The sequence below is a fragment of the Dryobates pubescens genome, chromosome Z (assembly GCF_014839835.1).
Source record: "Dryobates pubescens isolate bDryPub1 chromosome Z, bDryPub1.pri, whole genome shotgun sequence".
Classification (NCBI taxonomy): domain Eukaryota; kingdom Metazoa; phylum Chordata; class Aves; order Piciformes; family Picidae; genus Dryobates; species Dryobates pubescens.
Genome location: NC_071657.1, coordinates 8,227,693 through 8,291,824, shown reverse-complemented (window position 1 = coordinate 8,291,824; position 64,132 = coordinate 8,227,693). Strand labels below are relative to the sequence as shown.

Genomic DNA, 64,132 nt, shown 5'->3' with positions numbered 1-64,132 from the left:
AAGCAGGATGAAATTAGAGCCTGTCTCATCCATTTTCTTTTCTAGTGACCAGCTTATGGTTTTGATTTGAGACTACAAGAAATCACCGTGGCTTTGTTAAGCCAGGTTTAAACTTGGGAGATAATTTTTACTCCATTCTGCACTGAACTTTCTGATTTAGTTTATCATCAATGCCAAAGGAGGCTGTTGCTATACACAAGCTGGCAGAATCACCTGGGGCTTTTAAGAAGTTATTTGCCACAGCAGATTATTGCCTCCCATTTGGTGATGACTAACACCTCCAAAAGTGAATGTACTTTAATGAAAAAGAAAGTATCTTCCTTCAGCCACTGTCAATGGCAGCTCAGACCAGCTGATCTTGCACTGAAGTAGGCTCTCATCTCAGGGGCTTTGAAAGAGTGTCATTAAAAACAGCTTGAAAAAGTAACTTAACCTGGTTTTGCAGTAAGTACACCTTGGTGTTTATCAGCAGCAAATTCTGTGTGTATTAGGACTGATCTTTCTACTGACTGTAAGTTACAGAGCTTTAATGAAACCACAGGACTATGCCATGCTACACCCTCTGAGCCAGTGTCATATAACTAAGCTGCTATCAGATTCATTGTGCTTGAAAGTTGTCTTACAAGTTAAAAACACTTTCTTTTTTTCCAAAGTATTTTTTCCCCAGCTATTAAAATTAATACCCAGTGTACAGGGGGTGCCTTGTGATGTGACGGAGTAAGGAGGGAAAAATACAGCAAAGTTATCTTAATAGAACATGCCTACCTTTTTATCATTTTTGTCTCACTGATTTGAATACATTTATGCAGCAGAATATTGTGAGAGAAGGGAGAGAACACTATGTACCCTTCCTGTTTGTAGAGGACATCATCTTCTGTGGTCACCTTTAAAAGAATTTTCCTCTGTTTTTAATCACCAGCATGACGTGGCTCCCTTGTACCATCTATAGAAAAATGACACAGCAAAAAAAGATTGAAAGCAGACAAGCAAAAAGATCAACACATACAGAGAATCTATCCATTAAATCCTAAATAGATTGAGGCCACAACATATGCAAAATTAAACATACTTTCCTAAAGCATTATATCTCCCTAAACTCATTTGGTAGTCTGTAGGGTACTGTAGGTACCCTACTACTGTAGGTAGCATCCATTATGACTGGCTTCTGATTTAAATAGCTCATCATACACTGCATAACTGCTCTGCACGGAGCCAAGCATTAAGTTCTGGCTTAATCCTCAGTTACTGCACAGTAAAGGCCTGCTGCCATAAACACAAATTCAACACCATAATTATCTTTCTTACCATGCTATCCCTTTGATACTCCTATGTATGGCACAGGTAGATGATTCTCAAACAGTTTTTGGCAACATAAAGAGCACTCACCAACCTAGGCAAGGCCATAACAGGCAGTAGGTTGACCTGAGGTGGCTTGAACTGCAAACAGCTATGGCTGCAGTGATGAAATACCTGTGCCTGTGTTGAAGGTGAGCTGATGCTGGTGTTCACAGATTCATAGAATGGTTTCTGATAGAGAGTCTGAAGTGCAGTGAGCAGGCAGGAACTAGTCTCCTAGCAGTGGCTGCTACCTCTACATGGCTTGCATCTGCTGCTGCAAATAAATGTGTTTACTCCACACATGCATTCCTACCTTTGTTTTTACTCCCTAGCCACCTGCTTTACACAGCCAGAACAACTCAGACCCAAAAGTATGGTCTTCACCCTCCTCTCATGTGGGACAGATAAACAATTTAGCCTCCCCACCATAGACATATGTACTTGTGATTACAAACAGAAAGACACTGTTTCTTTCTGATAAAAACAACATCTAGAAACTATATATTTATTTATAATCCATCAGTACATCAAATATGCTTCCAGGTGCCATAAACATTCTTAATAGAAAATCTAAGTACCTACTCTGAAGTCCCAAGACTCACATCTTACTGCGTTGTGTTTTTTTCACTGAGGCTGTTTGCGTTAAGCACAAATATTACAGCAGTAAATCTTCTCTCTGTTATATTTAGGAACTGTGCCACCATGCCTGGTGTTTCATTTATTCCAAAGCATCACACTCTGGAAGTCTCCCACTGATATACCTGGTGAAAGAACTTGGTTTGGCAGAGGGGATTTCAGCCGGTGTCCTTGTTATAACCGGTGGACACAGATTATTACATAATGATGTATTTTTGTATATTGACTTACAGAACCATAAAATTGTTTGAGTTGAGAAAGACCTCTAAGATAATTAAGTCCAACTGTCAACTCAAGCCCACTGTGTCTTGAAGTGCCATGTCCACATGGTTTTTGAACATCCCTCAGGGGTGCTGACTCCACCACCAAACTGGGCAGCTTGTCGCAATGCCTGATCACTCTTTCAGTAAAGAAAATTTTCCTAATATCCAATCTAAACCTCCTCTGTTGTGAGTCCATTTCCTCTTGTTCTATCACTTGATAGAACTTATTTTTAATTTTTTTCCCCATATACTCTTCTTTTTTCCTCTTAATATGGATTTCTGCAATCTGTAGATGTTCCAGCCTGTGCAGTATGGTGACAAGCAGCAGCAGTGAATATAGTGATGTGAGAAGCACTGTAAGTCTGGCTTTGCCATTTCTACAGGTCACTCACAGAGCATCCACAGCCATCTCCTGTGTAAAGACTGCTACTTGTAACCAGAGCTCACTGTTCCCAGACCTGCTGAGAGGCAGAACACAAGAAAGGAAGGTACAAGATCTCTGAATTAAGCCATCTGATGGCCCGACACAGTATCATTAGAGCTACAATCCCTTTTTTGTTGATGTTGGCCAGAGATTATGATGAGCCTGTCAAAAGACTATTTTCTGGTTCAATGATTCAGAAAGACAGCTATTCCCTCTGCTGATTGTCCTGATAATTATAGTTGTCGATAGAACAGTTCATTTCCAGCAGCTGAATGGTATCAGAAAGAACATTTGGTGGCCTCATTGTGGTGCCAGAGGCCTGAGCATATTTTGGTGCATATGTACCATTGGTTGCCTGCTCCATGCTCTTTACTCAAGCTGAACATTTGTTTATAAACAAAAAGAAAATAATTCATATTTAACTGAAGTCTAATATCAGTGATAACCTGTGAGCAGGGTACACTGATAGAGTTATTTTTGTCAAAATCCCCAACACTTTCTTGCAGAAGGAATCCTGGTTTTGATAGTTGTTTCAGGAGTGAAAGAGAAACATTGTTGAGGTCAAGAGACCTGCATGAATCATCTTGTATACTTCTGCTGCCTGCCTGCTTCTGCATACCTGTAGGATATCTCACGGGTTTCTGTGTCTGACAGCAGATGGGGAGAGGCAGAGAAACGTGTAGTGCAATGTCTTTGGTGTTGGCTAAGCAGTGTATGATGCTGTAAAACTAAGGAAGAAAGACAGTACCTACAGGGAAAAGGCAGCATGTAACCAAATCATTAGCCTTGCTTTTGCACTGAGAAAACTTTTCTAGGACTCTCCAATTCAAAATATAACCCCTCTGGTGGCATTAGGTAATGCCTTCCAGATTTTATCTTGATGCAAGTTTGGCCTAATCTCAGCAGCATAAACAGAGCAAATCTTCCACTCCTAGCAATGAAGAGATTAGACATTTATATGAAGGTGACCAAGTGTGGAACTCAGTGCCCTTTGTCCCTTCAAGGTTAGAGTATTGTTTGCCACTCCTGCCCAGCAAAAAAGTAAACAGCAAAATCCAATTACTGTTTCCTTTAACTCAAACACTGCTCAAGGCTTCTCTCAGGACAATAGCTGTGTTCAAACTGCTCTCTGTACTTAATTCTGCTCTTGTAATTGTGGCATCTCTTTGGGATTTATTTGACAAAAATGAGTGGATCAAAAAGTTCTATAATCTCACTATGATTTGACAAAACAGAACAGTTTTTAATCTTTGCTTCCTCTTCCCTATAAACAGCAGAAAGAACACTTTGCTGGAACTAGTGGCAAGATTGTGTTTCTTCACGGGGTTGCTGTAATATTAATGTAGCATGAAGGCACTCTGTCACAGCCACAAAGCACACAGTGCTTCACTTTCTGGTTCCATTAAGAGCTATTTAACTGGGGATTTTTTTCCCAGTCACTCAAGTCACATTATAGAAAAAGCATAGCTAAACCCAGGTTTCCCCAGTGGTCCAATGTAGCTGAAGGATAGAACTGTGATCTCTCCATCAGGTGAAGACCATTACAGCCTTTTAGAGCACCAGGCAGGATTGGCTGGATGCTGGTTAATCTGGGGACATCAGCTGAATTAATGACCCAAGCCCTGGGAAGTGGAACCCTCTTTTTCAGCCCTTGCTGGCAGTATTTTGTGAGAGAATGCAGTGCACAGCAAGATTTTCATGAGTGGAAGCAAGGCATTCTCCAGGTAACATCAACTCTCAAACAAGCTCGTATTTGTATTTATGCCCAAACTTCCACCAGCATTTGCTACATAAGGAAATGAGAAAGAGGAAAGTTCTGTTTGCCACAGAACACACACAGATGTAAGATCTAGCTATGACATCTACAATATGCAAGAGAACCACTCATGCTCAGAATCCAGTCTGACTCCTTCCTGGTGTATAGAGCTACTTAAATACTCCCCCAAGCATGGCTGCTACTCGATTTGTCTCCAAGTCTTCTCATGATCTATTCCCTCTACTCTTAGGTGTTCCTCAATCTCGGTTCATGCTTAAATATATCACGATTCCTCCTCCAGCTGTGCTGAGAGCAGATCATCAAAGAACCATATACAAAGTCCTGCAGACTGCTTTCTGCCAGTGATCCCAGTATTTAACAGAGAAGTTATTTTTTAATAGACTGTGAATTGTTTCACGCAAACCCCAGTGAGTCCATGCTGTATTAACTTGGCCTACCATTATGGAGCAAATACTATAGGAAAAGGGTGTGTGGGGGTGTGGAATGTGCAGAATTTTATTGCTCTGTATATTTCAACCACATTTTGAAGGAGAACCACCATGAATCCAAGTCTGACATGGTTTGTCACTAAATATTTGACAACATATATGTGGTACATAAAAGTTTGTGCTGTTTCGTGGGTACTATATATTATTAATGACACAACAGAACAGTTTGAATGTGAACATACACTTAAAAGTCCCTCGTATGCATTGTGATAAGTATTTTTTCTTAGCATTCAATCTTACCTGTTGAGTGTTGGCACAGCGCTTCAGCACTTTTCAGAAAGATGTACATGCAACTGAAAAAAGCTGTGGATTAATGTTAATTCAGATTCAGGCTGTCCCTAATCTCTCCTTCTATTTAATGACACCATTCAGATGCCAGAGCTAATTTGGAACCTGGCAGCCCACTTATTAAGTGGGACTTTACAACAGGAGAGCATTACGCTGCTGCCCACACAGCTGCACTGGCTGCCTGCAAGTCTCCAGGGGAAATTTAAAGCTTTCAGGGCCCTAATTGTTTTGGCTCTGGGTTATTTAATCAGCAGAAGAGGCACTCAACTTTGAGAAGCCTTGATATAAAAGAGAAGTTGGTGGCAAGGACATTTGGGTATTCAGGTCTGTTTCTCCCCAGATTGAGCTCCCAAATGTATTATTAAAGCCTATTTTCCAGTCTGATAACTGGGAGAGGGAAGGTTGGAGAAGCTCTTTGCAGCATATAATTAGTTTAGGTGCAGTAGCATCAGTAGTTGAGTGCAGTAGCATCAGCTGGTAGAATATCTAGATGATGAAATTCTGTTATTTTGAACATCATTAGAAATGAGGAGGACTGTTCAATACTTTCTGATGTTCATGCCTTGTAAAAACTACCTATATAAAATACACTCATGGAATTGTATCTCTGAGGACTCAACCTATCCTAAACAGCACTAAATAGCTTGGATTCAGACCATTATGACAAAAAAGACTACAGAACACATTGTCAGTGTTTCCTTAAAAAAAAACAAACACAAAAATACACCACCAAAACCCTAAACAAACAGCTAGTATATCATTAATTCCCTCTTGTATCAAGATGACAGCACTATCTTCTGCACAAGGAAGATGGCCTTGCAGGCCCAAACATGGACTAAGTGCTGTTTCAGTTAAAAAGATGCACTTGCTTGAACAGCAGGCACTTGTTCAGAGTGATCCATATATAGTGTATGGGAGCAGAAAGTACTGAAGTTCATTCTTTACCCCTCACCCCTCACCTGGTTCTCTCTTTCAGTCTGAGGAGGTGTGCTGGCCAAGCTTACATGTCCTGGCTAGCAGGGCAGAGTTCTTTTCTGTCTGTGCTCTGTGCTCTGTCTGTTTCACTGAGTGAATCTGCAAGAAACAACCAGAGGAACACAATCACTCGCCATTGCACATACAGCAGTATCACCTGGGTCCTACTCATTTTGCAGTTATTCCTGCTGCAGCAGCTGAAGGAAAGGCAAGAGCCCAATACTGCCTTCAAAAGTACACAATCAGATAGATGTAGCTCCAAAACACAGTTAAGTCACAAGACTTGCATTTTAGAATCTGACTATCTCCTTCAAACAACATCAAGGACTCACTTGACAATAAAGACAGTATTCATAGCCTAAACCCTCATCTTAAACCACATGACTTCCTCTTCTTAATTAAGTTACTGGTTTTATTAATAGTCCCATCTCTCAGAGCAACAATTTTATGACTATATGTGAAATATGATGTACTTATTCATTAAAGAACAGGCAGCAGCACACCTCTTCACCTCACTGAGATGTGGAAATGTGAAAAGGAGGAAATGTGAAGGGAGAGGGGAATGCATTTCAAAATACAGAGCTAGCCTAGACATCCCTATGGTATATCTTCAGGGATACAATTTGCCTAGGAAATAGAATTCTCTAAGGAAATGCAGAGAGCTTTGAATAAATGAAAGAAAACGTGAATAAGTGGACCCTGCCTGAATGCAGAAATTTTCTTGGTGTAACTCCAGTGGGATTCTACAGATCTGAGCATGAACCCTGTACATACACTTTAATTTGATTTCAGGGTGAATAAATTACCAATGTTTATGTAAATGTATTCCCAGGCTACATAAACCAATCACTGGTTATCCATATCCAGATGGCCAAACAACCTTTGTACATCAGACTAATGGCAAGGACTTCAAATCACTCTGAGCATAAAAGGAAAGTAAAAACCAAACCTCATGTTGCAGTTCCCAGTGCCTTTTTGCACCTTCACTGAGAAAGCTCCATGCATGCTACCCTGTCCTTGCTGACTGTGCAGGACATGCACAGTAAGGTAGAGAATGTAGCAATGCTTTCATTCCTTCCATCCATAACACATGATACTAAAAATATATGGTCCTTTTGGTACTGGAAAGCCCCAGTGGCCTCTGAGTCAGAGATTTTATGCTCTATGAAAAAAAAAAAGTTTGAAACTTGAAAGAGAAAGACTTAGGTGTCAGCCCCAAAGTGTTCTTATATGTAAATCCTGTGGTGCAAGATGTTCCTGTCATCATCAATTGCAAAATCTCACAGTTTTTAGGAAGTCAGCATGGGAACCCTAGTTTTGCTCACCAAGTTCCATCATGATTTTCTTTTTCATGCAGGTCTCCTGAGCAGCCCTGGATCTGCTGGGTCCAAAGAAATGTGTGTTTTAAATTAAATCAATCAAACCAAACCATGAACTCAGTGAGGTTGTCATTGTCTAAGGAAGATCATCAGGTGAGCCAGCTCGTGACAAAACAGTATTTACAGGTGCCTCCAAAGTAAAGAAAGAGAAGACATATCTGAAACACCTTGGAAATGACTTTCACTCACAAACCATGATCCACACTGTGAAATCCCAACTCCATCTCTTTCAGAGAGGAAGGAACCAATGGAAAAGCTGAATCCTAGTTTGAAAATATTGGAATTTACCCTTGTATTACGTAAAGGTTTCTGAGTACATTTTTTTCCAGGTGCCTGTCATTCTGGGGTGTTCCTTACTATATTCACTAAATAGCTTTCATGGATTAGTTGAAGTGGGACATGATTCCAACAGGACCACTCCAGCCCAACTTGTTCTGTGATTGCTGTATCTGAGTGGGGTCCAGGGATATAGTAAACTGCATGCAGAATCATGAAAGAGGTCAAAATACCTGAGAATAAAGAACAGAGACATTTTAGTTCTTCAGTTTGGCTCTTCAGCAAGTGAGACTGCTGCTCCTGCAGGTCATGACATTCCTTGTAAAACCCAAATAATGTGGAGTGTCAAAAATGTCCTCAAAAGCTTTGAAATGAAAGAGCAATAAGCTTAAGAGAAGTTACTTCTATTAAGGAAGTTGCCCACTAAGGGCAAAGAGGCTGGTGAGAGGCCTCGAGCGCAAGCCCTATGAGGAGAAACTGAGGGAGCTGGGATAGTTTAGCCTGGAGAAGAGGAGGCTCAGGGGTGACCTTTTTGCTGTCTACAACTATCTGAAGGGTGGTAGGAAGGAGTTGATCTCTTCTCTCAAGCAACCAGCACCAGAACAAGAGGACACAGTCTCAAGCTGTACCAGGGGAAGTTTAGGCTTGAGGTGAGGAGAAAGTTAGAATAGAATAGAATAGAATAGAATAGAATAGAATAGAATAGAATAGAATAGAATAGACCAGCAGTGTGGCCAGCAGTGTGGCCAGCAGGAGCAGGGAGGTCATTGTGCCCCTGTACTCTGCATTGGTTTGGCCACACCTTGAGTACTGTGTCCAGTTCTGGGCTCCTCAGTTTAGGAAGGACATCGAGACACTTGAACGTGTCCAGAGAAGGGCAACAAGGCTGGTGAGAGGCCTTGAGCACAAGCCCTATGAGGAGAGGCTGAGGGAGCTGGGATTGTTTAGCCTGGAGAAGAGAAGGATCAGAGGTGACCTTATTGCCCTCTACAACTGCCTGAAAGGTGGTTGTAGACAGAAGGGGGTTGGTCTCTTCTCCCAGGCAACCAGCACCAGAACAAGGGGACACAGTCTCAAGCTGTGTCAGGGGAGGTTTAGACTCGAGGTGAGGAAAAAGTTCTTCACTGAGCGAGTCATTCGTCATTGGAATGGGCTGCCCGGGGAGGTGGTGGAGTCACCGTCCCTGGAGGTGTTCAAGGGGAGATTGGACGTGGAACTTGGTGCCATGGTCTAGTTGTGAGGTCTGTTGGAACAGGTTGGACTTGATGATCCTTGGGGTCTCTTCCAACCTTAGTTACTGTGATACTGTGATACTGTGATACTGTGACCAGGTTGGAAGAGACCTTCAAGATCATCGCGTCCAACCCATCAACCAATCCAACCCACCTAAACAACTAAACCGTGGCACCAAGCACCCCATCAAGTCTTCTCCTGAACACCTCCAATGATGGTGACTCCACCACCCATTGGGGCAGCCCATTCCAATGGGCAATCACTGTCTGTACAGAACTTCTTCCTAACATCCAGCCTAAACCTCCCCTGGCGCAGCCTGAGACTGTGTCTTTACTGAGGGAGTCGTTCGCCATTGGAATGTGCTGCCCAGGGAGGTGGTGGAGTCACCGTCCCTGGAGGTGTTCAAGAGGGGATTGGACGTGGCACTTGGTGCCATGGTCTAATCATGTGGTCTGTGGAGACAGGTTGGACTCGATGATCTTTGAGGTCTCTTCCAACCTTGGTGATTCTGTGATTCTGTGGTACAATTTTCACAGTTCAGCATTTGCTGTAGAGACAATGAAGGGCAAACAAAGTAATCTCAACTGAAACAGCTTTCTCAAACTATTGTTTTTCTGGTTTTGTTTAATCAAAAATCACATGGAAGCAATAGAATCACTCAAAAAAAAATCACAATCCTGTTGTATTTGTCTTTTTTATTGTTTTTGTTTGTTTCTGTGGTTGTTTTTGCTTTTGTTTTTTGTTATGTTCACATGCTGTTTGGTTTTGTTGTTGTTGTTGTGGGTTTGGGGTTTTTTTGCTAGTAATTGTTTCAGAAGAACTGTTACAATGATTTGCAGTTCTCGTCTCACTAAGTGTCTTAATGAAAACCAGTTATATGGCAGGTTTCCAGGAAGGTAATTAGTAAGAGCCTTGTTTACTTTCTCCTTTACTTTCAGCTTCCACTTCTGCTTCTGTTTCCCCTTCTTCTCCTCCTGAAAAAACACTATGGCCAGAAGAGTGAGCAGAGGAGCTGGACATCACAAATAACACATCACTACACATCAGAATGATTCAAGAGTTACTGTGTAAGCACTTTTACTGTGCATCATCCAGCAAGGTTCTGTGTTTACTATATGGGCTTAACTGTGAGGGAGGACAGGGTAGGACTTAGGGTGCTCTTTTTTTTCCCCCACTAACTGAAAAAAAGACCAAAATTACAGAAACACCATATTGTGTGTGCTGGTTTTGGGTGTCCAGATGAGCAATCCTGTCATTAGCTGCTTGTTAATGACATCTTTGCATCATCAAGGCTATGGAATACTGTGCCTCCTAGAGCAAAGTCTAGCTTTCTTACTGACAAACCGTGACTTGGCTCAGACTCACTGGGGCATGTCTGCACTTGGGACAAAAAGAAAAAAAAACAAAACAAAACCTCTTTTGTTACTAAAATTTTCTTATTTTAAGACCTTTTTCTGCCCCCCTTTAACTCAGAGCACTACCAGGAGCACTTATCATACACTCCCAAGAAAACCTAACAGCAGATGGAACATCTCCTTCTGAGAAATCACTCTTTAAAACAAACCAGTATTAAAACATAGCATACCTCAAATAATTCCTGTTCTGGAACATCTTTAGCTTGCTTCAAGTGGCTCACCACAATCACTTAACACTGATTAATGAGGCATAAACCTCATCACCTTTTAACTTTACAGCCTGTAATTTGTACTCATCAAAGCAATCTCTAAACAAGACAAGTAGGGCTAACAACCCAGAGCATCAAACAGTTGTCTATAACCCACACTATTCAGATGACTGCACAGTTGCCAGAGCTATTTTTTCACACCTGGTCATCACACCAAGCTGAAAGAAGCCCTGAGATGCTCCCATAATGTAAACAACCTCCTTGTAGCTTGTATATTTTAATTCTCTCCTGCCTAAGGAATCATGGAAACATGTAGATTTTGCCCTTGGTTTTCTTTCTTTCCCTCACCCATAGTCTTCTCCCTGCCTTAAGCCAAGCAGATTTCAAACAAGAAACACTAAAAATATCCTGGTTCTGAAGTCTGTCCTTAAGTCAGCAGTTTGCACTGCTTAACCTTATAGACACAGTCTCAAGCAGTGTAAGAACCAGATGAGTCTTGCCTCTGTTGGAAAAACAATAACAATGCTGTTTTTAATAGTGGCTTTATTTTTCTCCAGCCATTGGCAGGATTTGGCATGCAGAATAGTCAGCATTCCACAATTTCTGCCCACAAGCGAGTGTGAGATGGCTCCAAGATGCCTTGCTTCTCTGTACTGCAGGAGTTTACTAATGAGAAGCCAAACTTCTGAAAACTGGGGATGCTGCAGCACAAAAAGCCCTTTGAGAAGAACCCTCTAAAACCAAGTTGAAGTGGAATTAAATCAGGCTGTATTGGAAACTCAAGAACCTACAGCAATGAACGTAGCAATCAGTTTATTTCTGAAGACTGTTTCAAACGAACTGTGAAAATCTTAAACACACCAAGTTTTTCCATGCCCTCATCCCATGCCTTACATCAATAGATGCCTCTCAGTCCACTTCAATAGCCTCTGATCAAGCCATATGTCTTTACAAGCATTTAGATACACTACAGTATTTTAATTCTCATAATAAAGTACTTAGAGAAATATTTGCTGAGGCATGTTTCTGACTGCCTTTTATTTATTTTTTCCCCATGAGGCATGAATTTTCTGCTAGAAATAAAAGTCGTGCTTCATTCAAAGACCAACTGGGATGCAGGAGAACGGAGGGAGGATTTGTATAAATGCATTTCAACAATCTTCTTCCACTTAGGAAGGAAAGCATAGTAATCCAAACCAGACCAGATTGGGGGGGGAGGGGGGGGCGCAGGAGAGGAAACAAACCCAAAACTGGAGGCACATAAAAACTGCCATTCTAATATTTATTTGGTTTCCACCATTGAGATTTTTTTTTTTAATGCTGAAAATGCAAATGTGATAAAATCAGAGGAGTTTTATAACCAGAGGCACAGATCACAAAGCAGATTAATTTCTGCTCCATGCCATGCTACCTCTGAACATAAAGGCCTGTTGATATTTCTGTCCTGGATAAATAACCCTTTCCTTTATCCTTTTTATTTTCCCATTTTCTTCTTTCTGTTATCCTTTCTTCTTTTTAGTTTCATTTGCAGATTTGTGCCCATTACTTATGGTCAGCTGCCTGGTCAGAGGGAACATCTGCAGCAGTGTTTCAGTTCACATCAGGAATGCTCTCTTAACGTCATTCACCTGATCATCCATCTTTGGCTCACCTGAAGGACTGATTGCATCACAGAAAAATGAGTGGGAAATGGCACTCCAGCTGCTAGTGAGCAGTCAAGGTATGAGGTGGAACTGAAGCTTGTCTGAAGTGAAGCTGCTGAAACACTACAATGTGGACTTCAGCTTCTCAGCCCCAGTTATTTCGCGCTATGAAACTGCTCCCACAGCTTTTCACCAAGTGCTAACCTGATGTAACAGAACAGCAGGCACATGTTTGAGTCACCACATGTCCACTCAGGCTGTTTGGTGTCCAATGAATGCATCTGCTGCTTCTCATCTTTCCTAGCCTCCTTTTGCACTTCTGAACCAGTGGTCTCTCCCAGCACACCACTGATGCTCTCTTACTGCTCTGCTCTCCCCAGCATCCTTTCATTCTTCACCCTCCCCACCCAAGAAGGCTTTGGATTAGTTTCCCTAATGTCCATGGACATTTTGTTGGTTTTGTTGGGTTTTTTTGTCTTTTTTTTACCTTCCCACTTGGGAAGAATTTCATGCCTAACTACTCCAAGTCCTCCTCCTTCCACCCAAATCCTTTGTTTGCACTGGGAGTAAATGCTGCCCTTTCATCACAGTCAGAACCACGCAGTTTGCTTTTGCTGTGTCATTGTGCTGTTCTTCCCAGCTTCTTCCTCAAAATATTCTGTGAATTCTCTTTGCAAACAGAGAGCATTTCAGATCCCACTGGCTGCTCCTGCAATGGTTCAGTTACAGGCTCCATGGACAGCAGCAAAGCTTTTTCCAGCAGCTGCCTGCAGATAGACAGGAGGTCTCTGTGCACTATGCAGGGCAGAGGATGGTGTTGTGACCTCTGGCACCCAAGTTATCTAAATGGCTCCTTTTCACAGCCTGAAGAATTGATCTTTCACTACACTGCAGAATAACACTGGCTTATGTATCAGGAAAGAAGTAGCCCTGTTTGGGTTTAAAAGCAAAACCATTTTGAGTCTTTGCACAGTCAGGCTTTTTGGAGTACAAATTAATGGCCTCAAAGGAAAATACTTAATTCTTCCCCATTTAAATGGTTGCAAGGCCATGGGGATATTTTCCCTTCATTCTGAAAACTTCTCTGTCCCTCACTGAGCTAACAGATCCAAAAGGCTGAATTCAAATAGCAAAGGCTGGTTAGAGGTGTCCTGTTTTCCCATTCTGTTCCTCTTCCTTGGGAAAGCCACAACTGGGCTGGGGATCAGAGCACCAAACTATTGCCTGTTGCATTCTTCTTCAGTCTCCTGCAAAATAGCTTAATCTCTCACCCTCTGTGCCTTTCACAGTCTTGCCTGGAACCAAAAGTAAGTATGGTAAGCTCAGAAAACATCTGAGACCACATGGAGCACCTGCCTTCTCATACAGAAGGGGTCTGGCCAGTGGCTTTCAAAGACAGAGCTGACGCTCTGGTTCAGAACTCTTCGTTGTGAGGTTTCTCTCTGATTGCAGCCTGTGGCTTCAGCATCACTGCCCAAGGCTTGCATCAAAATTGCTGCAACTTCCAAATATTACCCTTTGTAGAAGGCTCATGCCTAGTCCAACACAGATACCTTGTGGCATCTATCCCAATGCATAATTTGCAACATGTGTCACTACTAAGCATCAGAAGTTAATAAAACCAAGGGGACTGAGCAATGGAAGTTTTTAGCAAAACAAAAGGCACCTCTGGGATGCAGTTTGTGAATTTGCAACCAGCAAAGAAAGCATAACAAAGCCACATAAAATGCTGGAGCATTTAACACAACCTCCACCAACACAACCATCCACTCCAGCTCTGCACTTTTTTTTTGTTTAATGTGTGCACAGTCTTGCTTAACAAAACTCCATAATTAACGAAACCTAAATATACACTGACACCAGTGTGTAGAGCTAATCCTGTAGATCTGGTTGCTTTTATTATGTGCTGCAATAAGCATATTTACAAGATGTGACTTCTCTGGAACTGATTAAAGACATCATGTTGTCACCCCATCCCTAAGAGCAATCAAACAAACAAGCATTTCTTTTTGTATGTGCCAGAGTGGAAGGTTTGTTCACAAGCAGACAAATAAATCTGTTGAAATACGTGTGGATGGGAGTGAAAACTGGGCAATTAGTTTGAAAAGAGGTATTCTAAAAGTTAATGGAGTCAGTTAGCTAAGAATTATTTTATATGTTATTTTTTATTCTTAAACACATGATCAGAAAAGTGACTGGAATGCTTCATTATATTTTTGTCACACCTTCACAATTTATATTGTTCTCATATATGTTTTATATTTGAGTACTGTGCTAAGTTTTGGGCCCCTCACTACAAGAAGGATATTGATTTGGTGGAGTAGGTGCAGAGAAAGGCAGTGAAGCTGGTGAGGGGTCTGGAGAACAAGTATTACAAGGACCAGCTGAGAGAATTGGGATTGTTTAGTTTGGAGAAGAGGAGGCTAGGGGAAGAATTTATTGCTACTTGAAAGGAGGGTGGAGTGAGGTGGGTGTTGGTTTCTTCTTCCAGGTAACAACAGAATGGAATGGAATGGAATGGAATGGAATGGAATGGAATGGAATGGAATAGAATAGAATAGAATAGAATAGAATAGAATAGAATAGAATAGAATAGAATAGAATAGAATAGAATAGAATAGAATAGAATAAACCAGGTTGGAAGAGACCTTCAAGATCATCGTGTCCAACCTGTCATCCAACACCACCTAATCAACTAAACCATGGCACCAAGCACCCTATCAAGTCTCCTCCTGAACACCTCCAGATGAGAGGAAACAGCCTCAAATTGAACCAGCAGAGGTTTAGGTTGGTGGTAAGGAAAAGTTTCTTCACTGAAGCAGTGGTTAAGCATTGAAACAAGGAAGTAGTGTGTTCATGTCTTCATGTCCCCAGAAGTGTTGAAAGATTGTGTAGAAATGGCACTTAGGGCCATGACTTAGTGGTGAACTTGGCAGTGTTAGATTAATGGTTGGACTCAATGATCTTGGAGGTCTTTTCTATGAAATCAAACACTCATGAGTGCACTGTATTTAAGACTAGCATGGTGGGTCTCCAAGCCATAAACACAAGCTTGGTTTTGAGGTTTGGTGTGACTACCCCACTCTCCTGTTCCAAATAAAGAGCCTTGTCAGTGCCTCTTCATTTCCCCATCCTGGAGAACCTGCACTGGGAGCTGCCTCATGGCTTCATTCATTTAGCTTGCTGTGCATTCCAGAGCTCACAACTGCCTTGGCCTTGGCATACTGGAAGTCCAGTGGGGCAAATGGCCCCACAGCAGCAGAGGTCCTGAGTGGAACCTGCAACTGCACACAGCAGAAGTGTGAAAACCAAGTTGCTCTGCTGCCCTGGTATGTAAATAGTTGGTGTGTATAGTAAGAATGTGCTTGTGCTTGATAGGAGCCAAGCAGAAAAATCAAGGCTAAAGTAATTATGTCTAGGAACTGACAAGTCCAATCAGGCTGAAGTGGACCACAACAGAGGAACTTTGGAATCCTAAGATGCTCACACTGAGCTTTACTGTTGTTAAAGCCACACATGCCCATTATTGCCCAAATTTGAGTGCAGATATAGCAAATCTAGGACCAATGGGGAAAAGCAGTCAGGTGTGGGGTGCTGAGTGGAGCTTAGTGAGTAGAAGGAAGATGCAAAGTTGGCAAAAAAGTCAGCCTAAAATCATCAAAACCAGGAAGTCGTGAATCTCTCTGGAGATATTCAAAACCCACTAGATTGTGTTGCTGTGTGGTCTGCTCTAGGTGATCCTGCCCTGGATGGTCTTTTGAGGTCCCTTCCAATCCCTAACATTCTGTGATTCTGTGATACCTCCAGCAGCAGGAGCACAAATGCATGCAGATGGCAGTGACACTGGCCTGAGTGCCTGTGGTGGTTTGGCCCTGGCCTGGAGGCCAGATACCCACCAAGCCGCTCTATCACTCCCCCTCTTAAGTGAAGAGGGGAAGAAGGGAAAGAAAATATAACAGAAGCTGGAGATAAGACAGGAGCAATTTAATAACACTAATAAGCAAACAGCAATAGACCACATGGAAGCAAAGAAAGCAGGGAGAGAGATGTTAGCCTCGACTTCCCATCAGCAGGACGGTGGTCGGTCTCGGGAAGCAGGGCTCTCTAAGCTTGGTGGACAAATCCCCCCACTTCCTTCTTTCACTTTCTGCTTATACCTGAGCTGACATCATATGGTATGGAATACCTCTTTGGCCAGTCTGAGTCAGCTGGCTCAGCTGTGTCCTTTCCCAAGATTTTGCCCACCCCTCAATGTACTCCTGGGGCAGGGAAATATTGAAAGGACACAGCTTGAACACTGGATTTAGCTGTAGCCAAAACACTGCTGTGTTATCAACTACTGCTGCAAAAAAACCAAAACACAGCACTAGAACAATACTGTGAGGAGAATTAACTCCAGCTCAGTTCAACCCAATACAATCTCCACCCCTTATTCCATACCATTTACATCATGCTCAGGTTCTACACATTTCAATGCATTTAACCATCTCATTTGATTCTTACACCAAAACAACAAAAGGAAAAACTTCTTGCTTACATTCACAACCCGATCTACATACTTAAACTATCTCAATACTCCAACATATAAAGACTTATATCAATGTCTCAGTCCTTCAGATGTCACTTGGGATTATTCAAGACAGGAGATGCAGGATATTCTGTTCTTGGACACCAACTCCAGCTGGTCTCAACCACTGTGTCACTCTTGATCCTTGCAAACCTTCATCAGTCTGGGCTCTTCTTACTTCATTACTTTCTGCAACATGCAACTCACATTATTCACATTCCAAATTACCTTTCCCCCAGCGTTAGATCCCTTTGAGGCACACACTGAGTCTCCCCATTTCTTTTCATTACCCACCAAGTACATCCAGGCCCCTGAGCAAAGACAATCCCATGCATGGGTTTGCCTTTCCCCATGGGAGCAGCAACCCACACTCCCTTTCCTAGCCACTTTCCCATGTGTACGACAGGGACTTTATCTCCCCCCACAGTATGCAAGGGTTCTGTTTGGGCAGGACCCGGACGGTTAGCAGATCCTCGAGAATTAACCAGCCAAGTAGCTTCTGCTAAATTTACATCCTAGTGCTTCTGTGCTCCATTAGATTTTGACACTGGCCATACGGGGCTGTTAAAAGGTGAGTGGGTTTTGCTGATCACTCCCTGGATCTCCAGCTGGTGAATCAGTTCATGAATGGGACCCAGGGAGTCTCGGTTTGTACGATACTGCTGTCAGTGCACTGTTCTAGTAGCAATTGGCACCTGTTGTTCTTCAATCTGCAGCAATCCCACAACGAAGGGACTTTCTGAAAGGCCAGGCAGGGTAGACAGCTGTCTGATCTTCTCTGTATTCACCGTGGCCACACCAAAACCCATCTATAACCCTTTGAATCCTTGAAGTACCCTCTCTTGAGGTAATCAATACCAAGAATGCAAGGGGCCTCTGGGCCAGTCACAATGGGATGTCTTTCCCACTTGTCCCCTGTTAGGCTCACGTCGGCTTCTAACACAGACAGCTCCTGGCAGCCTCCTGTTACTCCAGAAATCCAAAGAGATTCAGCACCTCTGTGTCTTGATGGCATCAAAGTACACTGTGCCCCTGTGTCTACCAGTGCCTTGTATTTCTGTGGCTTTGATGTGCCAGGCCATCAAATCCACACAGTCCAGTACACTCTGTCGTCCCTCTCCTCCTCCTGGCCGAAGGCAGGGACCCTCTACTCCTGGTCATCATCAGAGCATTCACTGTCTGATCTGGGTATTACCTGGCCAGAGGTCCCCTCATCAGGATCAAGGGGTGTAACCTCTGTTCTTTTTCTCCTGAGAGATCGTTGATTACTTTCTTGGCTTTTAACAGCAGATACCTTTGCTGTTTTCTTAAATGATCCTTTTTTAGTTGTTGCCTTCCCCTTCAGTTCACGGACACGACCTTCCAATTTATAAGTGGGTTCAGCATCCCACTTCCTCATGTCCTCCCCCTGGTCATGAAGGAAAAACCAGAGTACTCCTCGTGGTGTGTATCTGGGGCTCCCTTTCCCTCCGACTGAGGCAGGAGGTGACAGATTTCTTGGAGCACACCTGGTTGATGAGGCATTGGCATGTGGAAATGAGTTAGTACAGAGGTTATCTTCAAAATTCTGGAGCCAGGCTGACACAATCTCCACAGACCGTGCATCCTCATCCAAATAGTACATCATTGCTAGGCTGTTAGAATACGATGCTGGAGCACCTTGGATCACTTTCCTCCACATGGCCCATGTGCATGGGACATCTTCTGGATCTGTGGAGACACTTTGATCATCTAAATCACCATAGATAACTTCCAACACCGCTAATTCTCTTAAGTATTGGATTCCTTCATCTGCAGTATTCCACTTCCCTGGGGAACTCATAAGGTCCTCCTTGCATGGGTACCTGGCCCTCACACTTAGCAGGAGTTGTCTCCAGAGGCTGCCTATGCCTGTCTCCTTTGCAATGCCTTTCTCAATACCTCTGTTTCTAGCAATGGGTCCAAGTTGTTGGACCTCTTTCCCTTCCAGCAGTTGGCTGTCAGCCCCATTATCCCAGCACCGGAGCAGCCAAGCAGCAATTCGCTCTCCTGGCTGGCGACTATAATCCTTGCGTATGTCCCTCAGTTCTGCTGAGGTTAAGGACTGGGTAGTCTCTGCTTCTTGTTTAATCTCACTCACTTCCTCTGATTTCCCACTTGATGGACCAGCCTCTTGATCATAATCTTCCTCATCCCTTACCAATCGATGAGAGGGACCTGTTGACCTCCTTGTCCACTGCTTCTTTTTTACGACTGAAGCAATCTCCCTGATTGCTGTTTGGGTCCCCATCTCCACCATGGTAACCTCAGGTAGTGTTTGGGTGCCTGCCTCAGCCATAGTCCTCATAGAGTATTGAACTGTGGCTCGGTAAGCGCAGGCCAGGCCCCAGTAGAGTGCAAGAAGTTGTTCTCATTGGGATAAGTGAGGCACCCTTCTATCAGATGGCGAGTGAGTTTAGTGGGATCGCTCGCCTCTTCTGGGGTAAAGTCCCAGGCTATGGGAGGTGATAACCGTCCTAGGAACCTGCCCAAGTCCTTCCACACACCCTGCCACCCAGGGACTGACCGCTTCAGGGCACACTTCAATATATCCCCACCCAAAGACTGTCTCTTTTCATACCATGATGGCATCAAACTCCACAAAACCCGCAGCATGCCAGTGATGTTGATTAGCAATACTAGGGAGCTCACGTAAGGATGGATTAAAATCTCGGGGGCCTGCATAATAAAATTCTCTACATTCATTTCGGGTGGGGAGACAGAGATGATGACCTCTCTAGCATAGCTCCCACAAAGCAGCAGCCCTACAATCAGGAGAAAGAAACACATAGCCGTTATCTGCTTCGGCATGTTCCTAAACAAATGAAGCATTTCCAAAACAAAGCAGAAGTTACCAGCAAGCCACGTGACCAGCACAGGAGCCTGTAGCATAAGCAAGCTTATAGAAAAAAAACTGCAGAAACTACAGCTAGTTTGGTTATATTTTCGTTTCCAGGCCAACGCACCAAAAAGGACTGTGGTGGTTTGGCCCTGGCCTGGAGGCCAGATACCCACCAAGCCGCTCTATCACTCCCCCTCTTAAGTGAAGAGGGGAAGAAGGGAAAGAAAATATAACAGAAGCCGGGGATAAAATAGAAGCAATTTAATAACACTAATGAGCAAACAGCAATAGGCCGTGCGGAAGCAAAGAAAGCAGAGAGAGAGATGTTAGTCTCTACTGCCCATCAGCAGGACGGTGGTCGGTCTCGGGAGGCAGGGCTCTCTAAGCTTGGTGGTTCCTCGGGGGGATAAACGCCATAGACGAATCCCCACACTTCCTTCTTTCACTTTCTGCTTATACCTGAGCTGACATCATATGGTATGGAATACCTCTTTGGCCAGACTGAGTCAGCTGGCTCAGCTGTGTCGCCTCCCAAGATTTTGCCCACCCCTCAATGTAACCCTGGGGCAGGGAAACGTTGAAAGGACACAGCCTGGATACTGGATTTAGGTGTGGCCAAAACACTGCTGTGTTATCAACTACTGCTGCAAAAAAACCCCAAAACACAGCACTAGAACAATACTGTGAGGAGAATTAACTCCAGTTCAGTTCAACCCAATACAGTGCCCCAGCACCCTGAGGGGTGCTGAAGGGACCCTCCTTAGACAGCCACCATCAAGCCTGTGTCCATCATATTTGATACGGGAGGAAACTGATGTGTAGCTCCATGCTAACAGAATTGTAATTTGGTTGTGATTCCGTGGTAATGTGTTTCACTGGACTGCAGGGCTGTAAGTAACAGTTTCATCATCAAGCCTAATACTCTGCATTGTTATTTAATTACAGGCTGGTACATCTAACTGCCTAGATCACTGACAATTTTGCTGTCCTACCCATTTCATTCTGCTGTGACCATGAATTACAACAAACATGTGAATCAGTTTGAATCAGCTACTTCCTGAGTCTCTTACGTGACAGGGAAGTGCCAGCCCTTGACAATAACAATGCTAAAAGTAGACAAAATAGTCCTCACCTTGCCAGTGCCCAATTCTCTGCCAAAAAACTGGTATTGCAGTCAGTTATTCCTTACTATTGCCCACATCCTTTGTACACTGTGTGCTTTGTCTGTGCAGCTGCCCTTGGCTATTAAAACCCCAAAATGCCAGACGGTCCCCCCTTCAGATTCTAGGTTATCAGAAATTACTTCCAGATCCTGCTGTGACACAGATAGGGCAGGGAACGCTAGCAGGAGGCAAAGAGATGCAGCATTAACCTCTTGGTGAAGAGGCAGCCTGAAACAGACAGAAATCTCACCAAGGGCACACTGCTTTGCATGCCTGTGGCTGACTGCAGAGGGCTGAAATTGCAGTTTCATCAGCTGCACTGCTGCGCATTTTGGCAGAAATAGTGAATGGCAGAACTAGATTTCAGCATTCCCTGACCTGTAATTTCTTATCTTGCTGCTTCTACTGAAAGCAAAAATGTAACTGAAGCATGGGAAAAGCACTTTGTGAGACAATTCTCTAAGTGGAAGAGAAGCAGGCATTGACTTTAGTGTTTCACAAGTTAGCTTTAGGTTGTTGTATATTTTTAAGCTATTTGTTAGGTACAGGTTAGGGACAAAGCTTCAGACGTTTGCCCTTGATGTATCACTGCCTCACAACCTCAGAGTTTTACTTTGACACTCAGTCAAAAATACCTTAAGTGATTTTACTTAATTGCCCTTGCTTGTTTATCTACATTTCTCTCTCTTAAAAGTCTTTGTTTCCTTGCTGCAGATAGGTATTTCTTCACAGTGCTATCTAGTTTGATTAGTTTCAGGTGAAGGATATACTACCATTAATATTAAGGTATGTGCTAGACCCTGTAGATATCACAACCCTGATACCTATACTTTTCTCTGTGGGACTCCAAGTTTCACTGGTGAAAAAGGGCACACCTGCATTCTTATAGTGGAGTTTATTCAGCCACTGCTTTTGTCTGAGGCATTGGAGATACTCCGGACTGATCAGACAATATCATGAGCAACACTGATGGAAGTTGTCCTGGTGAGCAGGGGCTTGGACCTACTATCCTCCAGAAATCACTGCCTACCTCAGCACTCCTCTGTCTCTAAGCAGCAGTGACTGCTTCCTGCCTGCCAGATTGTAGCACCCACAGGACAGTTTGGGTCATCAGGAACCTTGGTAGGTCTCCAGCCTGACTCCTGTCCAAAGCAAACTTGGACACTGAGTTAGATCAGGACCTGGGGCTTTATCTTGTGTGGGCTGGAAACCCTCCAAGGAGGGAGATGGCACCACCATCTGTCCTCATGAGGGAAAAAACTTGCCCTTATTTCCAGCTTCTCTAGCCCTGCCAGCTTCCTGTCTACCAGGGCTTTCTCCCCAGAGCTGCCATTAGTCTCACTGGCATAGCTGCCAGGACTCTACCAGTGAGGGCAGGGTTGCCCTTTGCTCCTGCCCCACGTGCATGGTGTCCCTGTCCTTCCCTCCCATGGGTCCGGATGCTCTGTCCTTGTGCGTATTGACTGCTCCTCACTGGATTTGGCATCACCTGCAAACCTGACAGTGCAGTTGGCCACCTTCCCAGGTCATGGATAGAGATGTTAAAGACTATTACCAAGGCAAACCTTGTGGGTTCCCACAGGGGACCAGCCTTCAGGCAGATACAACCCAGTTGACCACCACCTCTGAGCCCAGATGCCTGACCAAGTATTTACCCACCTTGGTGGGACACTCACACAGACTCTAACATGTAGTTTGGCTACAAGGATGTTGTAGTAGAGTGCTGGAAGCCTTACTAAAGTCAACTTAAATGATACTGCCTGCTCTCTACATGTCCATAAATCACAGAAAGCAGTGAGGTGAGTTGAAGCATTATTCAGTTGTGGTCAGAAGGCCACCAAGATGATCAGAGGGCTGGAGCACCTCTCCTATGAAGACAGGATGACAGAATTGGCACTGTTTGTCCTGGAGAAGAAAAGGCTCCAGGGTGACCTTATAGCTACAATTCAGTATCTGAAGGGAATCTACAAGAAGGCTGGGAAAGCACTCTTTAGAAGGGCTTGCAGTGATAGGACACAGGGCAATGGTTTTAAAGTGGAGCAAGGTAGATTTAGGCTGGACGTAATGAGAAAGTTCTTTACAAGAAGACAATACTAGAATACTAGAGCATGTTGCCCAGGGATGTGCTTGAGGCTCCATGCCTGGAGACATTCCAGATCAGACTTGATATGGCCCTGGGCAGCCTGATCTAGTTGGAGATGTCCCTGCTGATTGCAGGAGGTTGAACAAGAGGACCTCTGAGAGTCCCTTCCAACCTAATGCAATCTGTGAACCTGTGCTGACAGCTCCCCATCACTTTCTTCTCCCTTGCCTGGCAAGATGTTCTCGCAAATGCCAAACACGATGATTTTCCTGAATACCTGAGTGAAACTGGTCAGCCTGCAGGTCCTCAGATATCTTTTGGCCTTTTTCCCGTTGCCAATCCAAGCCATTGAAGTAGACATTTAAATTTCCACCAATCTTTTGCTTTGGAAAGTTACCCTATGCTAATCAAAGGCTAATGTTCTTGCAGGGTAACTCTATGATTTTAGTTAGAATCAAAGTCAGACTTAACTCCATGGCCATTATCAGGATTGTGTCCTTTTTTTCATATTTCTGAACTTTAATGGTAGTATCCTGTGTTTGAAACTTCTGCTCCTGTGTATGGACAGCATGGCTTTGAGAAGCAAGGTAATTACTTCCCTTAACTGAGGCATCACATGAACAACCTTGTAGATAAGCACATGGAGTTTCCTTGTCCGAAGCAGAAGGTATAATAAGTAAACATCACAACCATGTTCTATGCACGTGCAAAAAATTACTCTGCATACTAATGCACATGGCAGAGAGGACATAGTGCATTCTTTGTAGGCTCTGATTAGGCAATAGAGGTCAGCAACTTTCCTGTCTCAGATAGCCTTCATGTTTTGGACCACTTCCCTTTGTCTTCCCACATCTAGCAACAGTAAACCAAATCATTCTTTTCCCAGTAGGGAATGGAATAGGAAAGGAAATCTTTCTACTGTCTTTTCCCAGCAGAGAATGGAGTGCAGAAGTCCTGCCACTCTGTATTGGTTGCCATACTGGTGGCTCAGGGTTAGCAAAATACCTGTTCTGCTCTGTAACAGAGCTGACATAAGGACACAGTAGTGTCTCTGGGATAGCAAGAGCCTCTGCAGTCCTAAAGCAGAAGACATTCCAGTTGCTCCTTTCTGTGCTTGCTTATAAAGCTACATGCAAAGCCCAGTGCTTGAGACTGGGGAGAACTTCCTACTTTTAAAATGCTGTAAAACACAAATGTCCTTTCCAAGCCAACTGGAAGACATCAACTTGCCCTTTTCTTTTACTTGTAAGGAACTAAAATCCTGGAGAAAGGTATTCACTGATCTTAAAACTCCTTAATGTGAATTCCTAAGTTTTCACATATGGGAGCAAAACTTTGTAAAGGTAGAGCTAGCTAAGTTTTCCTTTGAGCACACTGTGCAAGTTGTGCCAGTCTCAGATTGAAATGAGTAAATGAACACAAACAAAAGAACCAAGGAACATGTGTATCAGTCAGAGAATAGTGGGGGCTTGGAAGGGGCCTCTGGAGATCACCTAGTCTAACCGCCTGCTGACCAGGACGCACAGGATTTTGTGCAGGCAGATTTTGAAAGCCTGCAGAGGAGATTCCACAATCTCTCTGGATAGCTTGTTCCAGGGCTCTGGAACCCTCAGTGAAGTTTCTCCTTCAGTACAAATCAAACCTCCCATGTTCTGCTTCATGCCCCACCCTTTAGATATTGATAAGCATTGGTAAAATTCCCTCTGCCTTCTCTTCTCCAGGCTAAACACCCCCAGGTCTCTCAGCCTTTCCTTGTATGACAGATGTTCCAGTCCCCTCAGCACCTTTGTAGCCTCTGCTAGGCTCACTCCAGTAGCTTCCTGGCTCTCTTGAACTGGGAGGCAGAGAACTGGACACAGTACTCAGGATGTGTCCTCTATGACAGCCTGATTCACCATCTCAATGTAATATTTAATGTAACAAGAAGGAGAAAATCTTCTTTATTCTGGAGGATGAAAGATAATAATTCTATCAGACACAGTGCAGAAATTACATGAAAAAAAAACACAACAGGAGAAAGTGAATTCAAAAATTGTGCATGAATTTTATTACTTTGTTTCCTGAGCAAGATTTACAACACAACATGCAGATGCATATAATAACTTACTTCACTATACATTCTGCACTTGTGACAGTGCACTTGTGACAGCTGTGCAACAGAAGTAGCAACTGAGAAAATCTTCCAGCTTTTAGTTATCTCAAAAAGTGACAGCATCTTCAGTAAACAAACACAGCTTTACTGTTAGTAGTGTCAGTGGTATGTTTTCAACGCCTGTCAAGCTGAAGTGATTGATTTCAGCAGCACATTTAAAGCTCTTTAGACTTCATTACTTCTACATTAGAAGTTTCAGCAGTGTTCATTACATTTTTTCCCCACAATCTAAGACAGAAGAGTGAAAACTTAGCACAATCAGGCTCAATTCTAATGGGTAATTTGATTAAAAACACAGAATTGCAGGAAATATAATGGCAGGAAGGCAAACAGAAGCTCAGCACAAGTAACTTACTGCCAGCATAATTCTGAGTTCTTTTGATGAAGCCCCGAGCTCCCTGCAAGAGTCCTACACGCAGAGAGAGCCAAAAAAGGGCTCCACAAAAGGTGGTTACTTAGTCATCAGGTAATGCTGGTGATGTTCAGTCACAAAAGTGGTGTGCAGCTGTAGCTCTACTCCACGCCTTTCAGAAGCTCTAAATATTAAATTGTGAATCTTTGGCTTTCAAAGATTCTGGACGCTTTAAATAAAGGATGGTGTTCCTTTAAATATCTGCACATTGGATATTTCAGGCAAAGTTGTGAATCCAACTTTTGTTAACTTTAATGCCTCGCAGCATGAAGGAAACACTAAAAAGCTATCTTGAAAACAGAAACTTGCTCACCTAGGAGTCCTATGAACAATTTAAGCAATAAAACAACTGTGGCTTCTTTCCCAATGAATACTGAGTTATGAGGTTAAAATAAAACACGACAGAAGTATTCCTGCTCTGCATGCTTCTGCAGAAGGAAGGTTGAGGCATACAAACAAAAAATGTGCTTTTATTTTCAGGCAAAGAGAAGTCAGAGATGTGCTAAAGTGAACAAAGAAGGCTGGCAAGATTACTGACTAAAATTCACTTAGTAAAGTGCTAACCACATCAGTTCATAGCTGTGCTCGTTTTTTACCTAAGGATTACTAAATATATTAATGGCAGTGTAAATAAAAAAATAAATGACTGTTTTATCTTTTAATGTGGCTATCACCTTGGTGTTCTTTGGGAAGGTCTAATACTTTAATCTGAACTCTATTCTAAGCTACAATGGAAAAAGTAGCAGCGGTTTACAGACAGAAAGACTGACAACTGCTGCTGAATGACACAACTTTCCTGTTTTGTGTTTTTGAAAGAGCTCAATTATGCTGGATCACTGAGCACTTCACTGCAGCAGTCTGTGACAAAGCATCCTGGTTGGCACTTACATGCACAAAGCTGCTTAAATAATGACCCAGTTCCCACGTGCAGAGTGCTGCTATTTAGGCTGCTAATAGCGAACACAAGAATAGCACTTTGTAGTACATTAAAAATCCCCAGAGTCTGAATGCTCTAAATGAAGGAGCCGGTAGTGTTAAAAAGGGAGAGGAGGGAAGACACTTCAGACTTGTACCACACACATAAGAACAACACTTAAAAAGAATTAAAAATAAATCTTTAAAAACCTTTTTAAACTCTTGGAAGGCTCCTACTCTGCAACCTCCACGATCACAGAGGACATATATATGGTTTTCAGTGGGGTCACTAATTAAAATGCTTCCCTTTATCATACACTAAAATCTGTTCAAATTTCTCTACCGAGTCCCTACAGCAAAGGAACCTCTGATTACATTTACTGTTAAAAACAAAACACAACCCACACAAAAAAGAGATGCTTCATTAAATGCACGTTTCTCTAACTAAGTCGATATTCCCTCTAATGAGAGCCCCTCCTGCTTTGGAGAGACTATAGTGTTCCTGTGCTCCTAATGCTGCATCGTCAGTCGAGTCAATGATTGTCACAAGCGTGGTGGCCACGCTGATAGATTTCTTTTCGTGCCGTGCAAGGCTGTAAGATTACACGTTAGCGGTGGGGAACTTCAGAAGGTCATGAGCATGTCGCGTTCCTGTACGCTGGTGTAGAACGGCCTCCCAAAGATGAAAGAATGCAGACCTGGTTTGATCTTCTCAGCCAAAGCCATTATTATGTTAAGATCGCCCTCTGCTGTTAAGTCTAGATCTATCTTTAAGCTACGAAGGGATTTAAAAGGCTTTTTTCCTTTTTGCCTATAAGAAAATAAAAAAGGGTGTTGTGAAAACGGACAGAGGAAGCTCCTCAAAGCATGCTTTCTATTCTCTGTTCACTTACGTGTCATCCTCTATGTACTTTATTAAAGTTAAGGCTTTTCTGTGAAGGACTAGCAGAAACTGTGCAAGGAAAGTACTCCTTAGAGACAAGCCAGGCTTCAGATGAAAGATCTGTTTAAAAATCATACAGAAAATTAAGCAGACACAGAGATTTAAGATTAATTTTAAGAATGTGGAATATATGGAAACATTGCACACCCAGGTAATGTATCCTTAACTATAGCCAAGCATGCACATTAACAATAGGCATGCAGATAAACTCAACATTCTTGTATTTTCTAGCTACTTAGATGCGAGAAATTGTAAAGCAGCTTAGTGTTGTTGGATAAAGTATCATTTTCTCTTTTAAAATAATCTGAAATCAAAGTGCTGCAATTACCTGATCCAAGAAGGCTTTTACTAATGTATCCCGATGCAGGATATCTTGAAAGACATTTCTATAGGAAAGAAAGCAGAGAAGCACGATGTAAAGAGAGGACACTGACTGCACTACAGTTGTGCACAGAAATAGCATCACTGTTTACAGTCTGGCAGAAATTAAAAGTAGTTTCAAATTTTCAGTGAATTAAAATCCTGCTATTTGTAAAGCTAATACAGAATTTTAAAGCAGAACTTTGAAACAAATGAAACACAGGAAAGTCATTGGGCCCTATCAAATACACATAGCCCTTTTACAATGCAGAAAATTAAAGCAGGCAAAAAAATCAACATAACATGGCCAGAAGTACCGCTGAAAATGAATTTCAGCAATATTTAATGCAACAAAACTACTGAATTTCTCCAAAGCAAATGCAACTGCCTGAGCTGAAGGAGCTTCTTAAAAATGTTCTTTATTAAAGAATACTTTGTACTATCCTTATCCCAAATGATCTGACTTTAAGATGTGAGAGAGGAATACATACAGATCAGGTGTGAAGCTCTCATCTGTGTGGATAATATGATCTTGAGACATTTCTTCATCTGAATTAGCTCTCCAGAAGGCTGTCAGCTCCGATCTCATGTAGCGTCGCTGGTTATAGATGTGCTCATGACACGGGGGCATCTGCTTCACTGTATTGACATCTACATCTATATGTGTAGTAGGATATGGGGCATACATTACTTGACGGAAGGGCAACACAAAGCTTCCTGTTGCATCCTGTTTCAGTGAAAAAAATTATTTCTTCCAGTTACTCTTTCAAAAACATCACAAAGCTATACTGGAACAAAACAGTATTACAACATGCCTAGGTTTTAAATCCCATTTGTTCATACATGTTTTGTCTGCAAGGACTGGTGGTTGAAACCCAGTAAAACATCCCTCACACTGGATGATACCCTTAATACAACAGTGAAAACAAGAACTTAAGTAACCTGTGTATTACGGTATTTTGTCATCTGATTTATGACCCCATTAACTTTGTACTAATATATTTATCTGATGAGTTCTGACTGCTCATCAAAGCAAGAAACATTATTTTGTTATTCACCTTCACCCACTGCTACAGCCCTTGTAAAATACTGCAAAACTGTAGGATTTATGAACTATTTTGTTTTGTTTTGGTACAACACAAAAACTTAATGTGTTATGGGAGCATTAGCCCCAAGTAGAATAGAATGCATAGAATAAACCAGGTTGGAAGAGACCTTCAAGATCATCGCGTCCAACCCATCAACCAATCCAACACCACCCAAACAACTAAACCATAGCACCAAGCACCCCATCAAGTCTTCTCCTGAAAACCTCCAATGATGGTGACTCCACCACCTCCCCAGGCAGCCCATTCCAATGGGCAATCACTCTCTCTGTATAGAACTTTTTCCTAACATCTAGCCTGAACCTCCCCTGGCGCAGCGTGAGACTGTGTCCTCTTGTTCTGGTACTGGCTGCCTGGGAGAAGAGACCAACATCTGTCTGTCTACAACCTCCCTTCAGGTAGTTGTAGAGAGTAGGTGAAAGATTATTATTATTGTTGTTGTTGTTATTGTTCCTCAAAATATAGGTACAATTATGCAAATCACTCCAAAAGTAGATGTGTCAGAGAAAAGACTGACTTGGAATTTTAACATGCAAATAGCTACAAGCAAAATTGTAATGCCAGAGAGAAATCAAGCGAAGATGACACATTTCTTTGAACATGAATGTGTGTATGCATGTGACTATTACAAACATAAAGTGAAGGATGTTCTTTAACTACAGAAGAACAGAATTTTCCTAAGTGTACTTACTTTGAGAAGGCCTTGAACAAAAAGTCCTGACTCGTATTTGAAAGAAGACTCATTTCTACAGAGCCTGGAACACTTCCGCTCTGATGGTGTAAGGAACAGACACAAGGTTCTCACAATCTGCATTAAAAACAATGGTTTGGAAAAAACCCATGAGGATGCTAAGGCGTAAACAAATCTTCAAATACAATTTCTGACTCGAATGTATCAGGCATTTAGAGTGGCGGGGGGGGGGGGGGGAACCCAAAACAAAGAACAAAAAGAGTTCACCATACTTTTTAAAAAAGCTTAAACTTTACCATGGTCACAGAACAGGGATATGCTGTACTACTAAGCTGTAAGTCAAATTACTCCAACTTCTTGTCAGGTGAAGAAAAAATCCAATAATTTTTGGTGAAGTTCGCTTTTCAGCCAACTATGTAAAACAAATCACTTCTACCTCCTGCTACCTCATTACATAAACATGAGTTACTGTGATTACTTCCCTAGCTTTTTAAGCCTCTCATGTTATTCATTCCACACTGAAATTGCAGCTATTGTCTCCAATCAGGCACAGTTAATTTCCTAAGGAGTATCCATGCTTATTTCCTCAGTAATTTCCTCAAACTCTCCATTAAAAGTAACAAAGACACTTCCTTACCCGCTATCAAGCTTACAAGTAGCAACAGCCACAAGTAATCATCTCCACACACACACTCCATTCTTTCAGTTTTCACCTGTGTTTGAGAAGGCTCCATGCCTGCACAATGTGTTTATGCACTACCTAAAATAATGACAACCAAGTTTCTGACTACCACTTTTCATCACTTCAGCCAGATGCAAGAGGTGTTATTTTTACTTTAAGGAATGCTAAAATATGCTATAAAGAAGGCAATTACTTCAGAACAGTTGCACAGTGATACAAGACCCAGTGCTTGTTAAGAACCTGTGTTGAATTTATGAGATTTACTCTGGATGGTAACAGAGTCTCAGATTCTTCTAGACTGTTTTGTTCCTACAGTATCTACTATATCAATACATTATTTTATATACTCATAACCACTGAGACCTTGAAGCCCTTGTATTAATTATTTTATGAACTATAAACTTTATGAACCTTTATGAACTATAAACTAAAAGCCTTTAAAACTCCCTCTGTTATGCTAATTTAACCATGTGCAAATCCTGCATGCCTGAAATCTTACGTACTGTCACTAGATGGTTTCAGATAAGAAATGAGAATTTTCTTTCCTCTGGCTCCCCTGCTGTTTGTGGTTCTTGTCAGTTTGAGTATCAGCATTAAGTGCTCATTTGATGAGAGGTGCCAATACACATCGAACAGTGCATTTCCTCTCCCAATTTTTATAAAGCATCAAAATCTGTTTATTTCAAAACAAAGATTTACTGAAGATGCCTTGAATTTCTTTAAAAAGAACTCTATTTTATTTCACTGCAGCAAGGAGCCCTTCATAAAATATGTAATACAAAATGTGTATAGTCTACAATTAATATATAATACATTCAGCAGGTCCATTGTTCTTAATTTTTATTTCATATTGAAGCAATATATGCAGACACATTCACACAATATATCAAAAATGGCTTCATTTATGAGAATCAAAGTGAGTTTCTCTTCAAAAGAAGCTTTCAGTCTTACAAAGCAAACCAGAGCTCAGTAATTAGCTCATCAACATAACCAGAGAAGCTCAATATACAAAAAACACCCCCTACAAGAAAACGAAGCTATGAGGGTGCGCCTCTACATGTACTACTGAGGGACAGTCATCATGGACACCGGGACACATGTCCCTCAGGACACGGGTCTCTTGTTACTGCATGGCCCAGAGGCCTTGGTGTACACTTCTAATGCTACATGGTAACACAGCATAACTGTCAAGAATGACATGGAACTGCTTGAGAGGGTACAGCAAAGGACTACAAAGATCATTAGAACATCTCCCTTATGAAGAATGGCTGAAGAACTTGGGGGTTTTTAGCCTGTAGAAGATGGAGGGGGAAACTTATAATTGCTTATGAATATGTAATGAGTAAGTATCAGGAAGATGGGAGCAGTCTTTTTTTTCCAGGACAAGAGGTAGTAGGCAGAAATGTGAATATAGGAAGTTGCACCTAAATATGAGGAGGAACTGCCTTATGTTGAGGGTGGTAGAGCACTAGAACAGGATGCTCAGAAGTGATGGCAGTCTCCATTTGTGGACTCATTCAAAATCCACTTGGATGCCATCCTGTGCAACCTGCTCTAGGTGAACCTGCTCTAGCAGGTGGGTTGGACCGGATGACTTCCAGAGGTCCCTTGCAAACCCTATGAATCTGTGATTCCCAGTTGCAGGAATATACTGAATTGAGGAGGTTTAAAGGGCCCAGCTGTAACTGCAAAGAGGCAACTGATTTAGTTAAACACATTTTCTTACACAGATGACATTTTCTTTGTGATTTGTCTCTGAATATCCTAACCAGAAATTAACTGTGGTGTTTTTATTAGAAGGGACAAAGTAACACCCCAGTTAAATGCAGGTCAAAGGGAACTCTCTCTGAACAAAACCCCAATACATGGCACTACATTAAAAAGAAATAGGCTTTAAGAAGTATTTCAATGGACAGAAAACTCAAATGTATCTCCCCCTAGGCACTGCTTTCAAATATCACTTTGGTATAATCAAAGAGTAGAATATAAAAAAAAAGCACTTGGAGAATTCTGCATAAGGAAAACATCCTCATTTACTTTTCCTTCACTTACTGAGTAAGCTTAAATTAAGCATCATGAAACTCTCCAGTTACACCAAAATATTAGAGGAAAAGCAGGTGTGTGAGAATTTTCATATTGGTTCACAGTATTTCATAACAACATTAAATGAGTTAAAAATAATAATACTAGGGGGAAAAATGTCTACCACAAAAAATCCCATTATTTTTGTGTTCTGAAATGACAGTTATTACCTTTTTTGCCCATTAAGAGGTACAACTAATACTGCTTAGTTTTTCTAGATCTGGAAGCATAATGCCTACTGATGTGCTCCAGCAAGTATGACACACTTGAATGTTCTGTTGTTACTGAACTAAGTTTTAGGGGTTTATATCTTTGCCTCCTTCTGTTCTTTCTGGAAAGCTGAATCAAATCTAATTTTAAATCTACCATTTAATCTGTACACGTACTTACCAATTAAGTTTTAAACAGACTGAAGCTGAAGTCAACACAAACACAGCTATGAAAAGAAATTAAACAGCTTGAAAGTTTTAAGGTCCTAGCAAGCTTGCCTTTTCAACAAGTGTGTGTGACTCAACAGCTTTGCGGTTACATGAAGCACAAACATTTCGTGATGCAGAAGTACATTTACTCCCCAGTGCAAGAGAATTTAGGCAGACACTAATTTAAGACTGCGCAGACAATACCCACTAATATAGCTGAACTGGTCAAGCCAGTTCAGGCCTCTGCATTTGTGTACTTTAGCTAACAAACCTAACTTTAAAAGCTTGGATCCCTTTACTACTCATTTTTACACAGTATCAATTAAATTGTTTTCTTATAGTGGCCAGAGTATTACTGATAAGGCAATTTTCAGGCAGAGTTATCAACTGCTAGACCCATCAGGTGGAGTAAGACAACCAGACAACAGCATTCCCTCCTTCTTAAAGCTCTAGTATGTTTATAGATAAACCTTGTTCCAAATAACACACTAATGACCAGCATTTAAGTTGGGCTTATTAGAAAGTGCCTTACCTTATTAACTTTTTCTGCGCTGCTCCCTACAACTACAGAACAACCGCAGGTCTGCAGATGTGAACTAATTGCACTGCAAATCAAAGCAAACAGGTCAATACATTTAATCAGACTTTTCAATAAAACAGTTGTCGTCTTCTCAGGAAGAATGAAGTGCTCCCAGTATAAGCACAGGCCCATTCCCACAGAACCCCACACAGCTCTGGTGGTTTCTACTGAAATCTGACAGCTCAACAGCATCTACATTTTCATTTTGATAACTAAAAGGACTGCCACTCAGAACCTCCAAACACCAGTTACAGAGCAAACAAGAACTGTTTACTGCTACTATCTAACTGTATGGCAGGCTCTGTATAAAATAATTAAACTGCTAGAAGATTAATAATGAAAGATTTTTATTTCATGATGTATACATCCATACAACACTATTTCATACTTAAAATATGAACCTAGATGAGCTCATAACCTTTACAGACAAGCTAAAAGCAGACATTTGGACCCTTCACACACATAGCCAACTTACTATTTTCTTTTCAGGACAAAATTTCAAGGGAGGAGTAGCAGCAAGAAGAGTTAACTGTTGCCCTGCTACCTCTCCAATAAAACTGTATCTGGAATGAGAATAGCTTAGCATTGCAGGATCAACCACTCTAGCTGTTGACAACAATCCATTCCATCCTATTCACTTCACTAACCAAATTCTCTATGGAACTAAGTATTACTTTACTGTGAAGAATTAACTAATGTAACATGTGAATTTCTGTAGTACTGAAAGTATATGTGACATATAACCAGATGCAGTTAAACCAGAGATATTCTGAAAGGTAACAGAACATCAAACAGAATTTATGAAATTGCTTCAGGAAGAGCTACAGGAAGAGCTCAAGCTGCTCTCAGGTGCCACTGCTTCCATTTGTACACTGAAAAGAGGGGGGGAAAAAGAGAAATATGCTAACCAAAAAACCAGTATTCCATATACCATACAGCAATGACTCCTGTTCACAGTTTATCCAATAATCATGACCCAGGGTTTTTGATATTTCATAAACATGTGAGACTTGGTTTACACCCTCAGAAAATCGAGGGAAAAGAAAAACTGTATTTGATAGGAATTCTACCACCAAGCAAATGACTCTGTGACAACATACAAAGATGCAGCTATTAGCCCAGAACCTTATTCTAAAAAGACAGCAACTTCTACAGCATTTAACAGACAAAAATTACAAAAGTCAAATACATGCTCTCCTCCCCACTCCTACGAAGAACACTAATCTAATACATGTTCACATGCACATACATACATATATATATACACATACACACACATATAAGTTTAAACCATCTACTACAGCATAAACCAAAACTGAAATTCTTACTTGAGGAGAAAGCCTTCATGGCAACTATCCCCGATGTCATCATCATTGAGCACTGTGTCACTTATCTAGTATACAAGTAAATATAAACAAAGATTTTACAAGGCTCTGCAACACCTTCAAATTAATTGGTTTTTGTTTTAATGAGAAGTGGGAATGGTTTGGGAACTATTTATGCTGAGTTTTAAGACTGTCCAAAAAAAGCACAACTTGAGAAAGACCTTCTGACTTCAGCCAATGCATTTTGAAAACGTTTAAGTCATTTGTCTATTAAACTTTTTTCACTAGTGGTAAGTCAAATTCCTCCCAGTGGTTTGCTTCTATAATCTTGCTTAGAATACTTGAAATTTATAGATTCATAGAATCATTTACAGATTCATAGAATTATTTGGCTTGGAAGGGACCTTAAAGATCATCCAGTTCCAACCACCCCCGCCATGGGCAGGGACACCTCCCACTAGCCCAGGTTGCTCAAGGCCTCATTCAACCTGGCAATGAACAGTTCCAGGAAGGGGGCATCTACAACAACCCTGGGCAATTTGTTCCAGTGTCTCACCACCCTCAGTGGAAATAAATTCTTCCTAATCTCCCATCTTCTTCTCTATATTCTTCTCTTCTCTCCTAATATCCTTCTCCCACTAGCCCAGACACAACAGGATTTCCTTCACTTCAGCATGGCTGCAGCTGCAGGTCAGACAATCACCAAACAAGTCTGTCCCTTCTCAGCCTACTAATTGGCACAAGTGAGATCACTTCTACTTCTTTCATGGGAACACCAAACTATGCTGAAATAGGTGTCAACATTAAACCCATTTACCTCCCCATTCATTTTGTTTTGCATCTAATAGCCTTACACTCCACTCTTAAAAAGGGTATCATCCTACACAGCCATGTTTACTAATTGCTGACCACAAAAACCACTGTTAGTACTGTTATCTTATCAAACCGAACTAAATGTTAAACTAGTCCCTGCAACACTTGAGAATTTGATGTGAAGTAACTCATATGCAAGAATGGCAACTCTCAACTTCTGTCTGCCAAACAGTACCAAACTAGAGTGCCAGAGGCAATTTTTTTTTACCAAGATGCCAAGAACTTACATCTATTTCTTCTGGAACACTATGTGACTTCATAGATGAAAGAAGCTCCATTACTGGAATGACTTCTCCTGTCAGCATTGGAATGATGCTCTGGCCCTGCACAATAAATGAAATGCCTGCAGTGAAAGCATGTTGTGCACTATTAGAAGCCACTACCAACATGAACTTGCACTATTACATGCAAAGCATCTTTAACCTTCAATTGTTTGAAAGTGTGATACGAGCAGAAATGAATGCACAAACTTCTTGGGCTTTGCTGATCAATAATTATGAACTGGAAATGAAAGCATATATTTTGCTTTTCAGTATCACATTCAGTGTATTTCCAAGGTCCTGTGCTAATCTTCATGGTCAGTTTGATCGGCCTAGACAGGAAGTATTTGGAGTGAGATACGTTGATCATACCATACTACATGCAATTACTGTGAAGTGTTTTAGATCAAAGTCTGATGTTCCAACAACAGCAGGAAACCAAAACCAAGCATACAAGAAATTAACACACAAAATCATTAATCTGGTTTATCTATCACAAGAAACTGAAGCCACAATTTCATGTTTCAGAAGTGAGATTATTTTCACAATCTTATCCACTAGTTCTCCAACTACATTCCAGGGTGATATAGACGCTGTATGCATCTGTAACTTGGAAGGGTAACAACCTAGTGAAAAACCATCCTTGACAGGAGGTGAGCATGCATCTATGGAAGCAACTACCTTTACAGGCTTCAGGTTCAAGTAAATGACTTCCCTTTTCTGAAAGGTAATATTCTTCATAGATTTCCAGTTTACTTATAAAGTAATGAAATAAATCTTTCCTCCAATTTATTCACAGCTTCCATCAGACTATCTTCAGAAACTTTGCCTCCTGTGCATGGCAGGTCAACAGCCACTCCAAAGTATCTTCCTGGATCCCGAAAATAAGCAGCAGCACCAACTTCTACAGTCACCAGATGCAGTCAAATAGTTTTGAGATGGTGTGCCATATGCATCAACCAGATGGACCTTACCTGATCCTCCATTCTCTCCGTGCCTTCTAAGACAATCTTCTGGAAATGTTCTTGCCTCTCCTGAGCAAGAGAAGCAGTTAAATATAAACGGTCTGGTATTTGTTTATATGTATGCACACAACAGTCAAATGGCACAGTTTCTTCCCTGTCGAGTCATGCTTCTTAGATTCAAATTTTGATGTTTTCAAGACTTTTTTTTTCTTTTACAGAGTTGACATTAGTGGGAAGTGATGTCATTGTAAACAGATTAGTGCTCCCTGCTCTGCCCCCCACCAAACCTTTTGCATGCCCAGGCAGGAGTAGCAGGAAAGGGAAAGTGTGATGACAATGACAAAACATTAAGTTTCTTCTTTACAGACCAAGAAAATGTCAAATGATCAGCTTATGGTGCAGAATTCCACTTTATGTATGGATTGTCAAATGGATTACGGTGAAGACTGATGGTTCCTGATGCAGCAAGTGAAAAATTAGATCCCTGGGACAAGAAAACTAAGTTGTTAGGGAAGGGTTGGAAAAGTAGGGTTGTTTGGGTTTTTTCTCCACATCTTGACACATTGACAAGTCTTCCAAATGTTGTTTTATAATCAAGCACAGGAGACATGAAACCTCAATTACATAAAACACAATGTACAAAAGGCTCAAGAAAGTTCTCAGAACAGACTCGGCAGCAGCTGAGTAGCAAACTGTATTCAAAATATGACTTACAACACTCTCAAGTTATTATTCACAAAGAGAATTTGACATTAATCACTGGAACAAACAAAATAAAATGCAAAAATAAGAAAGATGTTGTGAGAACTAATGATACCTTGTACTTGGTGCTACCAGGTTATTCCATTTTTATTAGTTGCTCATTACTTCCCTGCAAATGAACTAATTAATGTTGAGCAGGTAGGCAGAGAGTTTATATAACTTTCTGACAGCAGATGAATGGGGAACAAGCTGCAGCCCAAAAACACTAATAAAGTTTGTCTAACTATCTAAAATAAACATCTGTGGAAAAAATGCTGGAATGAGCTTTGGGGCACATCCATCCTTGAGTTCAGTGTCAGTGAGGCAAGACATCCTCGACAATGAAGATTCTTTGCTATAAAAGAAGCCAGTCTTTATGAAGATAAGGTTGAACAAATGGTGTAAGCCACTTCTTTGCAGATATGTAACTGCTCAAAGTTATTAAACTTCTGGAACATAAAAAGTAGATAAAAGGTGTTTCTAATCCCACATACATGACTTGATTGGAGTTCCTTCTTTCTTTGCCAGTCTCAACACTGTTCTGTATTTCAATTAGTCCTTGAGTTTAGAAGCTTTCTTCTCTTCTAATGTCTAGCTGGAAGAGTTGTCCAGTGCTACACGGAACTCATGAGAGCTGATAAGCAAAAGCATCATGAATTCCAGAACAGCCACGCAGCTCCTCTCAGACTTGACCTCAGCATTCCTTGTCCTGTTGTAGCTGTAGTTCCTGAACCTTTGCAAAATGAGCCTGTTTTAATTCAATACTACCATTCTATAACTCATGCCTAAATTCTAATCTACATTTTCAAAGCAGTTCTCTCTCTCCTAGGTAAAGTGACAGACCTGCAGAACATGCAGAGACCTTTGATTTCCCTCCAGAAAAAAAAAAAGAAAAAGAAAAAATACGATATATTAGATGTTGATTTCAGAAGGTATCATGGTCTCAGCTGACCTAGCTCAAAAATAATGGAGAACTTAATGACTGATTTCTGAGGAAACTAGTAGAAAGCAAATTTTTTGGGGGTAATTTTCAATGCTGCGTTAAGGCTATTTCAGCTGTGGAAACTTACTGGTATGGACCAATATCTCAAAAGAGAGAAGATGTACTAGTTATGAAGGATGGAAAATTGTTATTTGACCACTCACATAAAAAGGTAATACAAAGGACACTTAAATGACAGAGAAGCAATGTAACCAAGAATAGGAGATAGCATTCACTTACATCAAAAGCACTAACATCCACCAGGCTTTTGAACACCAGATGGAGAACAAAATATTTGTCTCTACTATATTGAAAATTAACTGTATGTCCTATCCTTCCTCTGAAAAACAAACTCCAGAAGTATCAAGAGCCAAATGTGATGGAAAAAACCAAATGGGGTTTGTGTAGGAAAAAGGAAACAACATTACAAAAATTAACATCAACTTATTATTTCTGAAATCTTAATTAGTTCTGATAAGAGCACTCAAAAAGGAAGTTTAAAATATGTTGACTAGAGATTTCAGAACAGAAGAGGAACAAAAACTTTATCAGACAAACATACATCACAGCATACATTCCAGCTGACATGCAATCTACTGCTCTAAGACAACATGTAGTCTATGAAGGTGACAAAGATTTTATTACTAGAATGTTATTTATGTTTAAAAAAAAAAAAAAGATTTTAACTTAGTAATAAGTTAACTTAGTAATAATGTATCCAAAGGTAAGAGATGGAATTCTTCAGAAAAAATTGGTGCATTTTTCTTTTTGCATTTCAAAACCAGATGTATTTGGACTAAAGCAGATGTTTTTATGATCTTCTAACTAGTTCTACACAATTTAACACCTACCAAAGTGTTCACTGATAACCTTTTTTTTAACATATATTAAAAAGCCCCAACAAGCACAACCACAAAACTGTAACAACAATGACAACATTAATTGCATCAGTTCCCTTTTCTAGGCCTCCACAGCGAAAACAGTGATTTAACACACAGTAAATTGATGATTCTACCTAGTGTAAATACACTTATTAACACAGTTATAGGAACAATTTGTATTAAAATGCAGACAGATGAAAATCTGTACAGAGTATCTTTTCACCTGGATAGCCTGGTACAGGTTGTATATTACCAGGATAAATCATGTGACTGAATTTGCTTACAGACTGGTAACTTCAACCTTCAAAGTAGTATACTGGTAAAGAAGTCAGCCTCCCCTGAGTTTTTGTGAATGGATTGCTACATAACTTGCATCACAGAATCTTAAAATTATGACTTTGGGACAGAACTTGGATGGCTGCTTTTAGTAAGGAACAATGAACTTACCTTATGCATCCATATTCTTCCTTTCCTTATAATATGTGTCAGCCTATCCACACACACTCTGTGGAGTGGCAGGTAGAAGCCAAGTTCACTTTGTGGAAGTATAATTGATAGTCCATATGTGCTCCTGTCTCCATTCCAGTTCCCATCAAAGATCAATGACACAATGATTACCCTTTTTTCTGCCAAGACGAAGAACTTCACATCTATTGCACCGCTTTCGGCATTCCGAAGTATTTCTCCATTCAGGGTGTGGTTAGCAAGGAAAGTAATTTCCCCATCACTGAGAAGTACCTGTTCTGTCTTTGGGGCCCAGATATGCCGTACTCGGGGGCCAAGAATATTGTCCCAGTAAGCAAAAGTGGCAGCTAATAAGGGTGACTCGCCACTCAAAGAAATCTCTGTTTTAGCAACTGCAGGGGATGGTGGTGGGCAAAGAGCTGACATGCCGGCCTCCTCTCTCATGTATGACTGAAATGCTTACATTCCCTTAAAAACAAGAAAGAAAAAAAAAAAAAAGAAAAAGTTTTCATAGAGGAAAAAAAAGAAACAAACCCAAAACCAGAATTAGAGAAGCACTCAATTATCATTTCCTCTTCTTTGGTTTCCAAGTAAGGTTTAGGAGACAACCTGACTTCCATACCTGAGATGCCATTATGTCATTGCAGACTACACTCAAGGAGGACTTATACATGCATACCTTTCACGTAACAAAGTGGTAATCTTACAGATGTTACTCAGTCAGACCTCAAATACCCTTTACTCACTACACACGTATGGTGAGCTTGCACAACACTGAACTGACATTGACTGACATACTACAAATATATCCCTTCCATCACATACAGGGAGTTGTGTCATAAGACAAATGCTCAGCACTTTACAGAACATATTAATGGAAAACTCTTCACATTGTTCAGAAACAAATTCATAAACAGTTTCCCTAGCAGTTTCCAACAACTCTACAGCTTCCCCATTTCGACCAGGCTGAAGAAAATAAAAGGAGTTTCACCTTCCCCAAGTTATTTGGGAGTCATGGAAACACATTAAATGAAAGTCTTAGGAACAAGTTCAATACGCAAAACTAATTCAAATACTAAAACGCATTTAATCTGATGAAGCCTTTCAGAACTCGGCTTTCCTCTCTGCCTATGGCACCCCAGATGGCAGCAAAGGGAACCTCCACCAGTACTATGGCAGCGGTAACCAACACCCGTCACACAGCCAACAGCTGTCACTCTCCGGACCTCTGGCACGGCTTCGCTTCATGTATTTTAACTATTTTTCCTTGTAAGCGTCCTTTATACCACCGCCCAGATGCGCTTCCTCACAGCAGCGTGGTAAAGCAGCTCTCTCCGGTTACCCCTCAGGCCCGACTGAACAACGCTAGGCCGTCCCTTGCCACCCTTGCCGGGTGACCGGCACGGATGACAGCGGGGAAGCCGAGGCGTTCTGAGGCTCTAAACGACACTTCACTGTTTCCAGGGATGACGAAAGGCAGCGTCGGTCACCCCTGCCTCCCTACCCTCACAGGCTGGTGAAGGCTCTCCGCTCGCCAACCTTTCCACAGCCGTCAGCCGCCGCCAGCGCAGGCAGCCGCGGCACACGGCGACCGCCCGGAGGCCGAACCATTGCGCTCTCAGCCTGGATCAGGCCCGTTTCGCACTCTCCACGTCTCGTCTGAACTTCGGGAAGGAACCACCTCCCGCGGAGGACGCCTGGGAGGCTACGCGGAGACCCAGCCCCTTTCCGCAGAGAACGGGAGAGGGCGATGACAGTCCCCGGGGCAGAAACCGCAACACCCTCCCTTCCCAGACATGAACACGGAGCCCACCACCCCACCGGCTTAGCCCCGAACCCGCACCAGCCTCACCTGCACCCTGGCCCCGCTCCCGCCTGCCCGCACAGCGGCGGGGCTTCGGCAGCGCTCCCGCGCAGGCGCGGCACCTCCTTTCACCGGCGGGAGGCGGCAGCTGGGGGTGTAGGCGGCCCGCGCTGCTCCGGGGAGCTCGGCGGGAGGGGAAGCTGCGGTGCTTGAGAGCCTGCCCGGGCCGAGGGATAGACAGCGGCAGATGGGAGGCGTTGTTAGCTCGCGGGCGGCGGCGGCGGGAAAATGGCGGCTGCCGCGCGGCGTGCGCGGAAGCGCCTGGGTAGGGTGGTAGCTGCCTGCGCCGCAGCAGAGTGATGCTGGTGTGTTCTGGGAAGAGGAGAGCACGTCAGCCAGGTCTCTCTCTGGCAGTGAGCAACTGCAAACCAGCCTCGGGGTTGGCAGCAAAACCGAACGCAGCTTGTGAAGGAAGCCAGGAGCTTCCGCTGCAGGTTGTGGGGGAGCTGCCTTGTGGCAGGTACATCATTTAATGGCTTCTGAGATTAAAATAATAAGTTAATAGTGGCAGGCTTAGATTATTATCCAAAGATTATGGAAAAGAAGGTGCTTCTGTTTGGGGTTCATTAAATTGCACACCTATACAGTAAATACCTTTACCTTCGCTTACCCAGTCTGGTCTGGATGAAGATCACCATAGCCACTTAACTGTAAGATGTAGGTAGTTGGTTATTTACAGCCTAAAAAAAACCCCAAACCCAACACAGCAACCCTCTGATGGAATAACACCACTTTAATCCTGCATACTTCCTCCCCTCTGCTGTACCCTGAGGAGTTAACATCTGCAGGAGTTCAAACAGCCCCACCAGGAAGTCTTAATAGGGCACAGCAGACCTGAAGTAGCATTTATTGCCATTACCCCACGATTTAAACACAAAAATCACTCTCTCCAAAATGCCTTTAATGTTAGGCAGTTAAGTAACACTCTCTCCAAAATGCCTTTAATGTTAGGCAGTTAACTGGCGTCACACTGAGGTCTTCAGCCAGCTAAAATTATTTTAGGTTGCTTTTATTAATGATTTTGAAAACTGAACACCAAACATAAAATCAGTAGCGTCAAGCTAATGCTTGCAGCTTTAGCTTCTGATAAGCAGAGCTTAAATAAATGCAAATGACCACATGAAATTTATGTAACAATTATACAGGAGCTTGGAAGAACAGCAGAATTAAACCAGTTTTAAAAGTTGCTGGTCTTAATCTGCTGAATTCAAAGATTAGGCATCAAACTCTATGGTATTTTGCTACGTATCTCTTATCTAAATGTAAATCTATGCAATTTATATTAAGAAACCCCCTGCATTTATTTTACATTTGAACAGTAAAGAATAAAAGCTTCTTGTCTAGTTGTAGGCATTAAGCTCTATAAAAAGAAAAGAGCATTGATGCTAACTAATGGTGTAAGAAAAGTGGGCTTCAGGGATGGAGAAGCAGAATTTATTTTGTCACTGAATTGTCACATAGCTTTGCATTAGGCACTTGGTATTGCTGCATCAATTTTCCCATTAGAAACCACTTTAAGAATTCTATGTTTAAAAGCAAATCACCATGTTATATGCAAACAAATATTAGCATGAATTGTACCAATAGATGAGTCTCTGTTATCACCACAGTGATATCATTGGCAGAGTTTTCTGCTTGTTGTAGAAATACTATGTTTTTCTTTTTTTTTCATACTTTCTTCAAGGAGAGAAGAGAGTAACAGTCCCATTGCATGTGATTTGATGAGTCTGGCAATGTACCTGCAGGTGCCTTATGTGAACACAATCAGAGAAATGATGACAGGCTGCAGTGTAGGCAGATTTTCCCTCCCGCTATAGCTCTCTGTGAAGCCTAATGCTGCACATCTGCAAAGAAATTAGTAAGTGTGGCACACACAGAGGGTGAAAATTAGCTCAGGCTATAATCTCAAGCGAAATCACATTTCGTTTTTATTTATGTATGTTTTTAGCATGACATCCTGTATCATCATTGTGATGTCATGTTCTAAAATAAGGGAGTGTGTACACAAAAGACGGAAAGGGATGGAACAAAAAACAGTGGAATTCAGCTGCTCAGCTTGGTGGAGAAAGGCACAAGGTATCTACCCTGCTGCACTGAAAACGTGCATTCACTCAGGCCATTGCAATTCTGTACCATTGAAAAAGAACTGGTCTTGAAGAAAGCTAATTTCACACTAATAAAATTAGTTTTCCAGACAGATCAAATTAATATACGAGGTTAAAGAGAGGTAATGGGAAAGGCTGGTTGAGTTTGCAAGAAGCAAGAATGGTTGGTGCTGATGCAGAAGTCTCTGCCAAGATTACGCTTATTTTGCACACACAAGTAACATAAAGCCAGGTTTAACTCTCAAAAACCCAAAGCTTAGACTTCCCTGTCCCAGGAAATCATTCATGTAACAGGGGAAAGGCAGGAGTTTCCACAGTGTCTCTGGTTGGTGGTTTAAGGGTGTGTGTTTGTGCTGTCAGTGTCTTAGGGAGCCTCTTGTTAGTCTTACAGAGCCTCTTGTTACTAGTTGTAACGTGTTCTTAGAAACACTGGCTTTGATAGCTGCTAGGGCCTATGCCAATTTGAGTTTGACCTGTGATTAAAAATTAATTTCACACAACTGCTAGTATTGATTCTATCTGCATCCCATGAGTGGTTTGTGTCTGAGCAGTGCTAACCCCGGATGCTGTTACTAACACGTTAATGCCTTACAGATCACTAAATGCACAGAGATGGCAGTGCAGGGACCCATTTATTACTGTGACAGAAAGCAGCCCTTGATTCTAGAGCTGTTGTCCCAGATCTGGGTTCTTTAGCCTAGTGTGCAAAACTCAGTCCACACGCAGAGTAGAGATACTGTTTTATTCCAGCTTTGTGGGTGTCAGGGGCCACCTCCCACAAAGCTGGTACTGTGGCTGAAATTCACAGCAGATATTTATACAATAAAATGTATTTCCTAAGCCTGATGTCAATGCCTGCTAACTAGCCATTGGTTAGGTGTTTTGTTTGTTTATTTGTTTTCATCTTAAAGATACAGCTGCTTTTAAATTCACTGGATGTGCTTACTGGGTTGGAACCTTATCTGGGTAGGGGTTGTGTTGAATGGAGGTGTGGTTCCTCAGGTTTTAATAATATTATCATGAGGCAGTTCAGTCTCAAGGCACCAGTTTGGGGGACTTTGATGACTTTCCAAAACAATCTTCAAGGTTGTATGTCCTCCAAATGCTATTTCAAAACTAATTATGTGTTGTTCCAGGGCCAGTTATCCCACTGGATTCCTATCTCAGTGTCAGAATAACCTTAAATCATCCACCACCCTTTCCTCTTTCTAAGACTATCTTCTCTTGTGGTCAGCCAAGCTTGAAACAGTTAATCACTAATATGTGACAGCCAAACTCCAAGCAACAAAGTTAACAATTTTGAAATGGAAGATAAGTATGCAGAATTTTGGAGTGCTGAGGTATTTTATATTAACAACAGTTCATGACTTTCCCTGCACCCCCCAGCCCGATCCTCTTACACATGGAAAGGGTGATTTGATTTACTTCTAAAGAAAAATACTGTATCGCTTGAAGCCCCCCAAAACATACATGTAAGTGGATGGCGAGAGGCAGCATACATGTAAGAGCATTCAGACAATGGCTGCTTTGGAGCTTGGGGAATGCTGGGCTTCCTCTATCTGGACAGTTGCCTCCTGACTTTTATGCAACAACAAACCAGCTTTGTACAAGTTAGACAGACAAACTGGATTTAGGTAGTAAAGATGATGAACTGTTGCTTGGCTGCTGGCATCACACTGTCAGTTCCTTTTCAGCTGCCATGTACTTCAAGAATGGAAAACTAAATTCAGTGTCTTTAAAGCTGCTTCACATTGGTGAGAAATACTTATAGTAAAAAATGCCAAAGCTGATACTGTTTTATTTGTGATAGAGAAGTGATCATGAGAGGTCTGAGTTTTTTGTTGTTTTGAGGTATTTCCCAAGCACAGCAAGGCAAGATCTGCTATAATATGCACCAGAGTAGTTTTGACTTGGCAAAATGATAGGAATGTGGAGTCTGTATCATGTTGCTGCAGCATCAGTTAGAAATAAATAAATTACAGAACTAAAGAAAAGGGGAATCCGCCACTGAAATACACCCAGCTCTGTTGTTGTTTTTCTAATGTCACTGAAGGAGGATATTGTCTCTGTAAGATAAATTAGGTGCATGTAGAGTTTAGCTGGAGTGTGGAGACAGACATGTCATTTTCAATAAATAACAGATAATGTCCTGTGATTTGTGTATTTCTCAGATGTGCTTTCTAAACCCAAGTTTTTTCACAGCAGGAAGGGCTTGGCTAAGGCTAGTTTCCATGATCCAGTTCACTATGCTAAATTTAATTGTCTGATGTCTTTCTAAAACTCAAAGACTCAGTTACACATCTGAATTCTATCAGTCAAATCTAAATTCACACAGCTGGTGTGGTCTCATCTCTCTCACCCCAGGTGAGTTCTCCTGCTTCCCTTTTTCTTCTTGTATTAATGTTTGTGTGATGATACAGCCTAGCTGCACAACAGATTAGGCTTCTCTGTGTGAAACCTTGGGAATAATACTATACAGAGCAAGCTCATTATGTCATTAAGCTTTATAACAATAAACCAAAGCTGCTCATAAGCCAAGTCCGTATTTAAAAATAGGACATGTTTATGTTGGGAAATGTTCAAGTCTGCAAGATGCTGCAAAAGCAACAGAAAGCTTTCCTCTGTACTTGTTACAAGGGCAAAACTACAGCGTCACTTCTCCTTAGGGCCATTACATAAACCACTTCTTCCTCACTTTCACTTCTTCCCTTGAGTTTTACTTCTCTTATTGTGGAAGACTCTTGAGATGTATTGATGAAAATCTGCGGCAACATGCTGTTTTTAAAAGCTATAGTTAGCCCCTGCAGTTTGCAACGGCTGTGCTTGCTGCTGGCAATCAAGACATCTTAAAGGAGTTTCAGGCTGAGGAAATCTTGTCCTTTCCTCCAAGATTTATGGAAATGGCTGTAGTAAATGCACTCACTCTGAAAGGGGCTCACCAAGGACCTGACAGGAACTGGGGCTTGTGAAAAACACAAAATCTGGGACTTCATGACAATTAAAATTTGATTATCTTGCATTTGCCCTGCACTTCTCCTAGCTATTTACAATGACCACAGGTCAGACTCAAGCAGGTTATAAATGGAGCCCCACCACTGGAGAGCAAATTTGAGTTGGTCCTTCTTGGAGCAGCTGGTCATCAGCTGAGGACTTCCCCCTTGGACTGGGACACTGCCCAAGGAAATTTTACCACACTGAGTCCTCACCCTCTCTGCTTTTGGTAAGGAATATTTCTTCTGGATATATCCTTGACTAGGTCCTTGTCCCCTTTTGGGTGACTGAGCCCTTTTTTGAGTACTCTTAAGTGGGAGATTTTTCCCTTTTGTGTGTGTGTGTGCACACATTTTGGGTCATCTTTCTAAAAAGAATATTTGCAAAACTCAGTCTGACATCCCAGCTTGTAATTTACTTTGGTCTGTCAGAGCACTGAGTCATTTTCAGTTGGAATAAATCCAAATCTTGGGTAGCTACTGCTGTCTGCTTTCTGGGTGCCTCCATGGCAATGACCAAGCACTACTCTATTAGGACAGGCAGGTTTGGGAAACATTTTAAAATCTCTATGAGTGCATTAGCCTTTATCTACTAATGGCAGAGGAGTGTTGAGTCGTCTTGTCCTCCAGCTGCCATGAAAGGTGTTCTTGAGCTTCAGTTATCAAAAGAGACCAGGCACCTGTCATCACTGAGCAGACTGTGCTGAGCAATTGCATTCCTTTCACAGTCAGCTATGGCTGAGCAGGATTGTCAGGAACTGTGATGTTTGATAGACATAACAATTCTATGATTCTATGTCTCTACCCTACTGTTGATTCACATACTGGTACTTCAATTCGTTGGACAAAGAACATTGGGAAAGTCAGCAAAGATAATTTACAATCCTGCAGCTAATTTTTTTTTTAAAGTTCAAAGATTTTCATGCTAAACCTGAAAATAGACTGTAGATTGTTCGTATTTTGAATCTGAAGCATCACATATTTTCCAGTACTTTGCGCAGCTGTTTTCATGAGCATTTTCATGAGCCCTGACACAAAACATTCAAGATACAGTATTTCTGTACTTTAAGGTCTGTCTTCTTTCACTTTTAACACAATATTATGGTACACACTTTTAAAAATCTTTGATTTTTCTGCTTCATTATTTCCAGTGTCATTTGCTGTTGAAAAAACTTCACTGGTTTTAAAGGCCTCTGCCTTATTGCTGTCAGAAGTCTTACTGTACGGTGCTAGATGATAGGAGTGCTTATTGTTTCTGAAGGAAATATGTAACTTCTTATAAAATTATCATCATGTTCTTTCAAGATACATTAACATACACTCTGAAGTAGCATGGCAACATGCAGTTTCTATTTCATCTTTGAAAGGTCAGAGACTTGCTGCAGAGTCAGCAGAAGTTGGTCAGGAGATGGGTAAAAAGTTTTCCCATGTGGTAGCTGATGTCAGTGCTTAGAGGTTTGGAGCAAGCTTTTCCAGGGAAACAGGTGTGGGCTTTCTGAAAACTGAAGGTTGAGGGAAAGCAGCATGGTTAATTCTGATTGCAACACTATCTTGGTCCAACCTTACCAGATATACTTAGTGTCACCAAGGGACATTGCTCTGTCCAGAAAAAATTCTTGTAAACTAAAGGTCACTGTGGACAAGCAAGTTTTCTCAGGAGTCATACAAGGTCAGACCCAGGATTGAAAGCAGCCCGTAGAGTTCAATTTGAGACCCAGTGCTAGCATTTCTCAGCCAAGGGCACAACTGCCACCAAAAGAAGACGTAAGTCTTCCTGCTGCATTCTCTGTATCTGTAGTGTTCTGTAGTCAGTAAGTTTGACTGAATCCCTGACTGTTACACATCTGCTTTTTAATGTTTTCCCAATAAGAAGCCACTTGCTTATTACCTTGTTATCTTGGCTACGTCTATATATTCGTAGTACCACAACATGCTTAAGCAATGTACAAGGCTTTGATAGCATGGTATGTGCTTCATGCTAGATGACTGAACTCATGAAGTAATGAACCCTAGGGTGCAGCTTCATTTGAAGCAAAAGACTGCAGGTGAGAGGCAGGATCAGCTACATCACAGCTGCTCTTGACTGATTTTTTACTGACTTGATCAGCCATGAAAATGTGTCATAAGTGCCTTTTTCATCAATACAAAGAAGGATTCAGATCAGGAACTACAGGGCATTTGAAGGACTTGGGAACAGGGCAGAAGGCAATTGTCTGCATGGAAGTTGTGAAAACACAGATGGGGCTCATCCTTGCTACAAGAATAATTTTGATGTTTCTGGTACTTCACAATGCTTTTTTTAGGCATAGGTTGCTAGACTTGCTTTTGACCCGCTGCTCTGGACCTGTAGAAATGTTCAGGTGCCCGTTGTCAAGTCATAATTAGCGATGTGAAATTAACTGGTAATCAATGAAGTATGCATTCATAATTAGTGTCAGCAGTATGGTAGATATACTGATACTCATTGCCTCCAAAGCACCACTAGCCACTTACAAATACACACTTAGGCACCTGTACATCAGTCTATAATGCCAAATGTCGTAATGACATCCATGTGTGCTGTCCACCCCCTGTTATGTGGTGATCTTGGTATGTTGGTCACAGGCTCATGTCCCTTCTCCTACTGCTGCATGGGACTGGGTGCACCACCTGTACCTTCGCCTGTACCACTCCTACAACCCCAACCCACAAGCCTCCTGCATGGTGTGGTGGGTTGAAATTTCCCCCCCAACATTAACTTCACCAACCAAGCTCAGCTGGAAACAAAAGAAAGCTGTATTTATAAGCCAAAACTAAAATCTACAACAAAATGCAATGAATATGTACAAAATACACAGTATTTATTATATGTTTGGTAGAAGATACCTCAGCTGGACTTTGTGTATAGTGTTCTTGTGAACTCCTTAGAGTGTGTAAGCTGCTTTGTTCCTCCTCTTGAGCTACACAGAACTACTACAGCTGTTTTCCCACAGCTCCATGGCCAAAAGAATACATTCCCCCCTCACTTAGCCAGACTAAGAGTGCATATCAAAGTTGGCCCAGAGCCTCAAGACATGAACCACCTAATTCCAAGCAGTGTCCCTGGGAATAATTTGCAAGCAGAAAATGGCAATTAATTGAGGCATAGCTGGGTATTCAAGTGGACAGCAAGGCAGTGAAGAGCTAGCACCTTTGGCATTCACTGCCAGCTCTCTCGCTTTCATAGTTAGGCACTTGATTATCCAGCAATCCTGTCTTCCTGTCACCTTGCTTCTATCACTGTCTCTAGCTCCTGCACAAATATTGCATTTGCACTTCCCAGACCTGTATGTGACTCAGGAGCTGCTCCTACAGACAACTGGACAGGCCAGTGAAGAAAAGTGATGGTTTCTTGGGATCACAGCAGTTGCCAAGACTCATATCCTTTCCATATGAGACAGCACTTAAAATCTGGATACAGCTCAGTACTTTATCATCAGCTGGAAGGAGCCACATGTAAGAATGAGTCTTTCCTTAAGGTTAGATGCAAGCCAAATATGTAACCATGTGATGAAGTGGCTGCTGCCTGCATAGATTTGAAGACTGTTGAAGGTGACTACGTGTCTTTAAGCAACTGCACAGCTGGCTGTCAGTCATGTCAAATGTGTTTAGCAACCCGCCTGAGCAATGTGTAAAGAATTCTGATCAGTATATGGTGTCAGTTTCAAAAACAAATAGGATTTCATGATGTGAAGATCACTGCAGAAACACATTAATCTCTTATAGTTAAATGAAACACTGTCATGTTACACAGGCAAACACTGAATATCAGTGAGGTCTGCAGGAATAAACCTGTACTGAAGATGTTCTTCATATTTTGCTGTGTCTTTTTCTTTCTCTGCATCTGGTTTTACTTTCACTGGGATCAGTGGCAAAAGTTTCCTTTAGATTTCCAGCAGAGGAGAACCTAGCCTTGAGGCAGTGCAGGATGTTATTTACTACAGCTGTCAATGACAACTTTATCTTAGAGCAGCAACGTGAGTACAATTCAACACTGCCTCATAACGTGTATGATTACTTTCACTGGAGAAAAGATTGGGTAGCTCTCTGCACCTCCTTCATTTGATCCTGCTCTGAAGTGTGGTGTGCAAAGGTTGGTAACAGATTCATGCTTCATGTCTGTGGCATTCTGTCTTAGCTTGTAAATTTATTTTCTCTCCTTATCTTCCAGGCTTGATTATCTTGTTTGGTATGTTCAAATATTAGAGCCTTTCTGAGTGATACTGAAAAAATGTGATTCATCAAATATTTGTTTTAGTGTCTTTGTCTAAACTTGCAGTGGTAGGTTTATGTCTTACAGAAGCTTCTCTCTACATAACCTAGTAACACATTTTTATTAGATGTTTTGTTTCTACTTTATTTTTATGTCTTACTGGCATTAGCATGACGGGGGAAAGTGTGTTTATATGGGGTTTTAGGAACTGCTGGTGTTGGCACTCTTTCTCTCCATGTTAATTTCACACGTGCACACACTCTCACACTCATTCCCAAAGTCACATTCACTCAGTTCTTCCCTCTCTTGGAGGAAATTGCATTTGGTCCTGGAGAGCTGCTGGTTTTGTGCCTTTGATGCTTGCAGTTACTGATTTTGGGTGTTAGTGGCCAAGCCACCCCTGCTCACATCCCTGAAGTTTTCAAGGAATTTCCCCCATTTCCAGGTACTTTTCCAATTTTACAAGCCTTCTTATCTCCATCTAAATACTGTATGTGTAGAAACATGGGCTCTGCCCTTGAACTGAGAGTTTTGCCTCGTGCTGTGGCATGTGTCTTGTTATTGGAGGATTTGGTATATGGCACTTTAATCCAGATGTAATTACATTTTACAACAAGCACATACATACTCTAACTAGAAAATATCAGACCTGTGCTTGAGAATTCAGAAGCTTAATTTTGGACATTGACCCCTCACCCTGTATGGTTATTTTATGCCTGTTGATGTTGACAATTTAAGTTATTTCTTGTCCACCACATTTACTTGTGTCAATATTTAAAAGGTCTAAAGAACACAAACTAGTTTACAGTCTGCTTTCAATTTTTATTGTCTTGTCTCTGAAGAATCTTATCCTTACTTTTTAATCCACTTTTTTTTCTTGTAACATGCTATTAATTTTCCACTTGGGATTAAGATTTTATCAGGCATTATAAAGCTACTCTACTGTGTGGCTCAATACAAGGGAGGTTGCTTAATATGACCCTTATGTGTCATTGCCTCATTGCAAAAAAGCAGGTATACTGTTAGATGCTGATGAAAGTAATCAGCTTCAGACAAAGTTTGGACATAAAGAGGGAGTTTTTCACAGTAAGGGTAATGAAATACTGCAACAGATTGCCCAGAGATGTAGTGAAGACCCCATCCCTGGAGACATGCAAGGTCAAACTTGATGGGAACCTGAGCAACCTGATCTAGTTGGCTATGTCCCTGCTCGCTGCAGAGGGGTTGGACAAGATGACCTTTAAGGGTCCATTCCAACCCCATGCATTCTATGATTCTAAGGAGTGGTTATAGCAATGAGGTACCAGGTACCACAGGCAGGATAAGAAATGCTTATATTTAGAAAATATAAGAAAATGTTCAGATGGAAACCACCAAGAACATGTAGTATTATGTTTCCTCTTCACAAGCAAGGAGAAAGATGACTCAAAACCAAGGTTTCCTTTCATTCTTTCTTCTTTGGCAGAAGAGGGAGTTTTGCCTGACTAGATGGGAATTAATATCTAAAAATAGTAATTCACTCAGGAAGCAGTAAAATTGTTGGTTTAGAAATATGGGTTTGAGATCAGCTTCCCCCCCCCCGCTTTGTGACAAGAATTTATCATTTCTACAACACTTAACTTCACAGGAATTTGTCCAATATGTCTCTGAAATTTTCTAGCAAAGTGAACACCCTGTACACCCTCACTAATGAGCTTAATAGTTTTTAAAAAAATGCAGGGCATCCTATGGCAGAAATGAGTAACAAAAATATGAAGCATGAGAGCATGATAAATCAAAGTTCAGTTGCTGATGAATAAACTCATTGCAGAGAAGTAATGAATGAACATGGAGTAATTTTTATGGTCATAATAACACCTGGAAATGCTAAAAGGAGCATTAGATTTGATGAGGAAAAGGCAACACATTGTTTTCTCCACTGCTGATCGATGTTTTTAAGGATTATTAGTGGCAGAGGCAGTAAACTGATGTTGGAAGCAAGGATTAAAAGGTCACAATCTCCATTTGTTATTTAAAATCAGTCAGCATGTAAGATCGGAAATTCTGCCTTAAAAAAAAAATATTAGAGGCCTTGAAAGTTATTTTCTTGCTCACAGACAGATGTAAGTAATCCATCAGTCATCACAGCTACTGAAGCAAGGCAGGAGAATTACCTGTGGTTTCTGCCCTGCCCTGCACTTTACAAGAAATGTAGCACACTGCAAGGCCAAATACCTGTAAAAGATACCTTTTCATGTGTTTACTGTGTTCTGTCAGGAAATGCAACTAAAGTGGCAAGGAACAAGCTAATCTTTTATTAAAATAAGTCTTCAAGATCAGAATCTGTATCAGGAGCTAACCATCTTTGCAAATAATGTGTCTGTCTAATGAGCTCAAAACGGCTCTGCTGTGACAGCTCTTCATGGCAGTTTGTGCTGGGTTTAATGTGGCAAGAGTTTAGTAGTGAGAGAACTACAGAAGTGGCTTCTCTGAGAAGCTGCTAGAAGCTTCCTGTTTGTCCAACATAACTAATGTCAGCAGGCTCCATGATGGGCCTGCCACTGACAAGGCTGAGCCTGTCAGCAATGGTGGTAGTGCTTCTGTGATGACATATTGAAGGCAGGGAAAAAAACCCATGTCTGACAGCAATTGTAGATAGAGAAAGGAGTGAGAATATGTGAGAGAAACAACTCTGCAGACACTGAGGCCAGCAAAGAAGGAAGTGGATGACATGCTACGGGTGCCAGAGCAGAGAATCTCTTGCAGCCTCTGCTGAAAGTCATGGTGAACCTGACTGTCCCTCTGCAGCCCATGGAAATCCATGGTAGAGCAGATACCCACTTGCAGCCCATGGAAGACCCCATGCTGGAGCAGGCAGATTCCTGAATGTGCCTGTGACTCGTGGGAAGCCTATGCTGGAGGAAGGAGCAGGTTTGCAGGCAGAACTTGTGACCCATCCTGGTGCAGTCTGTTTCTGGAGGAGTACACCTCATGAAAGGAACCCATATTGGAGCAGTTTGTGAAGAACTGCAGTCTGTGGAAAGACTCACATTGGAGGAGTTCATGGAGGACTGTTTCCCATGAGAGGCATATCACAGTGGAGCAGGGGATGATTGTGAGGAGTCCTCTGCCTAAGAAGGGAGGAATAAAGAGACAGTGTGTGATGGAGTGACCACAACCCACATTTCTTGTCCTTCTGTATTGTTCAGGGGGAGGAAGTAATGAAAATCAGGAGTAAAGTTGATCCTGGGAAGAAGAAGGGGGTGGGAAAAAGGTTTGTTAATATTTGGGTTTATTTCTTATTTCTCTGATGTGATTGTTAATAAATTAAAATATTTCCCACAAGTCAGGTCTGTTTTTACCTGTGGCAGTCATTGGTGAGTAATCTCTCTGTCCTTATCTTGATCCACAAGCCTTTTATTATATTTTTTCTGCCCTCTCCTCATGAGGAGGGGAGTTATACAGCAGCCTGATGGGCACGTGGTGTCCAGCCAGGGTTATCCCACCCTGGAGTGCTTGGGACTCCAAAGCTTATGTCAAGGCTGAGGAAATTTAAATGCTGTCTTTTTTGTGCAGCAATGCAGCTGAAGAAGCAGAGAATGGTGTGTTTTGACCTGTTGGCTGCACTATGTTTTTCTTTTACTAACAAAGACCAGACACTTCCAGAACTCACATCTTTCCTAGCTGCCCAAATATCCTTACAATAAACAGATGTATTTATTTCCCCCCCGCCAGTTGTGGTGTCTTTTTTGCTACACAGAAGTAAAGATTCTTACCAGGACAAAGGTATACTTAGTAACATTGCTACTCTCAGTTATTTGAAGCTGTGTTCATAATGACTGTGGAGATGCCACGGGAGCTCATACACAGTGGAATAAATGACAGCAGAGAACTCTACCACAGAAGTTCATATATGAAACAAATGCTTGGGGGACACTCATGTAATTATGTCAAGTTCACCTGCACTTTAGCAGGTGTCATATGCTTTAGATATCTATGGAAAGAAGGCCATTTAGAAGAAACAGTCTTGTCATTCAATATTACTTTAGAGTGCAAGAGGCCAGTGCCAGTCTCTCTGAAAAATGGTCACTGTAATTTGATGTACAGAGAACATTTCCAGTTTCTAGTGGAATGGGTAGAGTCCTGCTGACCCTCAGGGCCTGCAGAAAAAAGGTCAGTAATGTTCCATTTACTCTCTTCTCTTTTGGTGCTGTTTGTGAAGTGGTTTTGGTGGCCTAGCATGTGACCTCACATGCCTTTCCAGTGGCTGGGTGTCAAACTCCAGCATCCACAGCCACTGGAAGAGCTCTACCAACAACCTAAAGATGCATGACTGTAATCAAATTATGTACTTTGAGACGACATTTCAAACAATGCTGAGGTATACCTCTTGCTAAACCTCTTCTGAATGTAAAAGTTCAGTTTCCAGATCATCTTTACAAATGTATACTGAAAATAAAGACACCACCCCCTCCTGCACACTTCTTTACCTCTCTCCCACATATCTGACAGAGACTAGATGGAGTTATTTCAGTTCATTCAAAACCCCAAGAATTTCTGCAACATGATAATATTTAGAAAGCTGTGGAATAAACTGAGGTAAGTTCCTCTTGGCCTATTTCCCAGTGTGTTACAGCTCCAGCCTGTTAACAGAATCTTTGAGGATGGTCCGAACGCACCAGCTCTTTGATTGCCACCTACAGCTTCAGATTTAACTGAGTTTTGTGTGCTATACAGCTGAAGGTTGCTGTCTTTGATCTCTCCTGGTGAGGGCTGGTGTATCTGACAATTAGTATCCTTGATCATCCTGACTCCGATGACCCTTGTTCCATAAGCTCCACAGCTATATTAATGAGAGGTCGTCCAGGTATTTTAATGTAAAGCACGAATCCAGTCTCGATAGGCGTATCTGAGAATATTACCTTGTAACAACAGGACACATGTAAAAGCCAATTAAGTTATTTCATTGATAGAAGAAATAATATGAGATTGCAAATAGCTCTGAAGGTACAGAACATGAATAAGACAGGAAGCCACACTGTATTGTCATCTACACTTTGTAGTTGTGCTCGCTCAAAGATTGTGGAGGAGGTCAGACACATGAAGCTTAATGCCACCCTGCAGTGATTAATTACAGTCATATCTAATCTCAGTCAAGAAGCAGTAATAAGCCACTTGCATTCCCCCATTCAAATGTTTCTGTTGGGCATTTTGTCAGTGTGCAAATGCCGTTTAATATTATGCTGCAGAGATGAAGACTCTTTAGCCTGCAGAAGCAGCACCCTTAGTCATCCAGGTGAGAGGAAGAAGTTTTACATGACATCAAGGAGTCAAAAAGCTGCCTAAACAGAATGGACGTCTTGTGGTCCAAGCCTCAAGAGGGCTGTGAGCAGAAATCTTTTCCATAAGGAGGTTTTCTCTGGTACATGCAGCCTGAAAAATAAGGAGTTTAAGTTTGATTGTGATGCACACACTGTCAGTCTCCACTTGAACCATGACCTACCTCAACTTCACTTGTTTACTCTATTAAGAACATTTGTAATGATGATGTGTTAGAAGTTACGATGCCACTTTGTCTTTCACTTCAAGCTGGCTTGTTTTCAGGGTGGTTTTAAATGAGCTGTATAACAAATGAAGTATTTCTTAGGTGGGGAAGTGGTGTAATAAATCTGCAAACTGAAAAAATGAGCCATATTAGCCATGTGTATAAGCCATAGAAAATGGGGCATGCAACAGCAGTCTTTGTCTTTGGGATCAGGGAAGGAAGTACCTTGCAGGGACTCTGTTGGCTGCTCTGGCACATGTTAAAGATATAAAAGATCATACATGAAGCTTCAGGGATTTAAATGAGTTACTGTTATTGCCTAAGCTTTCTCTTGGGTATTATGTTGCACACGGTTGTAGGAAAGAACTCAGGAAGCTTTAACAAGGCAGTAGGGAGGAATCCTAAGTCCCAGTGCTGCCAAGGACCAGACGAAATGTCATGTGTCTCACAAGGTCGTAGGCTTTAGATCCAGAGACACCGAAGTCTCAAAAGAAATTATGGTTAATGCATGCTCAGAGAAGTTCCTAGTAGCATTACATGTACTGATATGTATTTTAGGGTTTGTAAATTATCTGCACTGTCAGTGGTGTCTGAAGTGGGAAAACCAAGGCAAAGTGTAAAGGAGCACTGTAATCAGCTCATAAACTGAAACAAACTCTCTTTTGGCTAGTATTGCATAACTGGTTCCAATATCTATTTCGCAGAAACCTGATCTGGGGATATTTTATCAGGGTATTCCATTTCAGCCTGCAAAATCACATCGGTACTTTTAATTGAACTTTGGATGCAATATGAAATAGTTTTAAGATATTGCCAACTTCCTAATACATAGTGGAGTATAATTTATTTTCTTTTAAAATCTTTCTCAGAATGAGAATGACAAAACCCATCAGTTGTACACAGTGTTACAGCAATGTTTCAGATACACACACACACAAAATTGTAAGCCCAGCGTTCACTCAGAGAGTTTTCAGTTATAGCAGCAGCTGTAGAAATGTAAATAACAATGTCATCCAATGTAGTCTAGCAAGGTTGTGTCCTTCTGATATGAAATTGAAGATGTGACATCTTGCTAAAGAATATGCAAATCAAAATGCTTTGGGCAAATGGGCAGCAGTGCTGATTAAACACAAGGCTGCTGCAATCAGTCACTACTATTTCCATTTGAAGTTTATGAATGAAAGTTAAAAGGCAAAAAGCCTTCAGACAAATGACAGTGGAACAGGCAGAGAAGGTGAAATTCTAAATACAACCTTGTTAAAGTGAAGGACAACAAAATGCACACATCTACTGTGAAACAACAGGCTAGCTAAAGAGTGTGTCTTTGCAACCTTAGAGATGATTAAAAACAACATAGAACATGTGTTGACAGCAGCAGGAGATTCCACACTGGATGCATAAGCAGTGACACTTTAAAAATGGCACAGACAGAGTGATGATTAGTTGCTAAAGTTTTCAGCAAGTACGTTTTGCTTGCCAGTACTTGAGAGGTGGTCATATTGCAAACCAGTAGCTTTCATGGGTACACCAGTATCTCAGCTGGTTCTGATGGACATGGAGCCGTGGAGCCTGGGCAATTGAGAACAAAATCATAGAATCAATAAGGTTGGAAAAGACCTCAAATATCATCAAGTCCAACCTGTCACCCAACGCCTCATGACTAATAAAGCACAGCACCAAGTGCCATGTCCAATCCCCTCTTGAACACCTCCAGGGATGGTGAATCTACCACCTCCCTGGGCAACACATTCCAATGGCTAACAACCCTCTCTGTGAAGAACCTTCTCCTCACACATCTCAGAGAAGAACATGTCCTGCAAACAACATTTCAGCAGTCAGATCACACTGAAAAGTTACAAGTTTACTTAACCTGCATTCCTTAAAGCACAAGCCTCAGTCAGCCTGGTTGGCACTCTCTGGTGGTTGAAATGGTTTCACTGATACATGAATTGCCTCTGTTTAACTCTTTTTGCTGAACAAGGGACACCTTCTGGTAGGATTATTCAGACACCACACCCTCGCAGCAAGGATGAGTTAAGCTCAGTAATCAAGGACCCTGGCACCTGTAAAAGATAATTGGTCGCATTTTTGTGCTGTGATCATTACAGCTAAAAAGAGGATAATCTTGCAACTAAATATATGTTTACATATAGGGAATTAGAGATTGCTGTGATTAGAGTTTTTAGCAGGCTGATAAAGCAAGCCAATTTTAAACTCGAAAGCCTTTATTAAATTCATTCATTAACAACTCATTTTGTGCTAATGGTTAGTACTTGCACAATGTTAATCATCTTCTCTACATACATAAAACTGTTTGACATTAACACTGATGTCCTAAATCACCTCTCTGTATGTAGTACCATGAAGCTGATGCCATGAAGGCAGGGCTGATGGCTGTATCCTTGGTGGCCTCAGACATAGAGCTGATCACACTCAAGGGCTCTTCAGTAAGCTAAGCCTGATCATATGCAGGTCTGTCCTCTTTGTTCTTTCTTTCCTCTCCCTGACTGATATTTATATGCTCTTTGCCCACCTTCTGAAAGAGGGATCTCATCTATTCCTCCTGCTGCTTACCTTGGTTCTGGTTTTGTTAGTCACCCATCACTTGTATGTCAGATGTCCTGCTTGCTGCAGACTTTTGTATTTATCTTGTCCTTTGACAATTTTTTCTTGGTTGGATGCTACTTTTGTGCAGCTATGCATATACTTGTTTCCACTGATGCTGATCACATTGCTCAGACATGAATGAAAAATGCTTTTTTCTTTGTATATGCTATGCTAGCACACTGGCACAAAATACATGCTGCTGTTGACCACAGCATTCTCAGTACACTTACTTTGGGTTCAAGGCAAGCTAGTATTAGTTACACCCCAAGCAGTGCACTCTCAGTTTGTAGGCATCAAAAATCTCTTCTTTGGCTACAATGAGCTTTATCTTTTTCTAAGACAGAACTAATACAACATGCCCATTCATTTTGGTGTAAAGAAAGCTTATGTGACCACATAGTCTTGCCAGCGTCTACAGAAGGTAGGAAGGATTAAAGGAAGTGCTCTTGAAATGGCGTTTTGGAATCCAGGAGTTCTTCTTGTCCTGGTTCTGTTTGTTCTGAAAAGGAGTCATGTTGAATCAAAGCGTGGAGTAAGGCTAAAAAATATGGCATGGTTCTTCTTTTAGCCCTTGTGACTGAAAACTTAGGGAAGGCAGAGACCTGAAAGAACACACAAAGGCTATATACCCGTGCAAAAGAGTGCCAGATATGTCTCATCCAAGTTCAGATCAATGATCCCCAAAACAGTTCGGAGAATGAAATGGGAAAAAAAATAGAAAATGTAGATGACATTTTGTGTCTTTAAAAAGGTATTAGGATTTATTGCAACTCAGTCATCCTTAGATACTGTTTTAAAATCCTATTTTATGTAGCCAAGAGGCCAGCTGAGATCACACTGTTATTATGCAGTTGCAGCAGTTGTGTGCTTAATTTAGACACAATTTGGATGCATGGCTTATTTATTGGTATATTATTAGGCCAAAGGCATGGCACTGAATACTGGTACCATTCAGCACCATTCCTATGCTGCAGACTGTTTTTGATGCAGATTTGTCTACAGCTATGAAACACACATCTCTTCGTTTGAGAAGGCTCTTGAAGGACAACTCAGTACTTGTGCATCTGGAAACTCCCAGTCATGAAAACTGTGGTTCACAGTTCAAACGACTCAGGATTTAATTTTATCTAGTTCTAAAACATGAACATTATTCTCCTGATGCCAGTTGGAAGAACATTAACTGATGAACCCTTCTGAGTATCTAATTAGGCATAAACACCATGGATTAGAGGCATCTGAAACTAAACATTGCCTTAAATGAAATGTATAACTTCAATCTTCTTATGTCTTAGTGTAATAGAGAAAAAACACATGGGCGCTTTCCAGAGTGATGTGACTGAAGGCAGTATCACAGCAGGGTGCAGAGAAACAACCAGTTCCTCAGGTTGGCAGTAAAAAAATATCTGTTTTGTTTTCTCAAAGGCTGTACAAAGGTATTCTTAATAGAACTGACTAGAGGTGTAGTTAAGAGCAGAGGAGCTGCTAGTATTTATCCATCTTGCTACTACTGTAAGGGGAAGATATGAATTTTGCATACATTCTGTGGAAACTCCCTAGAGAAAACAATAATGGAAGGAAACAAAAATCCTCTCTGCTGTGTCAGCAACCAAAATTAAAACAGATGCCAGTGCATGTCATTAAGGGAGACATTTTCCAAGGCAGCGGTAGTTCAGTGCCCAAGTTACACTGAAAGTCTTCCTTTCAAAGGTTCTTGCAGCTGTTGCAGTAACTCTCATACTCCCCTCACTCAAAGGTGAGAAAAAGGTCTGTACGACAAGTCCCTTAGCAGTCGCACAGATAAACAGAGGAATAAACCAGAATGATTCTAAGCCATAGCTTTTAAAAAACTGAGATGTTGTGTCATAAATTGATACACCATTTACTCATGAGAAAAAAAAAGTTGTGTTGCCCATTTAAGGAAAACCTAGAGGGACACTAATATACAAGAATCATGGTATTGTTTGATCTACGAAATGCACACCACTGCTAGTGAAATAGGTATGGCTCACATGATACTGTCAGCTGGAGGCCTCAGAATGGAGCAGGCAATACTAACCCATGTGGAAAGCAGAAGGTTTCAAGGAGCATGGGTCCTCATTGCCCAGGGGATTACCTTGCTCCATCTACAGACACACAGGTCATACAGTTAGCCTCCAAGAGATCAGCATTGGAGTGGTGAATTCTAAGGTAGTTCTTTGTTATTTAAAATGCTATTCCTTTACTGCTTGCGTGTACAGACTATGACTTAGGAGCTCCTTCAGGTATTTGCTTACTGATCCATTTAACCTTTTTCTTGAATTCAGTGTGTATGTACCCAGCTGTAAATGGCAGCAATCCAGTGATGAAACACACAGGAAAAACAACAACCCCAGAGTAATTTCTCTATTTTTCACCCTTCCAGATGCACAATATCCACTCTACTTCCACACTTCTATTTCTCTTTTCTTTCTTTTTTTTTTTTTTTTTTAATGCAGGCCTTCTAAAGTTGGTTTCTTTCTTTCTGGTTAAGACATTCTTTGTATTGATTTTCTAAAGGTTTGACAATATGTGTGCCAAATCACCCTGTATAAGACAGGCCAATCACTGCTGAACTCCAAGGAGACTTGTCAGAGTCCTACCAGAGCAGTTCATGTAATGCTATGTACAGAGCAGTGTATGTAGCATCCTATGGCTATCAGGACTCACACTTGCCTCCAATTAAAGTTATTTTCTGTGTGGTTGTTGGGTAAGTATGTGTATGGCCTTACCATTTGGGAAGAAAAGTGAAGGGCAAAAAAAGGCAGAATGTCACCCCTAGGGAAAGGGGGATTTTTGTCTGGGTAAAGACTGTAGGAAGGTTAAACTAATATTCAGAATTATGTTGAGGTTATTGAGATGGGGGAAAAAAACACAGCCAGCTATCAAATGGCTGTGTAAGGTCATCATAAATTCTTGAAAATACAGTGTGCTCAATTAAGCAAAGATTTTGGAATAACTACAAAGAATCTCGTTGTAACTTATGCATGTGTAGGTTTGTTTCAGTCTAGCTCAAGATCTACTTTACACATATTTGTGCATTATTTTTTTTTTTGGCTTCCTTACTCATAGATGGCCTTCCTGCACTTACAACATCCATCAAATTGTGCAAGATACAGAAAGAGGATGTAATGAAACTGCAATCACTGAGAACAGAAGCTTAGAAAAAAGCCTTTTAAAGTGGTGGGTTGTTTTTTTTTTTTCCCTTTCTCTCCCAAATCAAAGAGATAAGAGAACTGAGAAAAAATTACTGCAGCAAAAAAATGGTAATTTCCAGAGGGAATCTGTCCCTTATCTCTCTCATAGTGAATCCCTTGTGAACGGTCTTAAATCATCTGTGTCAAAATGAACACAAGATAACAGAAGAGTGTAACAGTGAAGGAGCTGTGTTAATCTTAACAGAAGGCTATTCTGTGGATGGAAGTTGATGAAACTCGTTATTTGGCCTTGCACATATCTTTCTGACACAACTTGAGGCTTTAGTACTGTGTTGGAGGGGAAATGTGCAGTTTTTTTAATTAGACCTGCCTTTTGACAGAGAAGGTATTAACGTTTATGTGGTATACCTGATCCAGCCCTTCTGTGCATTCTGTCTTCTCTTTTAGAAACTTGCCCTTTTGTTAAAGCATAACAACAAGCATCATAATTTTTTTTGTTTGTTTGCTTTTTAAATATAAGCTTTTAAATAAATTTCCTCTCTGCTGTGGTGCCTCTCATTCCAGAGGCAAGCATGGTCTTGTATTTCAGAGGCCTCCTGGGTGGTGGTGGAGAAAACAAGCCAAGAAAGGAGGTTATTGTTGTCTGAAAATTGTAGGAAAGAGCACATGGAAGAGCTGCTCCACCTCCTCATGTGTGTTGATTTTGTGTCTGTCAGGGCTTTCGTAGTGGTGGAAGGGCATACTGGCATGGCTTCTGTAAGTTTTGAGAAGCTTTCCTAGCTCCAAGTCAGACCTAGCTGTGGCCAAGGCCAAGCTAATCAGCACCTCTGCAATACCAGATTAAAAAACCTGGTGGGCAAGTTCTTTTTTGTTTGTTTGGGAGAGGAGTGGGATGGAGAGAGGCAATTGTGCAGACACCAAGCTCACCTTTTGACCTGTGGTGAAATAGCAAACAACCTTTGCAGCCCTCAGAGATTGAGGTCAGGCAGAATCTTGTCTGCAGCCCATGGAGGACCCTACATTGCATCAGGGGACCGCTCTTGAGGAATGGCATGACTCTGAGGGAAGCCCAAAACTCTGAGAGAAGTGCAAAACTCTGAGAGAAGTCCACCACTGTCCCAGAGGAAAAACACATGCTAGTTGGAGAAGTTCGTGGAGCACAGTCTCCCATGAGAGGTACAACACGTTGCAGCAGGGGAAGGCTGTGAGAAGTTTTCCCTCTGAGAAAGAAGCAGCTGCAGAAACAGCATAGGACAGACTGATCCCAACACCCATTCCCTACTACCCTGTGCTGCTGGAGGTGAGGTGGTAGAAGACCTGGACCCAGGAAGACGGGAGGAGTGGTGGGAAGATGCTTTCAAGATCTAGTTATATTTATCCCTGCCCTGATTTAATTGGCAAATTTGGGGTGTTTTGGTTTTTTTTTTTTGTTTGTTTGTTTTTTGGTTTAAATTAAATTGATTTTGTTTCCCCAAGCCAAGTCTGTTTTTATCCATGACTCCAGTTGCTGAGTGAGGCCTCCCTGTCCTTCTCTCAGCACTCAAGACCTTAGAATATTTTCTTCATCTCATTCCACTGGAGGGGGCAGGAGTGAGTGAGCAGCTGTGCGGTGCTTTGTGCCAGCTGGGTAGGGTTAAAGCAAGACAGAATGTCTTCAGAGTTCAGAAGGTGTGTGCCTGTGCTGCCATTGCTCCTGCTTCCCAGAAAAGGCACCCCATTAGTACTGAGTGAGCTCCAAGTGCAGCCACTCTGGGAGCTTGGAGAGTCCTCTAGAGTCATTTCACCAC

The 64,132-nt window shown here is 41.6% G+C and overlaps 1 protein-coding gene across 2 annotated transcripts; it reads right to left on the bottom strand.

The window, feature by feature from the left end:
* Window positions 1–26,892: 26,892 nt before the first annotated feature.
* Window positions 26,893–41,828, bottom strand: C9orf72 (C9orf72-SMCR8 complex subunit). 2 transcript variants are annotated; one of them, XM_054177897.1, is made up of 11 exons: window positions 41,704–41,828; window positions 39,834–40,319; window positions 36,792–36,851; window positions 35,785–35,880; window positions 34,688–34,752; window positions 33,312–33,384; window positions 29,597–29,713; window positions 28,291–28,526; window positions 27,768–27,825; window positions 27,390–27,499; window positions 26,893–27,307 (listed from the first exon to the last, which is right to left on the bottom strand). In XM_054177897.1, exons 2-11 carry the CDS (start codon window positions 40,293–40,295, stop codon window positions 27,121–27,123), a joined length of 1,464 nt encoding a protein of 487 aa, XP_054033872.1. In that variant the 5' UTR covers window positions 40,296–40,319; window positions 41,704–41,828; the 3' UTR covers window positions 26,893–27,120. The 2 variants fall into 2 exon arrangements, with proteins under 2 accessions (XP_054033872.1, XP_054033873.1); XM_054177898.1 differs by lacking the exon at window positions 36,792–36,851.
* Between the last annotated feature and the right edge of the window lie 22,304 nt (window positions 41,829–64,132).

Bases quoted from the DNA above. Each gene is read 5' to 3' on its own strand.
- C9orf72 (XM_054177897.1), bottom strand. From the start codon at position 40,295: ATGAGAGAGGAGGCCGGCATGTCAGCTCTTTGCCCACCACCATCCCCT. The intron at 28,527-29,596 runs GTAAGTACACTT...TCACTGAAACAG, and splicing joins TTGTTCAAGGCCTTCTCAAA to GATGCAACAGGAAGCTTTGT. The intron at 27,826-28,290 runs GTATGTATTCCT...TCTTTCCTATAG, and splicing joins GAGAGCTTCACACCTGATCT to AAATGTCTTTCAAGATATCC.